The following is a 72089-nucleotide window of genomic DNA, read 5'->3' on the forward strand; positions in this document are numbered from 1 at the left end:
TTGTCGATTTTGGTGAAGTTGTTGGGGTTGAAGCCAGTGTGGTGAGGTTTTCTTCACATTGTTCGATTTTGGCAACCATATGATGGAATTACCATCATAGTATCCTTGTTATTGAAGTACATGCACAGGCACCCATCTTTGATGAACGTTGTAACTTGGTGGCCGATGTGCTTGGTGTTGAGGCCTTCTTCTTTGAGCAAGCTTAGGGGACTTTGTTATGCGCTTGGGGATCCAAGCTTTGGTATTTCTTTGGTAGTGCCCTTATGCTTGCAGTAGTGTTTTTGGTACCCACACTTGTTGTATTGGTGGAGTTCTTTGAGGAACTTGCATAGGCTTTTGTGGATGGTGTTGTGGAGTACTTTTCTTTTTCCTTGGCTTTCGAGTGCTTGAGGAAGAAGTTTTTGACTCTCGAGGCACCAAATTTGATTGGCACGTGTTAATCCAATTCTAGGATCAACAAGAGCTACTGCCATTATCTTACATCAAGGAGTCACGATAGATACACCAAAGGGTCATACATTCATGATATGAAGCAATAGTGTCAAAAGCTACAACTTGGACGGGCGCTCGTAATGGTGTGACAGAGTATTTATGGCAATTCCCACTTCAAGAGCGTGTGGTAGCAAGTTAGGATGAAGTCCTAAGTGATGTACTTCATGGATATATTATGAGAGTAGTCATTGTAATAGCATTAGGCCTCTTATGAGCCTAAAGTGCCCGACCGACCATAGTTCAAGTGAGTGTGAACACTTATGGCCATGTATATAAGTGAGTGTGAACACTTATGGCCATGTATATAAGTGAATTTCTCTCATAATACGACATACTCTCCCATTGTGCAATTGATTCTTGCTCTTGTTAATCCTCTTGCTGTTGCTAATCTTTCTCCCTAATGTATACTAGTGAGTGTGTGTGAGTGAAGTGAGGTGAGAGGAGGGACGAGGACCCGTAGTGCAATGCGACGGTGTGACAATGCTCGTGGGAGATGTAGTGGAATTGCTTCTCAAGGAGTTATAGAGCTTGGAGACCTCAAGGGTTACGAGCTCGGCTATTGGAAAGATCCGCACGACAATTGCGGTTCACCAGGTAAGCTCTTTTTTGGATGTGTTTCAAGGAGGGTAGGGTGAGCCATAACAACACCTTCATAGTAGCCTTGAAGCTACAAGTTGCTGCTTCTCCACCCACATTTTGATACTATTAAGATACCTTGATTGTGGTAGTCATGGTGGAGTTTTCGTTTGGGTTGATGTGGAAGGTTTGGGGTCCTCCTTGACTTTGGTTTTGGCACTGAGGCTATGGATTTGAGACTCATGTGGACATTGTTGATAATGATGAGGTTAGAGTCTCTTGTGGAGTGGCTATCAATGTCGAGGCCTTTGAGCATGTGGTTGTCTCCTTTGGTGAGGTTTGTCAATGAAGATGCATAGGCTCTGTGGTCTTTCCTTTGAGTTCCTTGTTAGAGATAGATGGTTTGGCTGCGGGAACTTCTTCAGGAACAGATGTTGGTTGTTGCAAGGTTTTGGCATTGAACTTTGTAGGTGAGGATGGGGTTGAAGGATTAGAGGCTTTATCGGAGTTGGTTGTTGACACAGATGGCTCCTCTTGCAAGACTATTGCTTGTAGGGATGAGTTTAGGTTGTTCCAATGACACCCAAGTGTCTATTGTCACGATGTTATGACTAGCTCGAGGGCTAATCAATGCACGTTTGTGCTGAACATCATTGGTTGTAGGGAAATCCAACCATACCATGATAGAATCTTCCAAAGGAACCATGGGTGTTTCAGTTATTGTTTCAAGTTCAGATCTTGTTTCTGTTTCATATGCCCCATTCACTTTCATTCTCTATTTGGGTCTCAGTTTTTTCAAGAGTATCCAATGCGTACACTGGCACACTTGGCCCTTTGACAATTCTTAATGAGGGCTATTTGGAAACTTTGCGAATCCTCACAGTCCTATTTTATGGAGTTCATTATGTCCTTGTATAACTCATGTTGAGCCATTAAAGATGCAAGTGTTGATGTGATGTTGGCTTTGTCCTTGTATAACTCATGTTGAGTCATTAAAGATGCAAGTGTTGATGTGATGTTGGCTTTATTATGAGAGAAGAGCATTCCTCCGAATGAGGTTTTGAGAGACTGTTTTAATCTTGTAAGGGAATTATCGAATTCCTCACGTGCTTTCTCAAGCCTATAGTTCGTACAGTCTGTGTCTCAAATGACTTCTATAGAGAGTATGTCTTCCTCTTGAAAGGGAAAGCGATAGTCTTCTAGGCTTTGAATCTTGGTTGTTCTTTTAGGATTGGCATTATGAGGCTCAATCATAACCGGTGACCCTGTATGACATTCAACCAAGCTAAGCATGCTCTCTTGAGCTTGCTTTTTACGTTCTGTATATGTCATGTGATTATTATTATCCATTTGGAGTGGTTGGGTGGATTCTAGTTTCTTGATTGGTCTATGTGGTGCACTGAGTGAAGAGTAAGAACTTGCTTCATCCTCACTTTGTGATGTACTAGAACTTGTTTCGTTCTTTGACTTTCTTTAGTTTGTCAGTTTTTCATTATGTTTACCCATGCGACGAGATCGAGTTTTCTTTTGGATTTTTGTAATATGTGTTGCACATATGGGTGTTGAGGTTCGTGTGGTGGTCTTTGATGTGGATGCTTCTGCATCATGTATAGCTTTTGGCTCTTTCATGTTTATGTCCCTTTTTGGGTTTATTTCCTTTACAGACTCCTTTTCCGTGTCTTTTAATTCAACCTTGGTTTTGATAGTTTTTTGTCCCTTGTCTTTCTTGGGTTTAGAAGGTTTTGCTCCTTTTTTTGGGTTCTGTTTTGAAGCATGTTCTTCTACCCATGTTGAGGTGTTGTCATTTCTTTTGACTGTTTCTCATACCTTGGCTTATAAGCGTGTAAGCACATTCAAGGGTACCGTGGCCAGTTGCCCGTTTTGTACACTTAAGATGTTAAGCGTTGTATTTTGTGAGACAAGTTGCATTGAAGCAACTCGTCTTAGGCAATCTTGGAACATGTGATCAATGCCACATCGTTCACACATTGGTCATAAGGTGTCAATGACTATGGGCATGGAAGTATTCCAAACTGTGCAGTCTGCCACCTTGTGAGGTCCACGACAATAAAAACACTAAAGTGTTCGATTAACTGCCTCCTGAATAGTTTCTACCCTTTGGACTATTTCTGTTTGATGCGTGGGAGGTTTTGAGTCCATTGTGGATGAAGCGGGACACTTTTTAGTATCATGGTCAAAGGTTTTACAATATATGCAGTATAGAAGAACAGGTGTCTTGTATGCGCAATGAGGATTGGGATGGTCGTAGTGATTGCATTCAACACAAGGCATTTCGCTCCTCACTTTTAGAGGCATTAAGGATGTCTAGTTTTGAAGGTTTTCATCCTCTCTTAGGGATGTTTGCTTCTGTAAGGTTTTAAGTAAGGCTGCATAAAATTCGAGGAATGTTAATTTCGAGATTAATCTTCTTTTGCCATTGCTTCACTTGGTTTAGATGAGGAACACCTCATAGCATGCTCATCTTCTAGCATGTTGTCATCTAAACGTATTGCTTCCTTTGCAACATTGATCAAATGTTTCCGGATTAGATACAATGATCAAGTTGTGTAAGCTATTATTCTTCAAGCCCATTATGAAACATCTCCTCAATTGAACATCATTTAATTTTTCCCATGACTCACAACGTGAGTCCAAGAGTTTTATCCGAAGGATAAAATCTCTATAATGGATTCATTGGGTTGATGCTCAATTGAATAGAGTTTTGTTATTGCACTCCATCAATCACCTTGTCTGGAAAAGCCATGTATAAAGGCTGATTTCAAGGTTTTGATGTTGGTCTTGATCGCCGGCATCAATGCGATGAACCATCGACTAGCTTTTTCCTCTAAGCATAAGTTCAATGCACGTACCTTAGTGGGGCAGGTGGAATTTCCAAAGGCTTTACATCTCTGTTCAAACATTTGAATGAATTGAACAGGGTCTGTTGTTCCGTCATATTTGCCCATAGTTTTGAAAATTTATACGGCCGTATTTCTGTATGAATCACTGAGGCCATATGCGAGTGCTCTTATTGGAAGAGACTCAGTGAGTCCTTGGGCCACCCCCCTTTCTAGACTAGTCAGTATGTCCAATCAGTATGTCCAAGGTGTAGGCATCCAGGAAAGGGTTGGTACTTATAGGATTTGCGGGAATGTTAGGCAAGGGGCCAAAGCCCGCCGGTGGAATTGAAGTGACAAGGGGTGTAAAACCTGATGACATGCTTGTTATAGGCATGGCCAACGGCATTGGGAGGTGAATTTGTGGCATAGATCTCAATGGCTCGAAGATGTCAGTGATTGGGTTGAGTCCTTGTGTGATCCTTGGCAATCCCTCTATCGTGGCCATGTCAAAGTGCCTAAATGCTCCTTAACGAGCAATCACATTATTTTTGGTTGCTTTTTATACTTTCCCACAGCCCGTTTACAGCCTCAAGAGGCTTGGCATACTCTTTGTTGGATCAAACGGGTGTCCGTTTGCCCTAATTAGCTTAGGCACTATACGGACGTGAATGACCTCTTAGAGATATTTTTTCGAAAAAAGCGTATGCTAGGAACTTCCTAGATGGAAGAGGAGGTCCTAAAACCTATTTTCTATCACTGTCTCAAGACAAAAGAAATTTCTCGAGAATTTTTTCCCTATTTCGCAACACTTTTTTAAGGGTGTTCCAAAAAGAATTTTGAAAAACTCTACATGAGAGAGCTGTAGTAATTTTGGAATACTACAACTTTGTTTCCCTGAGTCATCCATGATTTTGTCGTTTAGGCCCTCAAAAAGAATTAATCTAAGATTAATCCTTTCACTAATCTTTCCCTCTTTTACACTAATCAAGAACTCTAATTAACCATTAATCCACATCATTGGATAGAGCAAGGAAAAACTAATCTTTGTGTATCAACAATTGTGTAAATTAATCTAAATTAAGAGATTAATTAGACTCTTAATTATAGTCTCCTCTTTAAGGCAAAATTAACTAAAGAGAGTCAAATTTCTCCAATTGTTCAAAAAATTGACGTGATTAGGTGTTTTGATGTATCTAGATGCTCTTAAAACACTCAAAAACCCTAATTTCGACTACTCATATGATCAATTTAGACTCCAATTAACATATTTTCTAAATTTTTAGCCTCTTGAACAAGATTAATCACTCTTAATGACAAAAACCAGTCCATTAAGAGAATTTAGTCAAATTCAAGGATTTTTTGATGGTTTTAAGAAATTTTTTAAAGATTAAGATACTCCTAATTCTTGCTAACACTCTAATCCAAACAATTTCAACAACAACACATAATTAAACTAGGATTAATGATCTTAGATCTATGTTTAAACGAAAGAGAGCCAACATTCACTAAAAATTGCATTCTATTGCATTGTTTGATGCAATGGATGCAAACTAAACCTAATTCAAACTATGTGCAAGCCCTAAGAACATGAAAAACCACCAAAACAACAACAAAAACAACAAATTCATCTAAAAATTAAGCAAAAAATATTTTTTTTCAAAAACAAAAAAGAGAGCTATTCTACACCAAATCTCACACAAAAAAGAGAGCTATTCAAAAACAAAAAAGAGAGCTATTCTACACCAAATCTCACACAAATCACCATCAAATCCGCATCCTTTTCATGGAAAACCATTAATCAAGATAATGGGCAATGGGTTATGCGTATTAGAGACAAAACGATGGAAAAAGCCAAGGGATGGCTCCCCGGCAACAGCGCCAAAAATGTTATGGCTCACCCTAACCCTCCTTAAAACATATCCAAAAAGAGATTAACTGGTGAACTGCAACTATCGTGAGGATCTTTCCAATGGCCGAGCTCGTAACCCTTGAGGTCTCCAAGCTCTACAACTCCTTGAGAAGCAATTCCACCACGTCTCCCGCGAGCGTTGTCACACCGTCGCGTTGTACTACGGGTACTCGTCCCTCCTCTCACCTCACTTCACTCACACACACCAGTCACTAGCATGTATTAGGGAGAGAGATTAGAAAGAACAAGACTCAATTGCACAATGGGAGAGTATGTTATATTATAAGAGAAATTCACTTATATACATGGCCATAAGTGTTCACACTCACTTAAACTATGGCCAACTAGGCACTTTAGGCTCATAAGAGGTCTAATGCTATTACAATGACTTTCTCATAATATATTCATGAAGTACATCACTTAGGACTTCATCCTAACTTGCTATTACACGCTCTTGAAGCGGGAATCGCCATAAATACTTCGTAACACCATTACGGGCGCTCGTCCAAGTTGTAGCTTTGGACACTATTGCTTCATATCTTGAATGTATGACCCTTTGGTGTATCTACCGTGACTCCTTGATGTAAGATAATAAAAAGCCCGTGAATCTTCAAAGTAAACTAGGCCAAATTTGATTGATTGTGGAAAAAATCCTATGAATAAGCTTCTGGAAACTCCAGTGAATAAGCTCTCTTGGAAAAAGGGATGTGATGGAATAAAAAGACAAAAGTAAACTACGTTGTGGATTATCACCCTGTTTTTGCTGATGCTGTGTGCAGTAATAGTTCCAAACGTAGGTGGCACAAGGCACGTAAAGCTGGTGGCAGAACAAATTCGACCCCAGTTAAAGCGCTGGCGGCGGTGACGATGAAAACCTCTCTGCTAGATACTCGCGGGCGGCGGGCTCTAGAGAGTTGAAATACAAGTGGAGGGGGGCGTGTGCTAGAGGATACCCACTGGAATACAACAAGGGGATGGATAATCATTGCTATTTTCTACGGTGCATTTCCGGGGGGAAAAAAGCCAACCAAATGGTGGTGTGTTTTTGGAAAAAAATAAAAAGAACTAACCAAACCAACAAGTTGATGCCACATGGTTGCATAAGAATTAGGTTGGGTTCAGAATGGGTGATAGTAGTGGAGCCATTCGAGCATATAACCTAGTCTCTCAAGAGTGCTTGGCTATATTTGTTTGGCAGGATGGCCTGAGTTTAAACTGCACCATCTCCAACCTGATTTGTCTTCATTTGAGAATTTTACCTTAGACTCCATCGCAGATGCTCCTTGAGGCCAGAAGGATATTTTTCCCTAGACAACTCTTAGTTTGTCTTAAAGCGAACCACCTCGTTTGAACCGAGCCCACCTCATGGAGGCCAAGTTTGCCGAGTCCACCTCAAAGTTTGCCGAGTCTTAGTCTTTGCAAAAAATCGTTGTATAGCCTACCCGTGTAAAATTGGAAATGTAGGGTGGGATTAAAAAAAAGAGGAAATCCAATGTACAGTTTGCAGGTTTTCGCTGAACAATATCTCAGGTTCATGAAATGAGTTCCTCCCCATGGCTGCTGTGCTCCTCATCTTGGCGTTCTTGTCGCCCCTCATAGGCTCTATACAAGACAATAATCTGTGAGTAAGGCCATGTCTGCTATGTATGGTAAACCCTCTCAAACAGCACCTAACCTTCACTTGCAATGCCGCCTGTTGTTGTGTGATGAGCTGTGTAGCGTGATCGAGAAGCCGCTCTGGTCCTGCCGAAACACAATTCAAGGGAGATCCTTGATCGCAGATGAAAACGGTAACTCGACAAGTTTTCTTCGTTTTGTGTTGTTGATTCAAGAGAAAACAAGTGAAAGACTGTCTGTTGTTGTTCTTGTCGTTGATCTGGCACCATGTTGCTAGGATTTCTCAGGTCGTTATCCTTCTGGTTGTGGCTTGGGTTTCCCACATTTAAATTACCCTAACTTGTTGGCCCGTCATAGGGCAAATTTTTGAAATAATTCTGCGCATTATTTCTATGAGATGATTTGCCAGTGCAGGATACATTTGTGGTGTTCAGGACATTGATCTACTGAGTGGTTGCTGTCCGAGAGTTCGAGAACCGTTTCAATGCGAGTAAGATTGATCTTTTAAATATACAAACAATGCTGCATGTATACATGCTTAGGCTCGAACTATTATTCAATCTATTGTCGCAGAAATGCAGGATCATTTTTCTTGTAAACTTTTACACCTACGTGCTTGTATGTCTGAGCTGAGTTTGCTGTCCCCCACTCCACATAGATGCTTCATACAGGAGGCATGCAGTTTTTGAAACACGACAAAGGGCAGATGTACATCCTTAGTGGCAGACCATACTGAGATCAGTTTGTTACACATAAGGAGCTTTGATGTGCTATGATATGATTAGAGGTCGTTTTCACTGCCTTTTTACAGGGGTTTGGTCTTCTTTGACAAACACATGGAGGGTTCAGCAGACAGTCCCTTGAAAGAGGAAATTCTCAGCCGTTTTCGCAAGTCCACTGTGCAGCCCTCACTTTCAGCATATACAGCCAACAATGTGGTGTGGCATGGAGGGTTAGCTATAGAAAATGCGAGAGCATCATGACTGAGCTCCAATCTGATGATTTAGGGTAATTTCCCAGAAAGGTGGTCCTGTACATGGCTGCTAGTTGCACTAGTGAGTTGATAGTAGAAACTTTGTTTATTTTTTGAAAGTGCTAGGCATGCTAAAGATTCATCTACCTTGGCTAATCTTGCCTCTGCTACTGGTTTCTTATAAACTCCTGAACTGCCTTCATGGTCTATATGAACGTGTCCTTTAGTAGCTTGTATGGAAGAGCATAACCTTGGTCTTTCTGCGATTGAGACCTTCCTTGCAAATGTAAGTCAATGCGTCTGGATGATTCTGCAAACGTGGTGCTATGCGTGACATGTGCTTCCAAGAGGGTAGGGACCACTGGCTCAGCTAGGGTTGAGCCCTTGTGAGAGATCTAGAAACTCATCTATCCAAAGCCTGAAGAGGGTATGAGGGCAAAAGGACGAAAGGACCAGATATACGAGAGATCAGAGCAAAACCACACAGCATGAAATATGTGAGTGAATATATAATATAATGGTGAGTGCAAATACGTACAAGAGCCCTCTGATGTGAGGTGACTCTGAGAAGAAAGACCAGTGCAGAAGCGGAGATGATCTTGGAGCTGAAGCACGGTCGATGACGAAGGCTCGTGTCGATGTGAGGCAAGGCACTCTGAGTGGTGATCGGTGTCGAAGGCTCGCGTCGGTGGAAGCAAAGGCACTCTGAGGTGATAGTGGCAGCAGAAGATGAGGTGATGCTGGCTCTGATGACAAGGGTGCTGCTGCACCCGAGGTGGTCGATGAAGAGCAGAGAGGGCTGCCGTCCCGACTCCTGAGTGGTGGTGGTGGTGGAGCAAGCTCTTATGACAAGGGTGCTGCAAGGCTGCAAGACCTGAAGGGTGCAGGCTCTAATGACAAGGGTGTTGCGTACCTGAAGTGGTGAGGAGCAGAGAGGGCTGCCATCCCGAGTGGTGCAAGCTCTGGTGACATGGGTGCTGCGTACCTGAAGTAGAGTGTGGGCTGCCATCTCGATGTAGCAGAGAGTGGGCTGCTGTCCCGATTGTCGTGTGCATCCTAGATGCCATGGACATTTTCAGGGCTAAATCCAGAAGAGGCAGCCAGATAAAGAGTATGAACCAGTAAAAGATAACTAGAACTAGGATTATGGAGCACAGAGTGCAGATCTGCTAGGGAGGACTTGGAGCAAGGCATGGAAGAAGCTGTCGGCTGCCAGAAAGGACTGTCGGCTGCTCACTGAAGTGGTTGGCTGAACCAGAGGACAGGGGCAACAGCATGCACATCATGAACAAAGAGAAGACCAGTCGGCTGCGTTAAAAGGAGCATTAAATGCATTTAGGACTGGCTGACCAGCAGTCGGCCAGTCTACCAAGTGTCCAAGGGACCAATAAAAGGCACCAAGTGCTCATAGATTTAGACATTCATTCCACTAGGGAGTGGATCAGTAGGGTCCTAGTTTAGGGCAGAATTTTGGTGTTTTACCACCCTTTTATGTAAGGCAGCCTATGGCTGTAGTAGAAGCACCTTTTTGTACCATATAAATATACTGAATTTCCAGCACTTCTCTCTCTCTCTCTCTCTCTCTCTCTCTCTCTCTACTCTCTCTCTATATCTGCGTTTTGCATCAGATGGTTTTCCAAGAGTGTTTAGGGCTGAAAGAAGACTCCCAGAGCTTCCGTGTGTTACATTGGTATCAGAGCATCAGGCTCAGCAAAGCTAAACACTGATTCAGTCCCATATGATGGTGTACAGGTCCAAGGTACAGGAAAGTACACGGATTCGAAGCCCAAGGCGAGGAGCACAGAAGCGGGAAGAACTCCGAGGAGGTTTGTTGGTGGTGTTCCACAGTGCCAGAGGGGATGGCAGTCCTGTGAGCCAAATAGGTTCCCGGGCAACGGTCCCAAGGGAGCCCTGATGTAAGGCTAATATAAGCCCTGATGAAAATGCTGATGTCTGCTGATGTAAAACGCAGATGACGTGCTGATGTAGGCGCTGATCTATGCTGATGTAAAATGCAGATAACAGTGCAGAAGTAAGCCTGATGTAAGTGCCGACATAAGCCTAATGTAAGTTTGATGTGAGCCTGATGCGAGGCTGCTGTAAAACGCTGATTTCAGCCTGAGGTAAACGCTGAAGATAGCAGAAGAAAAACGCTGATGAAAAGGATGTAAAGCTCATATGATAAACGCTGAGGTAAGCCTGATGGTGCGCTGAAGTAAACGCTGATGTACACCTGATGATGAAACGCTGAGGTCAGCCCTGATGTAGGTGCCCAGCAGATGATAGCAGAGAGGCCTGCTGTCCCACGGTGGCCTGTAGCAGAGGGTGGGCTGCTGTCCCGGGTAGTGGCCAGATGGTACCGGATATAACAATGAAATGGTACACCAATGATAAAAGATAGTCAAGGCTATATATACTGAGGGGGGGGGTGCTGGTCGGTCACCCTAAAAGGTGTAGGCCAGCAACCAAGACAAAAAACCCCAAATAAAATATAAAATACCCAAAAAAATCCCTTTTTAGGGCTGGGAAAAATACTGTTTTCTTCACAGTGGGGTGGGAGAGGGGGCGGTCTTTTGTCACTTAGGTGGTGTTATGCACCAGCTTTGATAGTCGTCCATGGAAATTCACAAAGCAACAATATAGCTTATGTTGTCTTAGTTTTACCTCTTGAATGATGGGGCCGTGTGAAGATATGGTTCGGTGTGGATTGGTGTTGAAAATGTGGTGCCAACCATGTTTGCATATCAAGGTTATGTTATTATGTACCTTAGGAGAAAGATGGAGCAAAGGTTAGGAAGATGTGTGAAATGTAAAAGGTGATGAAGAGTCTAGAGCAGGAGAATCTTGATGATGTAAGAGGGCAAGTGGAGGATAGCTAGCAAGTGGCTACAAATGGTTGTAAGCAATCTCCTTTGAGCAATGCAAGTCATGAATTCTTGATTAGTACTGATTTACACCTTAATCATAGTGATTAGCATTAGTCTTGTCTCTAGCAATGCCTTTCTTCTTCTACCTACCATAGCTCTTGTTTGCAATGCTCACATATCTCTTGATCAAATTAATTGAAATTTCAACTTGGTATCATAGCCAAGATTATCATTTCATCCTTAACATTCAGCATTAGTACCAATTAGTGGTTTCATTAGACATAATTAAGCTCTTCATCATTTTTGGGCAACCTTGTCCATTGCAGAAAACTGTGGCCAGCCTTGAATCACTTGGCATTCTTCATTCTCCCAACCATTTGGCTCGAGCTCTTAGGGGCACCTAGGGTACTCCAAGGTGCATCTCTGGATAAAATGAATTAGGCGGAATCCACGCCAACATGGAGAAATCACAACCGTAGCTGGCCTGAAGTCAGATTTGAGAAAGAATACGTTTATGGTGAGATCCAGACTGTGAGTCTTCTTTTCATGAGATTTCATTCAAGTTTTACTAATCCTTGATGAAATGGATTAATGATTGTCATTAGTGGGCTAAACTCTCTTATCATTTGCTGCTATTTCACCATCTTAAATCACTTGTCTCAATTGTGAGTGCATCAATCAAAATTGCTTACCCGAAAGCTACCTACAATTTTTCTTGAGAATTAATGAGTAATTAGCAATCTTAATCATGCTTGGTACTTGAATGAGCCAAACCACCTCTCAAATCTTTGTAAGGGAGTAGACATTGCCAAGGAACACCTATAACTCTTTTTAAGACCCTCCTATTAGTCATGACAAGCGAAACTTTAGTGGAAAGGTTTTGCAGGGAAGGGTGCCACACATGGCAAATAAAGACCATGTACATGTTGATGCAAAAGGAGTTGTGGGGGGTTGTGAATGGTGATGTACCAATGGAAGGGAGTGATGCTGAAGTCAAAGCATGGACAAATAAGGATAGAAAAGCCATTGCCATCATTGGGTTAAGCCTTGGGGATAATATCATTTATCACATTAGCAACAAAGAGCATGCCAAAGAAGCTTGGGATGAACTAGAGAAAGTGTTTGGGGCTAGGGCTAAAAATTCAAAAATAAATATGAAAATTCAGTTCTATGGGCTCGATATGGAGTTCAAGGAATTAAGCATGTAGGTAAGATGAAGAGTATTATGATGTAGCTTGTGGGTATCAAGGCATGCATGAATGAGAAGGATGCAATAGCAGTCTTAATCAAAAGTATGCCTCCAAAGATTTCTTCGGTGGTAACAACTCTTACTAATCTTCCAAATCTTACTCTTGAAGGTGTTGAATCCTCTTTATTTGAAGAGGATAAGAAGCTAAAAGGTGCATAACAAAGCTCAACAAGCAGCAGGGAGACTGCTTTCTTTATTAACAAGTCCAATGTCAAATGTAACCATTGTGGAAGGATGGGGTATGTAATGGCCTAATGTCGTCATTGGAATAAGCCCAAGCTTTTATGTGATGCATGTGGCAAGGTAGGCCACCTTGAGAAGAATTGTTGGTCAAAGAAGAAGCTACAATCAAATGTAATGGTGGAAGCAACTCTTGATGATGCTTCAAAAGAACATCTTTTCTAGACATAATGATGTCTATGATTATGTTCTATGTTCATGTTATGTCGCATGTCATGTTGAAACTTGATGTAATCACCTCTAGCCACCGATGATGTAGGCTAACTTCTAAGTGATGTATATGTCTCCATGAAGGAGAGATAAAGATGTCGTGTGATGTTATGTTATCTATGTTACATCCTTGTCTTGGGATGAGACCCATTTGGGCACCAAGGGGCTGTGTTGAAAATGTGGTGCCAGCTGTTGGGGTAAAGGCACTATGCCCACCCTTATAGTGTGTACAAGCCCATAAGTTATAGTACATAGTACACTTAGTACTTTTAATGTACTAAGTGCACTATGTGTACTAGTGCAATATACATGTGTGATAGGGGAGTCACACACTCATGCCTCATGAGTTGACTTATCCCCACAACTCTCTCTCTCTCTCTCCCTTGTTCTTCTCTGGGTATGTCTCCCACATGAATTAACCTAACCCTAATTCCTGTTTCTCCTACACAACTGGTATCAGAGCCCTGGTTTAGGGTTTGTTCTCGAGTGCTGAATCACTGGCTCGTAGGGGATTCTTCCTTCTCCTACACAACTGCTCTGTGTGCAAGGCAGCCAGCAGCTCGACTCTCCAGCAGCTGCTTTGTTGCGTGTGTTTTGAACTAGTCGCAGGCAGTCCGTTCTAAGCCAGTCACTTGCTTCGGTGAGAGCCTTAGTGTGAAGCGAACACAAGCACACCACAGGCAGCGCTGGCCCTTCGGCGTGAGAAGCGAGCGCTAGGCGAAGCAGGCAAACAGTGAGCGAAGGCGAGCGCTGGGCGTTAGTCGTCGGTTGGCTATTAGGCGGGCGGCGCTCAAGTTGGGTGACGTGGAGCGAAGGCAAGCTCGACACGCCTACATAGGCTATAGGTAGCCAACAGCCCGTCATGTAGACTGGCGCTAGGCGAGCGAAGCGCACAGCAGGCAAGTCGGAAGAGGCGCACAGGCGCACAGGCGACTAGAAGGCACAAAGGCTCTTCACGACTGCCCCAGGCCTACGTCAAACTGCAGCAGCAGGCGCATCAAAGCATCAGAAATCAGCAAGAAGCCCCTTCGTAAACCCTCAAACCAGGCACAAACTGATCTCCATAGCCACTGCCCTTTTCTGTAGCAGCAGCATCATCACCCCCTTGTCTTGCAACAACAAAATTCAGCCTGCAAATTGAAGAAAAATCAAAAATTACAAGGTATTTTCCTTAATTTTTTTTTGGGATTTGCAATTGAGCAAGTACAATCAACAATTGAGCAGGTACAGGTGTCGAATTGCTCAATTTTGAGCAAAATTGGCAAAATTGGGTGACATTGGTCACAATCAGGATCAATTTGCAGGAAATTGGTCACAATCAGGATCAATTTACAGGAAATTGGTCACAATCAAGATCAATTTGCAGGAGATTGGATGTTGAAATTTGGGGCTTTTGATGTAATTGTGCAATTAAGCACTCATACATGCTGTATGATGTGAGAAATCGCACATTTGGGCAAAATTGCAGCAAATTGCAGGGCAAATCAAGGGGCTTTTGTGCCGATTGGGTTGATTTGCATGCAGGCGATCGCATTTGATGCTGTGGATAATGTGTTGATGCCTTACAAGCACTCAATGTGCCTGTAAATCAAGGGGCTTTCATGTATTGGATGTATATGTGAAGTAGCGAGGAGGCCAGCGCGCTAGGCGAAGCATCGTGAACATTCTGGATGCCTTCATGTGCATCAATGTACCATGTATGATCAGAAATTGATCTTAAATCAAGGGGCTTTTCAAGTTCGTATGCTTGTTGAGCTTGGCAAAGCAGCAGGCAAGACATTTATGCCTTGAATCCTCAAAAATCAGCTTGCAGTCAAGGGGCTTTTGCCCAATTTCTGTTCGGGACTGTTGTATGCAGTGTACAGGACTGTAAAAGTTTGATTTTCACTCATTTGGACAGCCAGGAGAGCATTTATTGCTATTGTACCTGCTGGTACAGATTTGGCACAGCTTTGTGCAAGTTTTCGCATGGCTGTACACTGTTTTGAGTGACCAAAAGGTTCAATTTCAGCTGTTGGACTTGTCGGTACAGGTTTGGTACATCATTGGTGAGCACTTGGTACTGCTGTACAATACTTTGGAAGGGCAACAGAGCACATTTAAGGTGCTGTCCAAAATCTGCAGCAACCAGATTTTGTTGATTTCATCACATAAAGTGGGAGAAAAGTTGCATTCTTGCTTCCGCAGTGGGAGATAAAGCTTGGGAGAACAATTGTGAGCACTTTGTGTGCTTTTGGTGCAGTGTTTGCACATTTTGCAGGGAATCAGGCATTGACAGGTTGCATTTTGCTATGGCAACCACAGGTGAGAGCTCTTCATTGCTTCACATCAAGAAGCTTAAAGGCTCGCATAATTATGATATTTGGCAAACCCAGTGCTACAATGTGTTGCTCCAGAAAAAGCAGCACAAGCCTATCAAAGAAAGGGGTGTAATGCCCGCTTCTCTTACTGCTGAAGAGTGGGAAGATATGGATGAGCTGGCAAGATCTACTATCATGTTGTCTGTGTCAGACTCATTACTTTTCAGCATTCGTGAAGAGAAGACAGCTTGGGGAATGTGGCAGAGATTGCAGGACTTGTATGCCCAACAAAGTGCCTCAAGCAAAGTGTATTGGTTGAAGAAACTCATAGGTCTTCAGATGAAGGAAGGGGCGTCTATGACAGCCCATCTAAATGAGTTTAATGGTATTGTCAGCCAGGTCATTAATCAAAAGTTGGCAATGGACGATGAGTTCAAAGCCACTTTTCTGTTATGCACTTTGCCAGAGAGTTGGGACACATTCAGGACAGCCACTAGCAATTCGCATGCTATGCTGTCATATGCAGATGTTGAGGGTGCTCTTCTTCAAGAAGAAATGAACAGGAAAAATAACTCTGTTGGAAAGTCCAATGCAATGAACGCACTTGGGAGATCCCAACAAAGGGGAAAAAGCCAAGAATGGGGAAGGAGCAAGTCTCGCTCCAAAAAGGATTTGGAATGCCATTATTGTGGCAAGAAGGGACACATTAAAAAGCAATGCTACAAATGGAAAAATGATCAAAAGGAAAAGGGAAAAGGCAAAGACAAAGAGAAAGATGAAGCCAAAGATGTAAAGCCAAAGGGCAAAAGTGGAGTCAAGATTGAAGAAATCAATGTGTCACATACAGGTGGCAGTGAAGATGAGGTCCTATTTACGTCTTCACTTGATGCCCATTCACTTCTTACAGGTGGTCATGGTATGCACTCATGGATCATTGATTCAGGTGCCTCCTTTCATGTCACAGGTTGCAGAGACTTGTTTATCAGGTATACTGCTGGCAACGAAGGAGTGGTTTATTTGGGTGATAACCATGCATGCAAGATTCTTGGCAGAGGTGATGTGAGGCTTGTGTTTTCAGATGGCTCACAGCTTATGCTCCATGATGTCAGGCATGTGCCTGAGATCAAGAAGAATCTGCTTTCTACTGGACAGCTTGATGATGCTGATTATGTTACCACATTTGGTAGTGGAAAGTGGAAAATTAGTAAGGGCTCACTGGTTGTTGCCAGAGGCTCTAAGGTGGACACTCTTTATTTCATGCATGCAGGTGTTTGTCACCATGCTAATGTAAATGCAACCGAGCTGCCGGAAATTTCTATGTGGCATAGCCGGTTGGGACACATGAGTGTCAAGGGAATGGAGCAATTGTCTCGTTTGGGTTACTTGCCTTCTCTAAAGTTTTCAAGTTTTCAGTTTTGTGAGCATTGTATATATGGTAGGCAACTACAGTGCCCCCACAAGAAAGCTCTTGGACAGAAAGATGCTCAGTTAGAGCTTGTGCATACAGATGTATGTGAGATGCCTCAGCTTTCTTTGGGAGGGGCAAAATACTTTGTCTTTTATAGATGATGCCACACGCAAGGTGTGGGTTTATCCTCTTCGTTTGAAGAGTGATACATTCTCAGTGTTTCAGAAGTTTGTTGCTCTTGTTGAGAATCAAACTGGCAAAACACTGAAGGCTTTGCGTTCCGACAATGGTGGAGAGTACATGTCTAAACAGTTTCAGGACTTTTGTGATGCTAAAGGCATCAAGAGGGAGCTCTCTACTCCTTATGATCCTCCACAAAACGGGACAGCAGAGAGGATGAACAGGACCATACAGGAGAAGGTCCGTTCTATGTTGTCACATGCTGCATTACCTCATGGTTTTTGGGCTGAAGCTGTTATGACAGCCGTTCACCTTATAAACAGGTCACCTAACACGAGGCTTGGTGGGGAAGTGCCAAAGGAAGTATGGACAGGGAAGCCTCCGTCATACAAGCACTTGAGAGTGTTTGGTTGCGTTGCGTACGTGCACATACGCAGGGAAATGCGCACCAAACTTGATCCTAAGTCTCACAAATGCATATTCCTAGGATATGGTGACAGAGGTGAAATGGGGTATAGACTTTGGGATCCCATGAATAGAAAGATCATACGCAGCAATGATGTCATTTTTGATGAAACATGCATGCATAAGGAGCCTGCAAGGCAACAGGAGCCTGGCAGAGTCATCTTTGATGATGATGGACATCATGGATAACAACAAAGGGCTGTAAATCAGCCATTACAGCAGGAAAACCAGCCCTTAAATGGTGCTGAAAATGGTCCAAATGGACAGCCAGAGATGGCAGAAGATATCCCTATGGATATACCACAGTTAGAAGAAATACCGGGCATGATATTTCAGCCTTATGGCATGGAACAGGAGCCACCAATGGGTGATATGCAGGCTGGACAGCAACCTGCAAATGATGGTCATTGGGTACGGAGGTCCACTAGACCCTCCAGAGCCCCTGACAGGTTTGTTCCAGGGGTTGACTACTTGATGCTCACTGACTGTGGGGAGCCCTCATGTTATAAGGAGGCTTTACAGAGGGCAGACAAGGCTCTTTGGGAGCATGCCATGAAGTCAGAGATGGATTCTCTGCATAAAAATGGAACATGGAAGTTGGTGCATTTGCCTGCAGGCAAGAAGGTTTTGCCATGCAAGTGGGTTTACAGGCTCAAAGTTGCACCAGATGCAAAGCCAAGATACAAAGCCAGGTTAGTGGCTAAGGGCTTCAAGCAGGAATATGGTGTGGACTTTGATGAGATCTTCTCTCCAGTGGTCAAAATGACCACACTTAGAGCTGTATTGGCTTTGGTTGCTCATGATTCAGGAGAAGTGACATAGATCACTGCTTGTACACCAAGAAAGCTTTGGATGGCAGTCTATTGATCCTCATCTTGTATGTTGATGATATGTTGATTGCTGGGAAATCTCGTAAGGAGATGGATACCTTGAAGCAGAGGCTGCATCAAACCTTTGATATGAAGGATTTGGGTGATGCAAATCACATCTTGGGTATGCGGATACTTCGGGACAGAAATCAGCATGTGTTGTATTTGTCTCAGAAGGAATACATTGGCAAAGTCTTGCAGAGGTTCAATATGGACGGGGGGAAGAAGACTAGTACTCCTTTGCCTCCATATGTGAAACTCAGTGCTATGGACAGCCCACAGTCAGATAGTGGCAGGGCTGAAATGGCCAAGATTCCGTATGCTTCAGCTTGTGGCAGTCTCATGTATGCCATGGTTGCTACTAGGCCGGACATTGCATTTGGAGTGGGAGTGGTTTCTAGATACATGGCCAACCCTGGCAAGAAGCATTGGGAAGCAGTGAAAGGTGTCATGAGATACCTGAAGGGCACACAGGATATGTGCATATGTTTTGGCAAACAGGATGCATTAGTGCATGGTTACACGGATTCGGATTATGCCGGTCATCCAGATAACCGGAAGTCTACTACTGGTTATGTGTTTACATTCACAGGAGGTGCTGTGTCATGGATATCCAGGATGCAGAAGTGCACTGCCTTATCTACTACAGAGGCCGAGTATATTGCAGCCACAGAGGCTTGCAAGGAGGCATTATGGCTATCTTGGTTAGTGGTTGATTTGGGTTATACAGGGGATATTCCATTGTTGCATTGTGACAGTCAGAGTGCCATTCAGTTGACAAAGAACCCTGTTTTTCATGCAAAGATGAAGCATGTGGATGTGAAGTATCACTTCATCAGAGAGGTGATAGAGAACAAGCAAATTCAGCTTGTTAAGATTCACACGGATGACAACCCGGCTGATCTGTTGACAAAGAGTTTGCCTCCGGAGCGGTTTGCTCATTGCAGGCACTTGATGGGCATTGGATGAGGCCATTTTCAGCCTTGATATGGCCTTGTATATTATCATGTACATGCTGATTTTTTCTTTTCCTTTACTTAAGGGCACTTTGCCTTTAAGTGGGAGGTTGTTGGGGTAAAGGCACTATGCCCACCCTTATAGTGTGTACAAGCCCATAAGTTATAGTACATAGTACACTTAGTACTTTTAATGTACTAAGTGCACTATGTGTACTAGTGCAATATACATGTGTGATAGGGGAGTCACACACTCATGCCTCATGAGTTGACTTATCCCCACAACTCTCTCTCTCTCTCTCTCCCTTGTTCTTCTCTGTGTATGTCTCCCACATGAATTAACCTAACCCTAATTCCTGTTTCTCCTACACACCAGCCATGTTGTCATGTCAAGTTTATGTTATTCATGTATGGGGAGTGTATGTATCTTAGGAGAATGATGGAGCAAAGGTTAGGAAGATGTGTGAAATGTAAAAGATGAAGAAGAGTCTAGAACTTGGTCAAAGCTTGATGATGTAAGAGGGCAAGTGGCTGCAAATGGTTGTATGCAAGCTCATTTCATCAATGCAAGTGAGTTCTTGATTAGTACTGATATACACCCTAATCACAGTGAGTAGCATTAATCTCGTCTCTAGCAATGCCTTTCTTCATCTTCTATCCACCCATCTTCTACCCACCATAGCTCTTGTTTGCAATGCTTACATATCTCTTGATCAAGTCATGCAAATTTCAACTATTGATGCCATTGAAAGTTTGTCTGGCCCTTGGCTAGAACCCTAATGTATTGTCTCTACTATTGATCTGAAAATCTTGGCTATGAGATGGCTCAACATAACCAGTCCAGTAATTCAGTGGTTTCACTGGATCCCTTGCCTTGTGGATGGGTATGATGGTGTTTTTGAAGAGAGAGGTGCTTATCTGTAGATAGGTGGAAGCTTAATGCTAGCTATCTATTGCACAGACCCATTTTTTAAACCACTTCTTTGTTGCAGTACCACCTTTTTGTAATTTACAGTATTGCTGTGCCATATTTTGTGCCCTATGCCTGAAATAGCACTTTGTATTGCTTGGTTTGTTGCAGTGGCTGCAACTTGACTTCCAAATGTTGCAACTCTTATGAATATTGTGTGGCTTGTTGCTTAGGTCCGAATCAGGTACAAGACAACTTCGTGGGTTTGTTTGTTTTGATACAACTTGTGAAAACTCACTTTTATGACATTTTTGGGATTGTAGACTTCCCATGATGTGGCAAGCAAGGTGAAGGTGGCGCATCATGCATCTGCGGGTGATTCTTTTATCATATTATGTGGAGCAGAAGCAATGATCGGTCAATGCTGCAGTTGAAGCATTTTAAAACAGATCATTTATTTCTGCCATATGAAGAAAAGGCCGGGCTGAATCATCGCATGAATATTGTCAGATGCTTTTTACAGTTAGTAAACAATAGTAAATGCGGGTAGTTGCTTGTGATTTATGGAGATTTTGTAGCATTCTGCAGGTACTTACAAGGATACTTTTGACTTTTGTTTGGGGAGGTGCCGCCATGATTCAAGGAGCGTGGTATGGTGTTTCTACTTCTCACATTTATCGATTCTGATAGTTTCCTTTGTGTGCATGCCATTCATCATCCTTTTGATGCTACTAGTGAGCTAGATGTTTTGGATTAGGAGCTTCTCTTGTCCGATTGCAAGTAGAGGGTTGTAGGGATCTTTGGTATGCATCATGAAGTTGCAAATCAGCAAGATCATTGTATATATATCATGCTTTGGCAATATACAGTAGATTAGGTCTATCTCTCCTTCTCTTTTGTGTCTTTGCTAAACATAGGATTAGCGTTAATCATGAACATGCTTCCGCAACGCATGTTACACTATGGTTGGGTGGTGAGCTAGCATGCGGAACCCGCATTTGGATTAGTCTTGTGCTTGTCCTGTGTTTCGGTGATCTTGGAAGGATTCTGTATGAGAATCCCAGATTTTGTCGGGTGAATCCATGACTGTTGGTATTAGAGCTGGTTTCCCTTAACCCCAATGCCATTAATGTATATTTTGGTGTATTATTTAAACACAGTGTTCACGCCAAGGCTCTTGGTGTCTAGCATGGTGCGTTTCGCCATCCGTGTGCCACACGTAGCCGGTCTCCCCTTGGGCGCATACTCGGCGTGTCATCGACTCATATAGGGAGAGAATCGCCCATGACAAGTCCTGATGTCTCCTTATCGGCTGGGCTTGTGGGATTTTATCAAAATGCCTTGTAGATATCTACAAAGCAGCAATAGATCCTCTTCCTGTGAGCCTCCCCTCCTCAATGATGGCCCTCAATGTGAAAATATGATCTAATGTGGAATGCCCTTTCCTGAATCTTGCCTGCCCTGGTGCTCTAAGTCTTTGTGCCTCCGCCCATCTACTCAGCTCATGTTCCAAAATAGATCCATAAAGCTTGGCGAGTGTGTGACCAATCATGATAGTTCTATAGTTATTTGGATCCATAGCATTTCCTGCCTTCAGGATAGGTACAATAGTTACATGACCAGTTGTGAGGAAAGCCCTCACAAAGAGCCCTGTTAAACGCATGGACTAGTATGGGTGCCAAATGGCCTTGGCCTGGGAAAAGTGCTCAGCTACCGGACCATCATGATTGAGTGCCTTCCCATTTTGCAACTTGTCAATGGCATCTCTCACCATGCTCAAACTGAGAAGGGATGACTGTGAGGGGCGCCCTCCTGGGGGGTGGGGTATGGGTGGCTGATTAGGGACCTGATTGTTGGGGGTAAAGGCCCATTTATGCCTAGACCCCTATGACACCCTTATGTGTGTACATACTTGTACTTAGGGTTTTGTACCTTTCTAATATAAAACATGAGGGGTTGTGGTGTGTACCTCACCACTCACATTTTACACACCCACCATTGTGTGTTCTTGCTCTCACTCTCTCGCGCGCTCACTCCCTTCTACTCTCACATGTGGTATCAGAGCTTGGCTCCGTGTGAGATCCTCTTGCATCCTCTCCGTCTCTCGGTCGCCTCTTTCGCTCGCGGATACTTTCCTTGCGTGGATTTCTTCCGTTCGAGGTTCTTTCAGCCTGCGAGCTTCTGGCCTCCGTCAACGTCCCGAACCTTCTCCGACGCTGCCCCGGTGTTTGGATAGTTGTTTGCCGCTGATTTCGCACTCCGTTGAGCTCTTTTCGCAGCCCCGAGCTGCCCGAACTCTTTCTCGAAGTGCTGGAACTGTTTTGGTACTGTTTTGGGCTTCTTTTCTCGCGTGTGAGCTACCCCTCGGTGTTCTTGGAGTAGGCCAGCTCTATTTTGGTCTCTCCTCACCATTTTCGGTGGTTCTTTGCTCGTGGGAAGGCCCGAGTGCCTCTTTCTCGGCGGACATTCTATTCTCTACCGTGCTCACCTTGAGCCTATTTTACTCGAGGTATTTCTTTCTACGACTCTCTCTGTGACTATAGTCGGCCGGGGCGTCGTGGTTCGCAGGTACATCGTCACTTTGGCAGTGGATTGTGTGGCCTTTGTGCTACATTTGGCGGTTGAAACAAAGGGCTTTTGCCTTTTGGAGGTTTACATGCTTTTGGCGCACTTGACATGCTGTAATTGGTGCCTGGGAATGCATTTGGAGTGACATTGCAGTCACAAATCAAAGGGCTTTCTGGAAATTTTGCTTCAGAAGCGTTGGTGGAGTTTATGCTGCTGGAATCTTCCCAAATCCCTCTATTTTTGAGGTGAAATCAAAGGGCTTTTGGCCAATTTCGTTTCAGAACTGTGTAACTCAGTTGGGGGGGGGAAGATATACAGCCTTGGAAGCTCTGTTGAGCTTGGAAAATTTGGGGAAAGTGCCAAAAATCAGGCCCGAACTGTAATTTTCTTTTTTTTTTTTGACAGTTTTAGGTCAGGTTTGGCCAAGTTTGACTGTCCAGAAGTGGAAAAATCAGACCTGATCTGTTCATTACTGTTTTAGGACAGTTTTGACATCTCTTTGTTGAGGAAAAGTGAAGAAAAACAGTAAAATACAGAGCTGGACAGAAATTCCAGCAAGGTGTTTTGTGGATGCAAAGTGGTCTTTGACGGATCACGTTAAGTGGGAGTGCTTCCGCTCAAGGAGTACTATTTTGCGAGACTTTTTTGCAAGAGTCTTCTTTCAACTAAAGCAATGGCTTCATCCTCCCAAGTTGAGACTTCTCAAGGCGGGAGCTACACCATTGAAAAGTTGGAGGGCCAGGTGAACTTCAACTATTGGAAGGAGCAAATATATGGTGTGTTGGTCATCAAAAAGCTTATCAAGCCAATCAGGCTACAAGGCGTTCAACCCGATGATATGGATGATGATGCATGGTTGGAACTTGATGATCTTGCCAAGTATACAATTTTGTTGTCCGTGTCAAAGAATGTCTACTTCAATGTGGTAGGTGAGACTACCGCGTGGGAGTTTGGCAAAAGCTGAGCAGTCTTTATGCAAAGGAAAGTGCAAGCAGCAGGGTGTACTTGATGAAAAAGATCTTTGAAATGAAGATGAAAGAGGGTACACCAATGGGAACTCATCTCAATGAGTTCAACGGCCTTGTGAGCAAACTTATTGCTCAAAAGATGAACATTGATGAGGATATGAAGGCTGTTCTATTGCTTTGCACACTTCCCGAAAGTTGGGATACTTTCAGGACAGCAGTGAGTAACAGTGCTCCTGCTTTTACAGGCTTGTCATACACTGATGTGGAGAGTTCTCTTCTCACTGAGGAGATGAACCGAAGGAACAATCAAAGTGGCAAAGCCTCTAGTGCTTTGAATGCACGTGGGAGATCTCAATCAAGGGGAAGAGGCAACAATGGTAAGTCAAGGAGCAAGTCCCGCTCAAAGAAAGATATGGAATGCTTTTATTGTGGCAAAAAGGGACACATTCAAAAGTTTTCCTTCAAATGGAAAGCGGACAAGAAGGCAGGCAAGGTAGAGAGCAAAGGTGAAGATGCAAATGCAAAAGATGTAAAAGGCAAAGGCAAGAGCAGTGTGAAGATAGAAGAGCTTAATGCAGACAGATGGTGCTATTGTACCTTATGTTCCTGAGGTTATATCATTCCTTGATGTGCTTTTCGTGTCTAATGTGAATGCACACTCACTCATTGCCGGTGATTTAGCAGACAAGCTGGATTGGATTGTTGACTCAGGCGCATCCTTTCATGTGACTCCTTATGAGGAGAGTTTTGTTACGTATTCTAGTGGGAATTATGGATGTGTTTATTTGGGGGACAACCATGCTTGTCAGATCACTGGAATTGGTGATATTCAGCTTGCTTTTGCAGATGGTAATCACTTTATGCTCAAGGATGTCAGACATGTTCCTATGCTAAAAAAGAATTTGATAAGTACAGGGCAGCTTGATGATGCCGATTTCTACACTACTTTTGGTGGGAACCCATGGAAAATCAAGAAGGGTCAAATGGTATATGCCAAAGGACCGAAGATTGACACTTTGTATCATCTTATAGCTTCAGATGTCGTTGGACATTCTCTTGTAAATGCAACCGAGCTGCCAAATATTTCACTGTGGCATGGCCGGTTGGGACACATGAGTGTCAAAGGAATGGAAACCTTGGCCCGTTTTGGTTACTTGCCTTTGTATAAGTTTGCTGATTTGTCTAAGTGTGATCATTGTATTTATGGACGGCAAACTCAGGGTCCACATTCCAAGCATTTGTCACTTAGGAGTTCTCCAATGGATCTTCTTCATACTGATGTGTGTGAAATGCCTCAGTTATCTTTGGGGGGAGCTCGTTATATGGTGACTTTTATTGATGATGCCACCCGTAAGGTGTGGGCAAACCCTCTTCGCTTGAAGAGTGAGGTATTTGGTATTTTTCAGAGGTTTCTTGCTATGGTTGAAAATCAGACCATCAGGAAACTCAAGTGTTTACGCTCCGATAATGGTGGGGAATACATGTCAAATGCTTTTCAAGAGTTTTGTGACAGTAAGGGTATCATATCATCATGTGCAACCAAAGCAAGAACAGCCCTCAATGTAGTCATTTTGACCACAGGTGAGAAGATCTCATCAAAATCAATCCCCTTCTCTTGCTTGAAACCCTTTGCAACCAACTGTGCCTTATACTTAGGTGAGGAGTCTGCAGGTGCTACCTTAAGCTTGTAAACCCATTTGCATGGCAATACCTTCATCCCTGCAGGCAAAGACACCAAGTCCCATGTTGCATTCTTTTTCAGAGAGGCCATTTCAGATTGCATGGCTCTCTCCCACTTCAAATGATCATCCCTCTGCATAGCCTCCTTAAAGCATGAGGGCTCTCCACAATCTGTAAGCAATACAAAGTCAACCCCAGGAACTGTTGGGGTAAAGGCGTTATGCCCACCCTTATAGTGTGTACAAGCCCATAAGTTATAGTACATAGTACACTTAGTACTTTTAATGTACTAAGTGCACTATGTGTACTAGTGCAATATACATGTGTGATAGGGGAGTCACACACTCATGCTTTTCATGAGTTGACTTATCCCCACAACTCTCTCTCTCTCTCTCCCTTGCTTCTCTGTGTATGTCTCCCATGAATGAACTCTAAACCCTAATTGACAGGTTTCTCCCCATCAACTGGTATCAGAGCTTTGGTCTCCAGATTCTTCTTCTGGTTCTCCTCCCTCTTCTACTCTGCTGGTCGCCTGCTCTTGGGCCTTTTGATTCCTTGGTCGCAGGGGCTGGCCAGATACTGCCTGTGTGTGAAGAGGCGTAGCCATCCAGTCATCGCAGCAGCAGCCAGCGCACCTACAAGAAGCATCGGCGTAGGCATATAAGCAGCAAGGCGCTGGTGGCCAAAGAAGCGAGTCGGCTCAGCAGCGAACGCAGGCGTGTAGAAGGCAAACACGAGTGAAGAAGCGAAGGCTACTAGGCGAACGAAGAGGAGGAGACGACGAAGGCAGCCAGGCAGACACGTAGGCAGTGGGCGTTGAGGCGTTTAATCGCGATTCGGCTGGCTACAAAGCATATTAGCGTTGGGCGGAGCCCGTCATGTAAACTTGCGCTATAGGCGAACGAAGCGCACAGCAGGCGAAGGCGGCTGCAAAGCAAACAGCAGCATCTTCATTGCGTGGGCAGACGTAGCTCATTTCCCCCTTTCCAACGGGAGTTCCAACGCAGCAGCAACCTCAGCAGCAGCCAGCGCCCAGCATCAGCCGTACCTGCACAAACTTCATCTTGATTGGAGCAGCCATCAAATCTGCAGCAAAAGTGCCCCCCTTCTCACCTGCACAAAACAGAAGCAGATTCCTGCAACAAAAAATTCAGCCTGCAAATTGAATTAAATCAAAGGTATTTTGCTTCAATTTTGGAAATTTCTTATCAATTCAAGCAATTGAGCAGGTACAGGTGCCCAATTGCTCAATTTTTGAGCAAAATTGGCAAAATTGGGTGACATTGGTCACAATCAGGATAAATTTGCAGGAAATTGGTCAAATCAGGATCAATTTGCAGGAAATTGGATGTCGGAATTTGGGGCTTTTGATGTAATTGTGCAATTAAGCACTCATACATGCTGTATGATGTGAGAAATCGCACATTTGGGCAAAATTGCAGCAAATTGCAGCAAATTGCAGTGCAAATCAAGGGGCTTTTGTGCCGATTTGGTTGATTTGCACGCAGGCAATTGCATTTGATGCTGTGGTTAATGTGCTGATGCCTTACAAGCACTCAATGTGCCTGTAAATCAAGGGGCTTTCATGTATTTGATGTATATGTGGCCAGGGGGAAGCATCGTGAACACTCTGGATGCCTTCATGTGCGCCAATGTACCATGTATGATCAGAAATTGATCTCAAATCAAGGGGCTTTTTAAGTTTGTATGCTTGTTGAGCTTGGCAAAGCAGCAGGCAAGACATTTATGCTTTGAATCCTCAAAAATCAGCTTGCAGTCAAGGGGCTTTTGCCCAATTTCTGTTCGGGACTGTTTTATGCAGTGTACAGGACTGTAAAAGTCTGATTTTCACTCATTTGGACAGCCAGGAGAGCATTTATTGCTACTGTACCTGCTGGTACAGATTCAGCACAGCATTGTGCATGTTTTGGCATGGCTGTACACTGTTTTGAGTGATCAAAAGGTTCAAATTCAGCTGCTGAAATTGCCGGGACAGGTTTGGTACATCATTGGTGAGCACTTGGTACTGCTGTACAGTACCTTGGAAGGGCAAAAGAGCACATTTAAGGTGCTGTCCAAAATCTGCAGCAACCAGATTTTGGTGTTTTCATCACATAAAGTGGGAGAAAAGTTGCATTCTTGCTTCCGCAGTGGGAGATAAAGCTTGGGAGAACATTTGTGAGCACTTTGTGTGTTCTGGGTGCAGTGTTTGCACATCTTTTGGTGCAGTGTTTGCACATTTGCAGGGAGTCAGGCATTACAGGTTGTATTTTGCTATGGCAACCACAGGTGAGAGCTCTTCATTGCTTCATATCAAGAAGCTTGAAGGCTCGCAGAATTATGACATTTGGCAAACCCAGTGCTACAATGTGTTGCTTCAGAAAAAGCAGCACAAGCCTATCAAAGAAAGGGGTGTGATGCCCGCTTCTCTTACAGCTGAAGAGTGGGAAGATATGGATGAGCTGGCAAGATCTACTATCATGTTGTCTGTGTCAGACTCATTACTTTTCAGCATTCGTGAAGAGAAGACAGCTTGGGGAATGTGGCAGAGATTGCAGGACTTGTATGCCCAACAAAGTGCCTCAAGCAAAGTGTATTGGTTGAAGAAACTCATAGGCCTTCAGATGAAGGAAGGGGCTTCTATGACAGCCCATCTCAATGAGTTTAATGGTATTGTCAGCCAGGTTATAAATCAAAAGTTGGCAATGGACGATGAGTTCAAAGCCACTTTTTTGTTATGCACTTTGCCAGAGAGTTGGGACACATTCAGGACAGCCACTAGCAATTCGAATGCTATGCTGTCATATGCAGATGTTGAGGGTGCTCTTCTTCAAGAAGAGATGAACAGGAAGAACAACTCTGTTGGAAAGTCCAATGCAATGAATGCACGTGGGAGATCCCAGCAAAGGGGTAAAAGCCAAGAAAGGGGAAGGAGCAAGTCTCGCTCCAAAAAGGATTTGGAATGCCATTATTGTGGCAAGAAGGGACACATCAAAAAGCAATGCTACAAATGGAAAAATGATCAAAAGGAAAAGGGAAAAGGCAAAGACAAAGAGAAGGATGAAGCCAAAGATGTAAAGCCAAAGGGCAAAAGTGGAGTCAAGATCGAAGAAATCAATGTGTCACATGCAGGTGGCAGTGAGGATGAGGTCCTCTTTACGTCTTCACTTGATGCCCATTCACTTCTTACAGGTGGTCATGGTATGCACTCATGGATCATTGATTCAGGTGCCTCCTTTCATGTCACAGGTTGCAGAGACTTGTTTGTCAGGTACACTGCTGGCAATGAAGGAGTGGTTTATTTGGGTGATAACCATGCATGCAAAATTCTTGGCAGAGGTGATGTGAGGCTTGTATTTTCAGATGGCTCACAGCTTATGCTCCATGATGTCAGGCATGTGCCTGAGATCAAGAAGAATCTGCTTTCTACTGGACAGCTTGATGATGCTGATTATGTTACCACATTTGGTAGTGGAAAGTGGAAGATTAGTAAGGGCTCACTGGTTGTTGCCAGAGGCTCTAAGGTGGACACTCTTTATTTCATGCATGCAGGTGTTTGTCACCATGCTAATGTAAATGCAACCGAGCTGCCGGAAATTTCTATGTGGCATAGCCGGTTGGGACACATGAGTGTCAAAGGAATGGAGCAATTGTCTCGTTTGGGTTACTTGCCTTCTCTAAAGTTTTCAAGTTTTCAGTTTTGTGAGCATTGTATTTATGGTAGGCAACTACAGTGCCCCCACAAGAAAGCTCTTGGACAGAAAGATGCTCAGTTAGAGCTTGTGCATACAGATGTATGTGAGATGCCTCAGCTTTCTTTGGGAGGGGCAAAATATTTTGTGTCTTTTATTGATGATGCCACACGCAAGGTGTGGGTTTATCCTCTTCGTTTGAAGAGTGATACATTCTCAGTGTTTGAGAAGTTTGTTGCTCTTGTTGAGAATCAAACTGGCAAAACACTGAAGGCTTTGCGTTCCGACAATGGTGGAGAGTATACGTCCAAACAGTTTCAGGACTTTTGTGATGCTAAAGGCATCAAGAGGGAGCTCTCTACTCCTTATGATCCTCCACAAAACGGGACAGCAGAGAGGATGAACAGGACCATTCAGGAGAAGGTCCGTTCTATGTTGTCACATGCTGCATTACCTCATGGTTTTTGGGCTGAAGCTGTTATGACAGCCGTTCACCTTATAAACAGGTCACCTAACACGAGGCTTGGTGGGAAAGTGCCAGAAGAAGTATGGACAGGGAAGCCTCCGTCATACAAGCACTTGAGAGTGTTTGGTTGCGTTGCGTACGTGCACATACGCAGGGAAATGCGCACCAAACTTGATCCTAAGTCTCACAAATGCATATTCCTAGGATATGGTGACAGAGGTGAAATGGGGTATAGACTTTGGGATCCCATGAATAGAAAGATCATACGCAGCAATGATGTCATTTTTGATGAAACATGCATGTATAAGGAGCCTGCAAGGCAACAGGAGCCTGGCAGAGTCATCTTTGATGATGATGGACATCATGGACAACAACAAAGGGCTGTAAATCAGCCATTACAGCAGGAAAACCAGCCCTTAAATGGTGCTGAAAATGGTCCAAATGGACAGCCAGATATGGCAGAAGATATCCCTATGGATATACCACAGTTGGAGGAGATACCGGGCATGATATTTCAGCCTTATGGCATGGAACAGGAGCCACCAATGGGTGATATGCAGGCTGGACAGCAACCTGCAAATGATGGTCATTGGGTACGGAGGTCCACTAGACCCTCCAGAGCCCCTGACAGGTTTGTTCCAGGGGTTGACTATTTGATGCTTACTGACTGTGGGGAGGCCTCATGTTATAAAGAGGCTTTACAGAGGGCAGACAAGGCTCTATGGGAGCGTGCCATGAAGTCAGAGATGGATTCTCTGCATAAAAATGGAACATGGAAGTTGGTGCCTTTGCCTGCAGGCAAGAAGGTTTTGCCATGCAAGTGGGTATACAGGCTCAAAGTTGCATCAGATGCTAAGCCAAGATACAAAGCCAGGTTAGTGGCTAAGGGCTTCAAGCAGGAATATGGTGTGGACTTTGAGGAGATCTTCTCTCCAGTGGTCAAAATGACCACACTTAGAGCTGTGTTGGCTTTGGTTGCGCATGATGATCTGGACTTGATTCAGATGGATGTGAAGACTGCTTTTCTTCACGGTGATCTCCATGAGGAGATATATATGCAGCAGCCAGAGGGTTATGCAGAGAGTGGAAAGGAGAAGCTTGTATGCAAGCTGAAAAAGAGTCTTTATGGGCTCAAACAGGCACCAAGAGAATGGTATCATAAATTTGATACATTCATGAAAACTCAGAAATTCAGGAGAAGTGACATAGATCACTGCTTGTACACCAAGAAAGCTTTGGATGGCAGTCTCTTGATTCTCATTTTGTATGTTGATGATATGTTGATTGCCGGGAAATCTCGTAAAGAGATAGATGGCTTGAAGCAGAGGCTGCATCAAACCTTTGATATGAAGGATTTGGGTGATGCAAATCACATCTTGGGTATGCGGATACTTCGGGACAGAAATCAGCATGTGTTGTATTTGTCTCAGAAGGAATACATTGGCAAAGTCTTGCAGAGGTTCAATATGGACGGGGGGAAGAAAGCTAGTACTCCTTTGCCTCCATATGTGAAACTCAGTGCTATGGACAGCCCACAGTCAGATAGAGACAGGGCTGATATGGCCAAGATTCCGTATGCTTCAGCTTGTGGCAGTCTCATGTATGCCATGGTTGCTACTAGGCCGGACATTGCATTTGCAGTGGGAGTGGTTTCTAGATACATGGCCAACCCTGGCAAGAAGCATTGGGAAGCAGTGAAAGGTGTCATGAGATACCTGAAGGGCACACAGGATTTGTGCATTTGCTTTGGCAAACAGGATGCATTAGTGCATGGTTACACGGATTCGGATTATGCCGGTCATCCAGATAACCGGAAGTCTACTACCGGTTATGTATTTACATTCACAGGAGGTGCTGTGTCATGGATATCCAGGATGCAGAAGTGCACAGCCTTATCTACTACAGAGGCCGAGTATATTGCAGCCACAGAGGCTTGCAAGGAGGCATTATGGCTATCTCGGTTAGTGGTTGATTTGGGTTATACAGGTGATATTCCATTGTTGCATTGTGACAGTCAGAGTGCCATCCAGTTGGCAAAGAACCCTGTCTTTCATGCAAAGACGAAGCATGTGGATGTGAAGTATCACTTCATCAGAGAGGTGATAGAGAACAAGCAAATTCAGCTTGTTAAGATTCACATGGATGACAACCCGGCTGATCTGTTGACGAAGAGTTTGCCTCCGGAGCGGTTTGCTCATTGCAGACACTTGATGGGCATTGGATGAGGCCATTTTCAGCCTTGATATGGCCTTGTATATTATCATGTACATGCTGATTTTTTTCTTTTCCTTTACTTAAGGGCACTTTGCCTTTAAGTGGGAGGTTGTTGGGGTAAAGGCGTTATGCCCACCCTTATAGTGTGTACAAGCCCATAAGTTATAGTACATAGTACACTTAGTACTTTTAATGTACTAAGTGCACTATGTGTACTAGTGCAATATACATGTGTGATAGGGGAGTCACACACTCATGCTTTTCATGAGTTGACTTATCCCCACAACTCTCTCTCTCTCTCTCCCTTGCTTCTCTGTGTATGTCTCCCATGAATGAACTCTAAACCCTAATTGACAGGTTTCTCCCCATCAGGAACAAACCTGTCTGGAGGACGAGTTGGTCGGGTAGACCTTCTGACCCATGGAGCACCTGGAGCTGGCTGTCCAGCCTGCTCTTGTGGAAAAATAGGTGGCTGTACCACCTCTTCCTGCTGTATTTCCATGTTCTGTTGCTCAATATTTTGTGGCCAAATTTGAGGCAACACTTCTGCCACCTCTTGAGGTTCAACATGAGCCTCTTCTGCAGCATTTCGGGGCTGTTCCTGGGGCTGTATTTGCTGCTGTACAGCCCTTGGATTTTGCTGTCTATGATGCACATCATCTTCATCAATAACCCTTCTGACTTCCTGAGTCTTTGGGGCTGTTTTATACATGCATGTTTCATGAAAAATGACATCATTACTGCGTATAAGCTTTTTAGCTTCGAGATCCCACAATCTATAACCCCATTCACCACTATCACCATAGCCCAAAAAGATGCATCTGCGAGACGTGGGATCAAGTTTGGTCCTATCTTCCCTACGTATGTGCACAAACGCAACACAACCAAACACTCTCAAGTGCTTATATGAGGGAGGCTTTCCCGTCCATAATTCTTCAGGCACTTTGAGTCCCACTGTCCTATTCGGTGACCTATTAATCAAGTGAACAGCTGTTTGCACAGCTTCAGCCCAAAACCCATGGGGTAACGCAGCATGTGACAACATACTTCGAACCTTCTCTTGAATGGTTCGATTCATACGCTCTGCAACACCATTTTGGGGGGGATTATAGGGAGGAGGTAACTCCCTTGGTCGTGACACTCCTTAAGAATTTGGGACCTAATGTCCGGGATCTGTGGTACACAAATTTTGTCATTACGGAATAGTAAACCATTCTGAATCATCCACTGACCTCCTGCAGCCTGAATGGTAGGCTGCTCAGTCATTGAGTCTTGGTCAATCAATGAGCTCCCGTTCTGGATCTTTTGCCAAAATGGATCAAAATAACTATCAGTCCTGCAAAGCCCTCTCAATGATTGAAATAAGTCGGTAGGAATCTCGGTGAACGACAAAGTATTCACCTCTCTAATCCGACTAAGCGCATCTGTGACACTATTCATGGATCCCTTTCGGTAACGAATTCATGGATCCCTTTCGGTAACGAATCTCAAAATCAAAATCTTGCATTAACTCAGTCAAATGAGCTTTCCTTCCTCTCAAATCATTTGCATTACACACATACTTGATTGATTGATGATTAGTCAATACCACAAACTTGGAGCCATATAAATAATGTTTCCAAACCTTGAGAGCGTGAATGACAGCATAAAGCTCCTTCTTCTCAAGGGTTGGCCAACGAAATTGAGTGTCGGGGTAGGTTTTTTAAACCCTTTAGCGTAGGTTCAAAACACTGAAAGCAAGGCACGGGGTTAAAAAAAAAAAACGAAAGCTAAAAATATAAAAAAAAACCTGCCACCCGTCAATTGCTTTTTCACGTTTTTTTGCAGCAACTCTAGCACCGACTTTCAGCGTTGCTTTACGTGCCCGCCTGCAAGCGTATACCTGCGTGCGCATGTCAGCCTGCCTGCGTGCATACCAGCCCGCCTGCATGCGATTGGAGTTGCTGCCTGCGTATACATGCATATACTTGCGTACACACACGTATACCTGCCTGCGCATACCTGCCTATGACTACCCCATCAGGAGTAGTCGGCTGGTTCACTTTTCCCTCCACGACTTGTTTTAATAGTATTTAATGCTGAAAATTCCCACGTTCACACTGGACTGTCCTGGTTGCCTCTGTGGCCTGCTGTCCAGGCCAGCGCAGGCTGCTGGGCAGCACCTGGGCACTGGCCGCCTGCAATCCAGGCTGCCCTATGGGCTAGCCAACTGGCTGGGTTGGCCCAAAAGCGCTGCTTGGCCAAGCCCTCTTGGGCTGGCCGACAGCGTGCCCAGCCGCTCCTTGGGCTGGTGGGCAAGTCCTGGGGCTGCCTGGCCCCCCATTGGGTGGCCCATAGCCTTCCTCGTGTCCAAACCTACTGCATACCTACATCTACACAGCTGTCTGACATCTGGTGGTAGACCAAACATACAGAACAACTGACATATTCCAGAGGGACACTCACAGCGGGGACTGGCACTGTTTCATGTGCAGGACAATGCACACCTGACCTTGGACTCCTGTGCAGGACAATGCACACCTGACCTCGGACGACTGAGATGGATCCCTGGCTGACTCGTCCCGGACTGGGCTCACATGGGACCAGTTCACCATCCCAGGTCCTGCACCTTCTGTACAGAAATGTCTACGTGGCATCCAAGTGCAGGATGCACGTGACATCCCCTTCTGCTTAACTTGACGGAAGCTGCATAGCCTCCAAATAATCCGTCAATAATGCCGGATAGTCTTCGAAAAACTCTTTGTCGAGCCATACCGCTTCATGGGTTCCCCGGTCTTGAAACTTTGTGAGGAACTGTCGTAGTCTTCGGCTTGAGCCATGCTTGAAACATTGCAGAAGGATCTGTTCTGGAACCATTACTTCTGCTTCATCCACAATGTCTGGTTCCGCTTCGTCTTTGACCTCTGAAGGGGGTGGACCTGCATATGGCTTTAACCAACTGACATGAAATACATCGTGCATAGTCCAACTCGGAGGTAGCTTTAACTACATAGACACCTCGTTAATCTTTTTTCGGATGGAAAAAGGTCCGAAGCTCCTGAAAGACAACTTTGGGCATCGCTTGTCCACCTGCTTCAATCTTTGCTTCATTATCCGAAGATAAACCCAATCTCCTTCCAAAAACTTCATATTCGCACGGAATAAGCATAACAAATTTGCTAAACCTATCAACAATAGTTAAGCACTGTGTATTACGCTTACTCGTACTAGGAGGCAGATTCGTGACAAAGTCCATCGAAATGTCCTGGAAAGGACCCTCAGGACTTGGCAAGGGCTGTAACAACCCTATCTTCTTTCCACGAGGAGCTTTCACCTTTTGACAAATGTCACAGCGTTGTACATATGTAAACACATCACGCCTCATCTTTGGTCAATAGTATTGCCGTTCCAATTTCTCCATAGTGGAATTCATGCCTCTATGACCACCTGTAATGGGGTCATGGGCATCATGGAGAAGAGCTGCCCTAAACGACTTCATGACACATAGTCGGCCTTTGTAGAAAAGCCAACCATCGCGTATCAGAAAGTGACATGGTCCTGTGGCATCCAATGTATGTTCCCACTGTGTACCGAATTCCTCGGAATCCGCGTACGTGTGCCAATAAAATTTTGACTTTATGTCTGCAATTAGGCTTATCTGATACGGACAAGAAAGGGCAGTCTTTGTATGGCCTGGACACGCAAATCCAATGGGAGGTGTGTATGTTTAGGCTAGCCACCTTTGAAGACGCACTCTCACTTGCGCAGAGTGCAGAAATGAAACACAATGGTGGCAAGCCCAAGACTTCCCAGCCGGCTTCTCCCAGGGCTAACGCATCGGGGGGCAAAAGCCAGAACCAGACGGGGTTTTCCCCACAACAGAGCCCGGGAGCCTCTGGCTCCAAGAACTCGAACAATGCGTCTAAGCTTACTCCACACCAAAAAGCGGAGGCAGGCAAGACAGGCGGCAAGTTGAGTGCTAAGGAGCTTGCTCGGTACAAGGAGGAGGGTAGATGTTTCTTTTGTCATACAAAAGGACATACTTCTCGGGATTGTCCGAAGAAGCCTCCAAAGGCCACCGCCGCCTCCACAGCTTCCGTGGTGAGCTCAGCTCCCACACAAACCCCAACGGGTGTGGGCATGAGCCCACTGAGTCCACCAAGGAATGGCCTCACCTTTACCAACTGGCTAAGATCACTCTGTCAGTATCTGTTTTCCTAACTGCGGCAAAGTAAGCTTCGAATTGATGTAACCATGAATAAAGAGTTGTGGGATCGAGTTTACCATTATACTTACTAAAGTTCATTTTCTCGAGAAAATGATTGGAGGGCGCCGCCGGTGTCAATCTAGCGTCCAAAGCTCTGAGGTAACACTCGTGTTCCACGCGTCGCATGGCGTCGTCTTCTCGTTGCCGGATCTGCAAAGCACGCATCTGCAACTCAAGCAAGGAGCTTGGCTGCGGCTGTGATCCCGCGAGAGGGTCCCTGTGTCGAGGATCTGGTATCTGGGGTACGGAAGGAGAGGGAGGAGGAGATGGAAAACGTGACGTTGGAGAGCGGGTACGCTCCTCCAGAGCCAAGATGTGCGCCTTGTGCTCATCCAACTTGGCTGTCTGTTCTGCGATTGCTCGCATCATCTACTGGAACATGTCTGTGACACTCAAGCCTGGTGCCCTAGCTGGGCTGCTTGGTGCACTCTGGTCCCATGGTTCTTGGTCTCTCTCGTCATCGAAGCTCGCCATAGCAGAAAAATGCAATTCCTTTCCGGAACGCAATCTGACCATCCACTATCTGTGTGGGAGACTTCCGGAGGCTTCTGGAGGCTAAAAACCAACCGTCCTTCGAGGGACAGGAGTCACTCCGAAAGTGGTAGTCCACGGGCGTCTAAAAACCAACCACACGAGTGAGAAAAAATTCTGGTTTCTTTGCTGAATCTTTGTACTTGAAGTAGGCTCTGATACCACTGTAATATGCAGAAGCTTCGGAGAAGAATCGGTAACTTCAAAACTCAGAATTCAGCACTCTTTTCGCGACGGAAATTAAGGGTATCATTGATGATGGTGAGGGTGGGTACCGGCTGTCTACGAGTGACCTGTGTCCATTATTTCTGGACCTCCTTCTTGACCATATCAGCCCAGCCCTTCTCCATCTCCTCCTTATTTTCCTCCAGTTCCTTCTTGGCTGCCTGTATGTTTTCTTGCACATTGGTTTCTAGAGCTCACCTTCCTCCATCCTTGTGGCTTCCCTTCCTGAATCGCTGTTATCTCAGAACGGAGGTTCTTGACCTCCTCCCTTAGCTGTTCGAGTTCTAGCTGGTGGGCAGTCTTCTCATCTCTGATTTTCTTCATTTCCTTTTTCATGCATAGCCTCTATATCTTGTATCTGTTTGTTATACTGTTCTTCTTGCAGGGAATTGATATGAGGTGCTCCAGTCCCTCCTTGATAATACAATCTTTCCTTTCGCCTCTGTTGCTAGTGTGTCCAGGACGCCCTGCAGCTTGTACCATGCAGTCCGTCCCATTTCTGTGATCTTGTCATTTTGTGCTGAAGGGTTCTCCTCTGTGTGTGTGTGTGAGAGAGAGAGAGATTATATTATGGTCTTTTGAGGCCGAACACAACCTATGAGGCGCAATAATAAAGGTACATGTCCATGCAAAATTGTTAACTGAAAGAAAATCTAGTCTGACTGGATTTCTTGAGGATGTCATACATGTGTGTGTGTGTGTGTGAGAGAGAGAGAGAGAGAGAGAGAGAGAGAGAGAGAGAGGTATTCAAAAAGCTTATTACATTCCATGTTTGATCAGGTCCATGAAAATGCCTATGCAACAGAAGACCACCACTGTTTTTTATTACCCACAAATTTTTCATGTATGTACAGTTAATAGGTTAGGCTTTGAAATCTTGTAGGTTCTTTATCTTCAGCATTTTATGAAAGAGGAAATTGCTTCATGTGATGAATTGCAGCCCAGGCATCGGAAACTGTTGTTGACAACAGTTTGGGGAGCCTGTCAATTGTAATCAGCAGGCTAGGGCTGTCGTGTGAGACAGCTTGCAAACTGAATGGACAAGCTTGCCAACTAAGCAAGTTGCTAGCCATCAATAAATGCTCAGTGTATGTTGGATCAATCTTTTGAATTTTTGAAGAAAATACATTATCAATTTATGTCTTTTAATTTCTTCTAAATTTGTTGGCTTAAAGATCAACATCTGTGGCCTTGATGTGAACAAAGTAAAATGAACTGGTGTTCTGGTCTGCTGTACAGACTTCACAAATATTTCAGCTGTAGGGGTCCTTGTGTAGCGAGTATTGATCAACCAGCTGAGGTCTCACCTTCTGCACCAAGGCATCTGGTAAGTCCTGGTTTTTAAGTGGAATTGGGGATGAGATGTGTGACTTTTTACAAATCATAATCAACGTTTGCAATGTTTGTTTTGTGCAGCATCCAGGGGCCTGCCTTCTTGCCACACAAGACAGTGCTCTTTCATGTGAAGGTTCTAATGCACACACACGTCGACTGTGCCCTTGTGCGTAGGTAGGTTGGTTGTCCAAGTTCTTAAAACATTGGAAGTCAGAACCTGCGATCTTTAGCTGCTAGAATTGCAAGCTGGCTGTTGAATTGAATTTTTTGCATACACCTATTGGGGTTTTCATCACATGCTAGTCCCACTGAAGGGCCACAAGGAGCTTAAACAAAACTGATCTTAAAAAGATCATATTGTCACCGGAGGCCCTAGCTCAAACGGCAACGCCCTTGGCCTGTGGACGTACAGGTCTTTGGATCGAACCACGGCATTGATATAGTATAGTAATAATAATTAAGAAAGCTCTAAAAAAGTTGTTTACAAGAGTATGAATTCTAGGAAATGCTGTAGTGTTTTGATACTGCAGCAGCTGGTTTATGCCATTTATGTTCAAAGCTTTTCCTTGGGGAGCTTTTTAGTGAGTGTTCCAAACTTATTTGTGGTTGACTAGACTTATATTTTGAATGCTCTATTTCATCATAAAGACAATGTTATAGACGTGAAGTTTTCAATTGATAAAAACTTCATGGGTTTTATGCCGTAGTCATGGGTTAATTACTACCACACTACCAAAATGTAGCAGCTCCCCGTGAAAAATTTCTAAGGGACATGTGGTATATACACTTGCAAGAAAAAACCATGGTTAGTGCAAGTGATCCACTTAAATTAAATAAAAAAAGGCACATACTATTGGTTAAAATTGGGCTGATACAGTGATGAACATGGCTCATGAGCCAAGATTACACTTGCAAATGCTTCTATGTTTATATATGATGATATCTTGTGGTTGAGAGATTGAGCCAAGAACCTTAGCATTATGGCTTTAACTAATGGCATTGCTAAAGATACACCTTTGCATAGACTGAACCCCCCCCATGTCTCCGTAGGTCCCCTCCCCTCCTTGCCCCCTTTGCTTTAGGAGCTATAGTGCTTCCTTGCACTCCACATGAACGAGACACAATGCTTCTTGCTTACTTTGCATGGATCTTCAATTACAGACTTTGCAAATCTCTTGAAATAGACCCCTTCAAATGGTCCTTTGTAGACAGGCGGAATGTCTGTTTAGTGCAGGAGAGAGAGAGAGAGAGAGAGAGAGAGAGAGAGAGAGAGAGAATGTGTTACGTCTCGACAAGCCTAGGATTGTTAAGCTGAGGCATGGGGACCTCTAGCGTACACATGTGAGCTAAGGATGCTAGCATGAAGTATAGATTGGCTAAGAGCTTATAATTAATAGCTTAGGGCTAATAAGCTTATAGATAAAGTGGGAAAGCCTATAAATAGAGCAAGGTCCAATAATAGTTGGGTTATTACTATATAAGTGACTTTGGGACTGCTTATTAGATGACCAAAGGTCAAGTAGTCACGCGGTGGCTTGAGGCTAGTGGTATGAGAATCTATTGTTGTCATGCGATGCATACAATGATGTTGGGTCTATGAAGTCTTGTTAGGGCTTCGGTTCTACTCACAGAGCTTTTGCCATGGCCGGATTAGGTTTGGGGTTTCGGACCCGGCTGGGTAATCCTTGGGTATGGTTTGTAAAGACATTACATTGGTATTAGAGCCTTGATTTTGGGTATGGTTTGTAAAGACATTACATTGGTATTAGAGCCTTGATTTGACAAAGTGCTAGAACCTGAGGCATGAAGGATGTATAAGATAGTACTCTAGCGTGGGTTGTTTTGGCAAGAAAGCCATGCGTTCTCATGGATGAAAGCAAGAAAGAGAGATTCCTCGAGTGGATGCGCAAGGATCTGAGAGGGTAAAAAAGGGCACCCTTGTTATGCTGGATAAAGACACCCTTGGTGCGGGAAAGTCATGGTGGCTTAAAGAGTCTCTTTGTGCAGCTTCGTTTTGCCCTTGTGTTGGTAGACAGGAAAAGAAAGAGTATTAGGCATATGTGGGCTTCTATGCGCACAAGAAGGGAAAAGGTAGTCAGGCGTGATTACTGCCTATAGGCCAGCCTATTAATGGGGTGCAGTGTCATGAAGGCTTCTCAGGCCACGCATAAGCCAAGGTAGCGCTGCAGTGAATAAAACACAGCGCAACAGGCGGCTACATGTGTTGATGCGCAGGGTAGAGCAGCGGCTTCAACACTGCGCAAGGCTGAGCAGCAGGTGGTGGCTTTGGGCAGATCAAGCTGGTGGGACATGGTGTCGTGTGCGTGCTAGCTAAATTGCATGCCGCCTGGTTCAGGTCAGCCAGCTAGGGCAGAAGAGCGGGGAAGGACCTGAGCATGGTTGTGTTGAAAAGATGGCCATACCCGAGGAGGCGCTCGAGGAAAAAAGTGCACGTAGAAAAAGCTACTCCAAATATATATTGAGTTGATCTAATCGAGCTATTTTTTTATGTTTTTATGTTGAGTCTAAAAAGAGTGGTGGAGTTTTAAATAAAAACAAGAAAAGCTTTTTCTTGTGTTAAAAGTAGGGGGCCCTTAAGAAAGCAAAAAATAAAAACACGCTTTTTATATACTCACTTGCTCCTATAAAATCAACCTTGTCCTCTTTGTTGGATCATCCTTGGGTTTGGATAAACACCTTCTCCCAACCTACGTAACGTGTCTCGACCCTCTTATCTACCTTTAAAGCTTTTCTCTAACCTTTCACTTTATGGCCCGTAACCCGTCACCTTTTTGCCTCTATTTTTCTCCAAGTTTGCATGCATGGTTTCGTGTGCATTGAAGATATATGGAGTGAGTGGTAGTGATTTCGAGTTGGTTAGTGATGACTTTGAGATGTGAAGCCATCGGGATTGTACCCGCCACCAACAGTAAGGTTGGATGATTAACAAAAGCGCGTTATCTAGGGTTCCTTGATGGAGGATCGTGTCGGGTCCAAGCTTGTTTGGTGGTCCAAGACTTTGCTCTACCGATGATCGTAGGGTTGTCATGTGGTGTTAGGAGGCTATTGCTAAGAGGGATTCAAGTGGTTTGAATTCCACTCATTTGGCGGGTCCAAGAATGGCTCAATAGTTTCGACTTTAGAGACTCTTAGTCATGTTGCTTATTTCAAGTACCTTTTTTGTAAAATCCCTAAATAATAATAAATTTTTTTTGAGATCTTTGTCGAATTGTGATGGAATCTAATTTATTGCATGGTCTTACTTTTCTACATAAGTGGATAATACTTTTTAACAATAATGAAGCGATCACACCAAGCTTTACCATGAACCCTTGGTGTTATCTGGATAGCCACTGGGTGACACAGGTGGTCTTGTTGGGTGTTGACTTAACCCAAGATGAGATGCTAAGTTAGGCAGTCTTGTGGTGATGATCATACTCTAGGGTGCTTGGACCGAGGTTTTCGGGTGGCTTATAGTAGAGAGCCACGAGTGGAGCTGATTGTAGGAGCTAGGGAGGTATGAACATGGTGGTATCTTTTATCCTCCTTTTTCGCATGGATTAGATTGACCCTCAAGTTGACCTACGATTTTAACCTTGGTGTTCAGAGGGGAATTCAGCTGCTTCAAGGCTATGTTGTAGGGGAAAAGTTGGCGGTTCCACCTACGATGATGCTTATAGCGAAGGTTTTATATGGGGTATGCTTTGGTGGTATGGGACACGAGTGTATTCTCATATACGATCTCTCGAGGCTTCACGGATATCTGTCTGGGACACTCTATGCTTTGGCACAGTTAACCAATGGTAATTGTGAGGAACAGTGCTGGTCTTTGAGGGACAACAAGATAAGTAACTTTCTTAGTTGTCTAAGCATGGCATGTTATTTCACATGCTCTCTTGTGATGATCAAATAAAATTGATGCATCGACATTGTACATGATAGAGATGAGAAGTTTAGAACCTCTCGTTCTTAGACTGAATGTCTAGACCAGCTGACAGTTGGACCATTTAATACTCTAAAGTTCCACGGGATTATCTTGGTTCTAGGACTTAGGAGTCACGTGGATTTCCACTTGTTCAATGGGGTGTAACCCATGGAAAATTAGAGGTGGAATATGCTATAACCATTGTCCTTCATGATCTCTGTTGATGGAATTGTGTGGACCTTTGGTTCATCCCAATTTGGTTGGGTGAAAGTGGTTGTTAGTCATATACTGTCTTTAGGTTGTTCGAGAACATGCATGCCTAGGATTAGGATTAGGGGTGTGTGCCAACCCAAGATTAGGATTAACGCTAACCCAAGATTAGGGTTAAAGGCTTAGCTGAAGTGTGGGGACTTGGAGGGTTCACACATGGGATAAGAGCACTAGTAAAGAGAGGTCTAGATTGGCTAGGAGCTTATAATTAACAGGTTGGGGCTACTAATGGTCAAAAGCTTATAAATAAAATGAGAACTTAAAAATAGAGCAAGGGCCAATAATAAACGGGTTATTACTATATAAGTGACCTTGGGGTCATTGATTAGACACAACAAGAGGTCAAGGGTAGTCACGTGGTGGCTTGGGGTTACTAAGGAAGCGTGCAGGATTTTGTGGCCATGGAGAACCACCATCTCTAACATTAAACAAACCTCTCATCTCGTCTCATCGGGCCACCCCCTCAACCCATTACGGAGATCCAAAGCCTTGATCAAGACCACCTCCCAAACCTCAACCTCTCAGCAACCCTTCAGGGAGGTCACCAAGAAAGCATAGGTACCCAAGAGTACCCTGGCTAGCTAAGGAAAGTACGACACCCATGCAAGAACCTGGTGGTCATGCCTCATCCAACACAAGAAACAAGATTTCTACCTTTGGTAAGAGGATGAATTATACCCGCTCTTCTTAGGACTGCTCTACCTCTAGTCCATACACTCAACAATGCCAAGTCCATCGAGCCATAAAGCCTGCACAGCTCCCTTGCAGCAGCTGTGGTGGGCATCACCATGCATAAATCCATTGCCATGCCTCTAAAAATATATTGATCTCGACTCCCCAAGAAATGGGGTGTCAAGTAAATGTCGAAGAAAGACTCAAAGAAAATAGTTGTGTTGGAGAAGTCCTTGTGTTGGAGAAGTACATCCACATAGGCACATGTTTTGCCCATTGCCCATGCATGTCACTTGTACATTTCACTATGGTCATCGCTCGCAAATTTTTCACTTCTCGCATCTCAAAGCATATACAAACTCTTGCATCTACAACTAACCTCATCAATGTGCCAACCCGCTAGGTACATCTTTGGATGGGAGGCCCATGGCAAGCGGCCCGCCGACCCATCGCTTGGAGAACCCTCGACCTTGCAAGTACCTCCAATGAGCCGCCCTGCCTATATCCTCTACTTTGACTCCAAACCACCATCAATAAAACCTCACCTTAGCTGATGTATTCGTCAAGCAAAGCCCTATCTGGGCATAATAACCTGTCATGCCAAGCTATTGCAGACCTCCATCTAGCCATGCCAATCATTCCATGGTGGTCTTGGCACTCATTCCGCAAACACAAGGTGTGGAGCGCTTCTACTAACTACCTCTTGTTGACGAGTCCACACCACTTCCTCCACCACCGGCATAAGTAACCTCTCCATCGCCTATCACTTTCCATGCTGTCTCGACAAGCTGCCTATTATCAGGGCTATTCAAAGTTGCCCATCACCTTGCCCTATCATCTAGCTACGAATCAATTCGAACTAACCACTTCACCTCGGCCTGCCAACACTCCATGGCATATCATGGACCATCCACATCACCACCACTGACTTGGATCATCTCTTCATGCCTCCATCTAGGCATTGAGAGATCTCCCTTTATCCCTTTGGCAAAGGACCGTGTGATTGTTATTGGGGGTAGACATCTCGGGACGCATGGGTGGTATTGTGGGCAGGACTGGCTCTAGTAGAATAAATTGGTGTTTCAGGTAGTTGTGGCCATCCAAATCTTTGGCTTTTCCTTTCACCTTCCCGGTATATAGGCTGCCCATTAATTAATCCTTGGGAGGCCTATATACCACCCTCCTAGCTAGTTTAGTCCCTTGTAGCAACCATTCATCAATAAATCGATCGCTCGACCAACTACAACCAGTGTTCGTTTGAGAAGAGCAAGCGTGATCACAAATTGGGTTGCACTGGGGTGCTTGTAGGAGGCCATTAGCACTAGTTTCTTTCAATTTAGCCTGGTCCTTTGCTCAACAGACTTATACATCAACCTCTTTGCTTCGATTTGATGCTAATGTATTAGAATAGCGTATATGTGTGTGTAAGTTTCTTCTATAAAAGTCTTGCTTTTGCCTCCACCAAGCCTATCTAAACTTGAATCAGGGTGCTAGTAGGATAACAAGCTTGCTCAAATGTTAATGAGGCAAAGATCCTTTCTAGACTAATTTTTCGGAGGTTCAGTGTTGGGAAATAGTTGCGGTTCAGATCTGGAATAGTAGGAGCCAATGTTCATCAAAGGAAGATCCTACTTATGATGTGGATGAAATCACATGATACTTATGATGTCTCATCTCCATGGCATGCCTAATGGACATAATTATGATTGACTGCTACTACCTTCAATCTAGCAAGCACGATAAACAAGGGAATTCTTACGTCCACGTTTTTCCTGAAAAACTTGTAATAATAAGTGTAAGTAAAACACTTCTCACCCTCCTTTTACTACTTAATTTGGCTCTCCACTGAGTGGATAGAGTGCTCCCCTATTGGTGATTCAACATGAATCAAGACCCAATAAATGAAAATATTAAGCAACATAATAACTCAAACTAGACACAATATATACTCCACAAAAGACTAGGCACATAGCCCTTTTATTCAAGTGCTAATACAAGAGTTATACAAAATGGTTTTTTGAGTCTTTGTGACTTCTCATTATATAGAGAGGTGGAGAAGAGGGCGCCCATAAGAATGACATCATTGATGATGTATAACCCTCGAGAGCATCTAAGGCCACCTAACTCCCCTCAATTAGGGTGCTACCTTGACCCATTCCATGTGACTCCCTTGCCACCTAGACTCGTAAAATTAACTAGCTTGCCTAGTCCTTTTACTCCTTGTAAAATCACCCACCACAAGGGTTAAAGATATATCAAAATCTAAACCATATTTCCAATAATTACTCTTGGTTTAGCTTTACCTTGCAGGGTGGGCTCTCACCAAGTTGAAGTTCTTGAAAAAAATACACACTCACACAAAATGCCCACTAGTTAAAAATTATTTACAGTGTTACTCAGCCCCTTGCTAAGTCTTAAGTCAATAGTATCCATTGATGTAGAGACAATATTTGCCTCTTCTTGGTCTTTGAGGCCCTTAAGCTTCTCCTCATCACCCTTCCTTTGGAAACAATACTTGATCATATGACCTTTCTTCTTGTAGTAGAAGCAAGCTTTGGACCCCTTCGTCTTCTCTTCTTTAGACATCATGTCAGATTCTGTACTAGGTACTTCCACATTTGAGGATTTAATACCATCTGATAAAACTCCTAGGCGAGCTTCCTCCATTACTAAATGTGATGCTGCACTAAAAAGGGTTAAATTGGGTTGATTGTAATAACACCAACCACATTATCAAAATTTGGGTGCATTGAGGAGAGTAACACAAAAATAGCTTCTTCTTCTATAATAAAATTAACCCAACCCTTGAAAGTTGATTCATGAGACTTTTGATATTACTTAAATGGGTTGCCAGTATCCTTATCTCCCATGTCAAGCCAATAAAGTCTCTTTCTCAACCAAAGTCTCAAAGCAGCATCGGTTTGACCAAAGATGCCTTTAAGCCTAGTCCAAGCCTCATTGGCTGAGGTGGCACTTGCTACCTGTGGTATATGTGTATCATCTAACCCCTTAACAAGGAAGGCTAGAGCCTTCATATCAAGTGCTTCTTAAACTTTTAGTGCCTCAGCATCCTTAGTGGGTTTTTTATAATCACCTTTAGTTATGCCCAATAATCATTTTCCACCATGGCCATTTGCATCTTTATGGACCATGTGTGGTATTTAGTACCATCAAATCTATCACCTTTCTCAAAATACTCCTTACCCATCTCTAGAATAAATAACGAGCAAGATGGAAGCAAGATAAATCAAAGCAACCTTAGCTAAGAACTAGTTGGAAGATTAATACAAGGCAAATATTAAAAGAGATTCAAAAGTTGAGATAGAGACACTAAGAACCTCTCACCGCACCCATAAAGCTCCATATTCGAAGCCAAAAAATCTCTAATGCCTTGAGCTAAGGCAGCCTCATAGTACCAAAGCTTATCTTTTGCTTTTTTCTCCTTATCATACTCTGGCTTAGGTTCCTCCTCAATTGGTTGCTCTTGATTTGAGTTTTGACTCTCCGTCACTTCCTTAGGTTGTCTCACCCAAAGTCACAGTGTTTAGTCCTCCTTCTTATAGTTTGCTTCACTCTAGGAGTCTTGCTTCCTTCTTTCAGATGTGACCTCCTGTGTGTCTAGAGCTTCAAAGTAATGCTTGGGTTGTATTTGGAAACCCAAAAGATGAGCCTCAAGATACCTCAACTATCCCTTGTACCTTGGATTCTTTAGTATCTGATGCAATGATTCTCATTTCATCATACCCAATAATATTTTTTTACAAGTGATTTGCGCCTTTTAAAAAAGCACAAAGAAAACTTGCCCAATTTGACCTTCACGTGAATACTCTATTTTGACTTCCACCAAAATACGCGTTATGGGAGCTACACCTACCACCTTATTAACTGGATCTTTCCAGTTATGGACTGCACCATGGAAATGAGACCACGTGACCCAGCTGCGCCCAACGCACCAGATTACCTCCAGCCAGCTGCAATGCTCTTCTCATGGGCAACCTTCCATGACTAGTGCCAGAAGCCATTAGCCAACTGCTTTGCGATATGATCCTTCTCGACTACTTGTTGCCAGCTGACTCGTTGTTGCAGCAAACGGCCAATGCTAAGCATAGAATTGCAGAGTTGCAGAGAATCCAACAGTGAGCGTTGCAACCTCTCTATGATGACAGAGAAGTAGAGAATCCAACAATGAGCACTAATCCTCCTCTCTCTCAACAAGACTTAGAGAATTCATAGGAGAAGTTTATCCTCTTTAATTATTTAAGCCTCATAGGATTAAAGAGAACGATTAGAGGGACAAGTAGCATAACGTGGATATAAACAAATGCTTAGCACCACATAGATACTCTTCATAAAGGAGGTATAGATTAGGATGTTAACACAAAGATAAATCCTACACAAAGTGTGTATTAGGAACTTAACACAAAGTTAACTCCTACACAAGCAAGCATCACAAAGAGCTTAATAAATAGCTAAACATGCTTCACAACAAAGGGCTTGACCAAGAGCTAAAACAACTCCTTACATAAAGAGAGCTCTAAGAAAGATGGCTCTAATACCATATTGGATATTCAACATGAATCAAGATCCACTAAATGAACATATTAAGCAACATAACAACTCCAACTAGACACAAGATATAGTCCACAAAAGGCTAGGCACATAGCCCTTCTATTCGAGTGCTAATACAAGAGTTATACAAGATGATTTTTTGAGTCTTTGTAACCTCTCATCATATAGAGATGTGGAAAAGAGGGAACCCATAAGAATGACATCATTGATGATGTATAATGTCCCTTGAGAGCATCAAGGGCCACCTCCTAACTCCCTCAATTAGGGTTCCACCTTGACCCATGCCATGTGACTCCCTTACCACCTAGACTCATAAAATTAACTAGCTTGCCAAGTCCTTTTGCTCCTTGTAAAATAACCCACCACAAAGGTTAAAGATATATCGAAAGCTAAACCACATTTCCAATATCCCCACCACAAAGGGTAGAGCTAGTATAGCTATGATTGTTTGCAAAGTACATCACCTGACTATCCCAAATGCCAAATCACTCGTAAACCTGCTAAGAACAAGCCCAAACCTCCTTCCACTTCCAACCAAACCCTTATAAGTTTCTGGTTTGTAGTCAATCCTCTTCTTCACATCCATTTGCCATCAGCACTTACGCACATAGCCCTAGATAGTCTTTCCTACCTTGTGGTCTATCCGACACCCATCCATGCACTTATGCCTTCCATTGATTGCCCCCAATGGTCTCATCTAAGGCACTCCAACATCAAATCTTGTTCTTGCATGTAGCTTCCATGCTCCATGCCCCCCACACTTTGCATGTTTGAGTATGGTCCAATTGTCTTGAATCATCCTCTTGATTGCATCTCATTCGTGGTCCAACCCTCTTTCTATCCATGCATGCAACATAATAGCACAATTCCGGTGTTTGCACACTCACAAGGGCTACTAGTCTTCTAAATATGTCGGCATGCTTGGACTTTGTGAAGATGCCACTGGTGAATCCTCCATATTGCCCAATCAAGGGGCCATACCAATCATGGTCTTTGGAGTCGTTGGATCCATGCACATAAATGGCGATCTCCACATAGAGCGATGACTCCATAAACAAGCATGCTCTACATCTCCCTCCCAGGCACTAAATTTGCCTATATCTTTGCTAATCAAGCAAGGTAGAGCTGCCCAAAAGGTAAAAGAAATGCTACATATTCCATGGTCGGCGGCACTCCAAAATTTCACCCCCAAGCCTTGAACTTTCCATAATGCTTCTCTTCTTTCCTTTGGCATCGCCATGCTTTGAGAGAGTGTCATCTTTTCATCAGAAAGCGAAAACTATTCACACAAAGCATCTCAAGAATCACCCAGATCCATTTGGCCATGTGTAGTGAGCCAATGTTCATGGCTTACCACTGTCCTTGCTAGACCAGGTGTCAATTCTTCCAATCTTATGAACATCCCAACCTGAATCACACCCATCTTATGGGCTAGCCTCGTTACACATCAACTTTCAATTTACTTTCATAAACCATGTGTAAGAGTCAAAGAAAGCAGTATGTTAGAGTTTTACATCACATGTAATCTCAGCTCCTCATACATGTCTAATTGGTTGTCATCAAACTATGTTAACCACTCTGTTGGCATGCCACCAAAGGTGGCTACAGAAAACTGGTCTCTCTTTAGTTCTTCCAGCCTCAGATCACCATTTCTAGGGCTTAGTAGACTTTCCTTTTTGCTCAAAATTTTTAACATGGATGTTTGGATCCTCTTTTTTGTTACCTTTGTATGTTGAGAACTCTTTATGGCTAAAGTTGTTTACCATTTTGATTTCATGCTCAGGTTCTGCTTCTTGGAATAGTTCCTAGAATCCAAAGTACTCCTCTTGTTGTTGCTCTACCTCTTATTCTTGAGCTTCTCCTTGATTTGGCTTCTTGATTTACCAGTGGTTCTTGCATTAGTTGTGCTGGCTGCTCAAGCTCCTCTAGTGATCCTTTGTCTACCATGATTCTTTCAAAATCAGTGGCCTCAGTGCTGGCACTCCTCTACTATTTCTTCTACTTTAGGCACACAATGGCTATATCCCCAGCAGGATCACCAAAAGTACTAGGGGTCACCACGCCAGCATAGTAAGACGGATGCCCACTAAGTAGGGCACATCCAACAATGCTTGGATGTGCCCTAATTAGGGCCCACTAATTAGGGCACATCCAACAATGCTTGGATGCCCAATATACAAGACCCCATGTGGTTTTGATAGTATGGTCCCAACATGCACACTTACGTAGAGAAGTACACTTACGGACTACTAAAAGAGACTAAGAAGATGCAGTGAAAGAAGATTACATAGTTAAATAACTTTAAGCAAATGTATATAGTAAAAAAATATTACACAGTTAAAGAAACATATGTAACATGAGTGTAGACAAGTCTACAAGAGGGCTATTGTACATTATTATATCATACTAGTAGTGAAAGAATATTACATAGTTCAAACTAGACTCAAGGCACAAAATGGGATTCTCTTTGATTATGAGAAAAATTTACTTATGTACATCTGGCCCTTATTCACACTTAGGTGCCTAAAAAACTTATAGTGAGCTTGGTCGCATTGGCCAACGTTTTCTCATAGTATAACATTTTATAGTGAATTCATGACACTTATTTACAAGCCATCTCTCATGTGTAGAGAAGAAATGTTTAGTTAAACCAAAATGGGATTAACACGCCTAGTTTATGTGGCCAACATTGGTTTGACATTGGGGCTAGTCACAACGGAAAATCTTGGGTGATGTGGACCTCATTAGGCCACCCACCCCTAACATCTGTTGGTAGGAGAATAGGCCGCAAAATTGTAAAAGTTGTTACAGTCAAGGTTCCTGGCTGGCTGATATTATGCTTCAATTTTCGGTCTAGAACTACTAAAGTTTCAAGTCTTGGCCAGACGACAACACTTTTGACGATCTTGCTAGGGGAGATTCCTTTATGCTTAGGGGGACCAACCTGTTATGAATTTAGAAGAAGCGAGGTTAGTAGGACTATTGTGTCTTAATAGGAGTTGTGACAATAACAAGAGGTTCTTAGAAGGTGTGAATATGGAACTTACATAGAGGATGAGGGGCACTCATCTAGAGTAATGCATTATTGGTGCAGGTGTAGGCGGGTCAAGATGAAGCAAAAAGGGTGGTGAGCCATATCATGTTAATCAGCTCTGGAGGGAAGACCTTAAACAATAGGAGCAACAAAGAATCACTTAAAAGAAAAGACCCACAAAAGATTGCTGTTGAGTTCAGGGCACTCCTAAAATGAGACTCGATCAAGCTCACAAAGCGAGAAAATAGCTTACTCTAAGCCAATGGTTTGCATGTGGTTTGCAAATAATGCTTTAAAGATGTGGTTTGCAAATAACGCTTTAAAGATAACAATGGCTTCATCTAATAGAGACTCTAACACTTGAACAAGTGGTAGACTCTACCACTTGAACAAGTGGTAGTAGGTGCAATGAGAGTAGAAAGGACTAAGGAAAACCAAGAAAGAACTTATGAAGATGAAAAAGAAACCTGAGAGAGTTAAGGAGAAAGAAGAAGAATCCTTAGTATCAAAATTAGATGACGACACTTATAATAGAGACTATAGTTTAGATTTTGATACCGAAGAGGAGTGAAAACCTTGGAAGAAGAAAGACATAAAGTAGGTATTAGATGTTTAGGAAGAACTAAAGGCTGCTCTAGCCAAGCTTATCGGAGGGCACACAACAAAAAATGGATCTCGACCAAGGAGGGATGTTTGGTGTGTACAAAGTTTAAAAATCAGGGGCACACTAAGGAGGATTGTTAGCTTCCCCCTACTCAACTATGCACCATCTATAGCAAGACCAACCACACCACTCATAATAGCTACAACAATACTAGGAATAAGGATCCTAGGGTGACATCGAGAGAGGCAGAACATTAACAACTAACATCAATAGCCACCACTGGAAGGTAGCCATATAACCTCAAAATAATCACCCTTATGGAAGGGGAGCAAGAAGTGGAAGATTTTGCCGAAAAGGAGCATGATTAATATGCTACTACTGTAATATGATTGGTCATAGATGGGAAAACTGCCTTGTCTAGATTATACATCAAAAGGATTAACTTGCTATACTATATAGCATCCTTGTCGAAAAGGAGCATGATTAATATGCTACTACTGTAATATGATTGGTCATAGATGGGAAAACTGCCTTGTCAAGATTAGACATCAAAAGGATTAACTTGCTATACTATATAGCATCCTTGGTCATAGACGGGAAGACTGCCCCCCCTGCTTGAATCAAATATTAGCAAGAATTGTATGATGCAAGAGAATTGAGAAATGTAGTTCTAGGTGGACTTGATCCAAATGCGAACATGGTTAAAGTGGATGCTACACTTTGAAGAGTGCATGAAAAGTCCCCAGAAGTGTTAGTAGTGACAAGGTCACAAGGACCTAGAAGGAAATGGTAGAGAGAAAAGAGCTGATCTGAAAAGATAGCAAAAGTTAAAACAATGGGTGGGGTAGAAGAAAGTTCAAGACAAAGTCACCAAGATTATGTAGAATTCACAAGGGGGGGTGATTTGGCCCCAAAGATGTAGAAAATCCAAAGAAGACCACTTTGGCTGATAAGAAAGAAGAAATCGGATATAGACAAAAGGCCACAGGGCAGTTGGAATGCATTAGAAAAAAAATAAGCAAGGTAGCTAGAAGGAGCTTGCTATCCAGATTTACAAAACCTCATTGTAAGGGAATTTGAGCAATGGATACTAAAGACAAGAGGTAAATGGAACCTGGACTAAAAATGGGCATGAAAGAAGAAACCTTGAGAAATGGGAGCCAAACAAGTAGGAAACTAGTGGGATTGAAGTGGAGTATGAGCTATGGAAAGACCTGAGAAAAATGAAGTAGAAAAGATTAAAATAGTAGGATGTAAATTTCCTATGGTATTTATTATCTTAAAAATGGCAAAAATATAAGGAGCCTACCCCATGCTTTTAGGAAGGTAGTGACTTAAGAGGAGGAGGATCAAGCACAACTAGGAAGCTGACCGAACTTCTCTTAGAAAAGGCAAAGAGAAAGTCAAAGTATCAATGGAAACCAAGGAAAAAATAAATCCAACTAGCCACCCTCTATACACAAAAAAGATCAAATCTTGAGAGAGAACCTAGATTTGGTCTCATTGTTTTAAGTAGAGAGTTATGGATTTTTATTGAAACTATTGATGCTTTGGTTCATTAGCTTTGTTCTCATATGATAGCTTACATTGATTTCTCTCCTCATAAAAGATAGATCTCATAAAGGCTTATGAGAATGATTAACATGGATTTAGTTCATAAATATTATGAGAAGATCTAATCTTGCTTTGAATAAATGAAAGGGTTTATGATAAAGATGATTAAAGTAGACCCATATGAAGCTTTAATCTTATATGCATGGACCAGAGCTTGAGAATTAGCATGAATGATGTTCTTAAAAGGACAAAAATCTTTATTAGGTCATAGCCGTGATAAATCTTAGGTTTCTTAAACGCATAGTTTTGATTGAACTCTTGAAGATGGTAGGTCTTATGCTTTGGTAGAAGTATGGACCTCTTTTATATACAAGCATGCTAGATCTTATACTTTAGCTTGTAAAAGCATGGATAGGTCTTAACTGGTTGAATGTTGATAAATCTCTCATATGTTGAATCATAATGGTATGAAAATGTAGATCTCTTACATGTGGTTCTTAAATTTATGGATTTAAATTGAAGCAAGGAAATGAGGGTAAGTAAGTCTCTTATATTAGGATCCATGTAAGAAGAATCTCTTTCATAAAAGTAGTAAAGATTGGCATTGATAGTTGATATCTTATTTGGGGATAGGTCTTAACTGGTTGAATGTTGATAAATCTCTCATATGTTGAATCATAATGGTATGAAAATGTAGATCTCTTATATGTGGTTCTTAAATTTATGGATTTAAATTGAAGCAAGGAAATGAGGGTAAGTAAGTCTCTTATATTAGGATCCATGTAAGAAGAATCTCTTTCATAAAAGTAGTAAAGATTGGCATTGATAGTTGATATCTTATTTGGGGATTCACAAAAAGTATAATGATAGTTGTTGCATTGGTTGATCTTATTTATAAAATTAAATGGAAGGATGGTTCAATCTTGTGTATGTTGGGACTGATAAGAAAGAATTCTTGGTAGTTAATCTTCTAAAAAGTTTATCTCAAAGTAGATTCTCCTTGCATAGGCCATGAGTGGTTGGTTTACAAATATCATAAGGGAAGTTTACATTGAAGTATAGTCACATGGTTAAGTAGTCTTGAATCTTTTATGTTATAAATAAGAGTTAACCCTTTTTCAAAAAACTCCTTAGTCCGAATAAGATGAATGGTCAAGCTCATGCATGGAGAAAGGTAAGAATGAAAGGGGATTCTTAAGGTTTCATATTCACAAGACTTAAGGATAATAAGGTATGTAGCTTGAGACACTTCTATAGAAGGTACATAGGCTTGATTCTTAAACTTCTATCAAAAATTGGTAAGAAGACTCATAGGAACACGCATTGAACAAGCATGGGATAAGCCTTCTAAGGGTCCCAAACTTGTTAGAACCTATTTGCTTGTGTGAAACTCATGAGAAATCACAATTATTAATACCATAATTCATGGTTAATCATAAAAAGTAATAAATCTAATGATAGACCTTGTTAAGAGTGAATTGAGTCCTCCAAAAATGAATTTATTCTAGAGTTGGTCCAAGGAATAGGACAATGTAATCCTTCCCCTTACAAATGGATTAAGGGATAATCCCCCGCCAACAACATGGCATATGGCCCAGTAAGATAACTCAAAGGTAATGGGTAAACAAGATGGTATATGACATATGACCTAGTAAGATAGCTCAAAGGTAATGGGTAAACCAAGTGACCCAAAAAGTCACTGCAAGGATTCTTTATCTTGTTTGTCAAATCTATTAGAATCCTAAGTTTAAGGTGTTTGATTTTGCCTTGGTACAAAGGACTCGGTGATGCTGTATAGTTATGGCATGATGATAAAATTAAACAGAACCTATTTTAAGCCAAGTGATCTAAACCTGTTTTATGCCATGGTCTAAACCTATTTTATGCTAAGCGATCTAAGAAGGACTTGTTTATGAAGAAGTTTTGTAGGAAATAATGACAAGGACTCTCCTACAACCTGTCTTTCAGAATTTGCCTACAAGGTCTAGGTTGCTCCCAAGTTGAGATTGTGGTTAATTCCTTTTGAAAAGGTTTATTTGTTCTAAGAGAAATGTTGGCATATTCAAAGGAGCCACCACAAACCACGGTGAAAATTTTGAGAATGAAGAATGCAAAGCGTTTTTTAGAATAAGTAAATGATTAGTTTCTATAGACTCTAATGTGGAGTCTAGAAGGATGGGATCCTACTAAAGTAGGATCCTCAAAATGGAAAGTGTAGGCGTGTGAGAATCAGGGGCCCTCAAAATGCCTTTGAGGTAAGAAAAAAGACTCGCTTAGCTATTTGAGTTATTGTTTTACACTGATGGTTGAAAGAATAATTATTGTTGATGAGAAAATGTTATGAATTGATAAGGTCATGGATATGCTAGTTTTTGTGAGTGACGTTTAAGGTCTTACCTTATGTCTCGAGAATGCCCTAAGTGGTATTCACTGAGGTCGACTATGGGGTGCACTCATCAAGCTATCGTTCATGAGTTGCCTCCGATGTAGCTCCCCCATAAGCATGTGTGCTAGGGATGTATACTGGGAAAGATGTATCATCACTTTGTTTCGAAAGATGGCACTATTTGTGCTACTCACCCATTGCAGCTAGTGCACTCTTATAGCAGAGGAACATGATCGGATGTGAGGAATAACTTGCCGGAGAGAGCAATAAATGCATCTTTGGCATCCCATCTGAGTTCTTCCGGTGTAGGAGGAACACGTGTAAGTTGTACACTACCACTAGAACTAGATTCACTGGTTCCAACAACGGATCCAGAGGCCGTGTTGACAACAGATGTGGGCCCAGTAGGTTGGGTGTCAGCACCAGAGACATATACCCATAGGTTCTTTCCACTAAAACATGACACATCATATATACCCACATGGAATAGTTGGTTCCATCCAACTTATCCTCTATGGATAGCATACCAAACAACTCATTTGTGTTTCTGAACATATTGTACAGTAAAGGAATATATACAGTGAAGTGTCTTTGACACAAGGATTACCTACAAGGGAGTCAAAGTACTTCAGATGTCTGTAGAGGGATGTGTAAACTTACCAGAACACGTTGTGGAGTGGGCAGGTGCAGAGTCAGTAGGTCGGAATCAATTGATCGAAAGCTGACGTGGAACTAGAAAGATGGAAGTAGACGTGGAATTAGCAAGATAGAAGCAAACGTGGAATCGGCAGGTCTGATGTTGACATGGAGACAGTAGGCCTAAATGCCGATGTAGAGACAGATTTGAAGCTGAAGAGGAATCAGCAAGAAGGAAGTTGACGTAGAATCAACAGGTTTGATGTTGACGTGGAATCAACAGGTTTGAAGGTGATGTGGCATCACTAGATCCAAAGTGATGTTAATATGAAGCTAGAACTTTTGAAGGTGATGTGGCATGACGAGGAGTCAGTAGGTCTGATGCTGACATGGAGTTAGTAGTTTCCAGGGTTGACATGGCATCAGAATATTTGAAGCTAATGTGGAGTCAGTAGTTTCGAAGCTGACGTGGAGTTAGTAGTTCTGAAGCTGATGTGGCATCAGCAGATCTAATGTTGATGTGGAGTCAGCAGTTTGGAGTTAGCAGGATGTGTAATTTCACTATGCTAAAAGTAAACCCCGGCCATAAAAGTAGACTCGGCCAACTGATGAATTCGGAATGCAAAGCGTTGAAAGTGGAAGATAGAAAATCATGGACAAAAAAATAGATTGTTGAATGTAGAGTAAAGTGCTGAATGGTGAAAGCCAAGAGCCATGTGCTAAAAGCAAAGAGCAAGCACTAAAATGATGAAGACTGAAAGCCAGTCCATTGAATGCAAAAATTGAAGGGCCGAGCTACAAATAAGGCAATAGTGATTGATAAAGTAATACTGACTGAGCTGACCAATCAAAGTCAACTGATATGCAAAAGTCAAATGCTTAAGAGGAATGCTGAGAGGCTGATAATTCAAAGCTGATGGATGCAGAAGTCCAACGTCAAAAGAAAGCTGAATGATTGAACACAACAGCAAGAGTAGTATCAGCTGAAAACCTCTATTGAAGGCTAAGTGAAGAGCTAGTGCGTGGGTAAGCCTTGAACATATGACATTATTAACAAAAATAACGGCAATGTACAATAGAAGGAAAAATCCTAGATTTGATTGAAAGTTTACAGAGCAAGATCTTACCTAGAACAAGTGGCAATGCTAATGCGATAAAGATCTGCAACAACAAGAGTGGCAACATAACAATAAGGCTATGATACCAATGTTGGATGTGAAAGGAGATATATGGAGTGAGTGGTAGTGATTTCGAGTTGGTTAGTGAATGATGACTTTGAGTGGTAGTGATTTCGAGTTGGTTAGTGATGATGACTTTGAGACGTGAAGCCATCGGGATTGTACCCGCCACCAACAGTAAGGTTGGATGATCAACAAAAGCGGGTTATCTAGGGTTCCTTGATGGAGGATAGTGTCGGGTCCAAGCTTGTTTGGTGGTCCAAGACTTTGCTCTACCGCCGATGATCGTAGGGTTGTCATGTGGTGTTAGGAGGCTATTGCTAAGAGGGATTCAAGTGGTTTGAATTCCACTCATTTGGCGGGTCCAAGAATGGCTCAATAGTTTTGACTTTAGAGACTCTAAGTCATGTCGCTTGTTTCAAGTACCTTTTTTGTAAAATCCCTAAATAATATTTTTTTTGAGATCTTTGTCGAATTGTGATGGAATCTAAGTTATTGCATGGTCTTACTTTTCTACATAAGTGGACAATACTTTTTAACAACAATGAAGAGATCACACCAAGCTTTACCATGAACCCTTGGTGTTATCTGGATAGCCACTGGGTGACACAGGTGGTCTTGTTGGGTGTTGACTTAACCCAAGATGAGATGCTAAGTTAGGTAGTCTTGTGGTGATGATCATACTCTAGGGTGCTTGGAGCGAGGTTTTCGGGTGGCTTATAGAGAGCGACGAGTGGAGCTAGGGAGGTATGAACATGGTGGTATCTTTTATCCTTTGACTTTGCATGGATTAGATTGACCCTCAAGTTGACCTACGATTTTAACCTTGGTGTTCAAAGGGGAATTCGGCTGCTTCAAGGCTATGTTGTAGGGGGGAAGTTGGCCGTTCCACCTACGATGATGCTTATAGCGAAGGTTTTATATGGGGTATGCTTTGGTGGTATGGGACACAAGAGTGTATTCTCATACACGATCTCTCGAGGCTTCACGGATATCTATCTGGGACACTCTATGCTTTGGCACAGTTAACCAATGGTAATTGTGAGGAACAGTGCTGGTCTTTGAGGGACAACAAGATAAGTAAATTTCTTAGTTGTCTAAGCATGGCATGTTATTTCACATACTCTCTTGTGATGATCAAATAAAATTGATGCATCGACATTGTACATGATAGAGATGAGAAGTTTAGAACCTCTTGGTCTTAGACTGAATGTCTAGACCAGCTGACATTGCACCATTTAATACTCTAAAGTTCCACGGGATTATCTTGATTCTAGGACTTAGGAGTCACGTGGATTTCCACTTGTTCAATGGGGTGTAACCCATGGAAAATTAGAGGTGGAATATGCCATAACCATTGTCCTTCATGATCTCTGTTAATGGAATTGTGTGGACCTTTGGTTCATCCCAATTTGGTTGGGTGAAAGTGGTTGTTAGCCATATACTGTCTTTAGGTTATCACCATCGGAAGGCCTTACATGAGAGACACAAGACTAGTTCTTCATGGATATTAGGATTGGGAAACCACTCGTATTTATATACACAAGGGTAACTAGTCCTTGAAAATAAACTTGAAAATAGGGAAGACTCATCCCAAGGGGCAAAGAATTCTCGCTGATGAGTTAGACACAATTGCTCGGACCGCTTCGGCTGACATTTATAGAGCATGCAATGTAGAAGCTCACACCATGTTGATTGACATCTGTAGAGCTTGTAACAAGATATTGGATGGTGAAAATGAGGACCAATAGTATGAGCCCCTCTTGGAGCCTGCCAACTTTGAGGATTGGATTCACATTCTTGCAACCATGGACATTCTTCCACAGAATCTTGGAACAAGGTTTTTGCACGATTGGATGATGTCAAAATTACATCCCTATTCGTGTTTGACACATTTGAGACATAATCAACAATGGAATTAGCTTGCCTTGAGTTAGAGCTCCTACAAAAATACCACCTAGCTGGATAGCCCACATTGGTTGATACTAGTAGGGCTAGCCCTACTGGTTGATACCAATAGGGCTAGCCACAACATGTTATCTTGGGAGATGTGGACCTCATTAGGCCGCCCACCCCTCACCACATCTATAGTAACCATCACAGTGGTAAATAATTCCCAATCTATGACCATCAGTTGTTTTGAAGCTAGGTTTCTTATTGTATCTAAACTTGCATTGTGCAAGTTTTATTATGTGACCTTCGCAGGTACATTAAAAGAGAGATTGAAAGAGAGCATCATCCTTGGGGGGGGATGGCAGCCACGGATTGCATCATCATTGTGGCTAGTGAAGGAGGATCGCGATACTCAAGCTACCCTTCGGAATGGTTACTGTGACCTTGGTGGATGAGGGCACCCCAAACCTATTAACATCCCAAGCCTCGTCCTCCACTTACAAACCACCATCTCTAACATTAAACAAGTCTCTCATCTCGTCGCATCGGGCCACCCCCTCAACCCATTACGGAGATCCAAAGCCTTGATCAAACCTCAACCTCTCAGCAACCCTTGAGGGAGGTCACCAAGAAAGCATAGGTACCCAAGAGTACCCTAGCTAGCTAAGGAAAATACGACACCCATGCAAGAACTTGGTGGTCATGCCTCACCCAACACAAGAAACAAGATTTCTACCTTTGGTAAGAGGATGAATTATACCCACTCTTCTTAGGACAGCTCTACCTCTAGTCCACACACTCAACAATGCCAAGTCCATCGAGCCATAAAGCCTGCACACTTCCCTTTGCAGATGTGGTGGTGGGCATCACCATGCATAAATCCATTGACATGCCTCTAAAAATATATTGATCTTGACTCCCCAAGAAATGGGGTGTCAAGTAAATGTCGAAGAAAGACTCAAAGAAAATAGTTGTGTTGGAGAAGTCCTTGTGTTGGAGAAGTACATCCACATAGGCACATGTTTTGCCCATTGCCCATGCACGTCACCTATACATTTCACTATGGGCATCGCAAATTTTTCACTTCTCGCATCTCAAAGCATATACAAATTCCTGCACCTACAACTAACCTCATCAATGTGCCAACCCGCTAGGTACATCTTTGGTGGATGGGAGGCCCATGGTGGCAGGCGGCCCGACCCATGGTATGACCCATCTCTTGGAGAACTCTCGACCTTGCAAAGTACCTCCAACAAGCCGCCCTACCTATATCCTCTACTTTGACTCCAACTCACCACCAATAAAACCTCACCTTAGCTAATGTATTCGTCAAGCAAAGCCCTATCTGGGCATAAGAACCTGTCATGCCAAGCTATTGTAGACCTCCATCTAGCCATGCATTTCATTCCATGGTGGTCCTCGCACTCATTCCGCAAACACAAGGTGTGGAGCGCTTCTACTAACTACCTCTCGTTGACGAGTCCACACCACTTCCTCCACCACCGGCATAAGTAACCTCTCCATCGCCTATTATCACTTTCCATGCTGTCTCGACAAGCTGCCTGTTATCAGGGCTATTTAAAGGATCCCATCACCTTGCCCTATCATCTAGCTATGAATTAGTCCTCGAACTAACCACTTCACCTTGGCTTGCCAACACTCCATGGCATATCATGGACCATCCACATCACCACCACTGACTTGGATCATCTCTTCATGCCTCCATCTAGGCATTGAGAGATCTCCCTTTATCCCTTTGGCAAAGGACCGTGTGATTGTTATTGGGTAGACATCTTGGGAGGCATGGGTGGTATTGTGGGTAGGAATGGCTCTAGTAGGATAAATTGGTGTTGCAGGTAGTTGTGGCCATCCAAATCTTTGGCTTTTCCTTTCACCTTCCCGGTATATAGGCTGCCCATTAATTAAAACTTGGGAGGCCTATATACCACCCTCCGAGCTTCCTTCTTAGTCTTTCTCTAGTTTAGTCCCTTGTAGCAACATTCATCAATAAATCGACCGCCCGACCAACTACAACCAATGTGCGTTTGAGAAGAGCAAGCGTGATCACATATTGGGTTGCATTGGGGTGCTTGTAGGAGGTCATTAGCACTAGTTTCTTTCAATTTAGCTTGGTCCTTTGCTCAACATACTTATACATCAACCTCTTTGCTCCGATTTGATGCTAATGTATTAGAATAGGGTATATGTGTGTAAGTTTCTTCTATAAAAGTCTTGCTTTTGCCTCCACCAAGCCTATCTAAACTTGAATCAGGGTGCTAGTAGGATAACAAGCTTGCTCGAATGTTAATGAGGCAAACATCCCATTCTAGACTAATTTTTCGAAGCTTCAGTGTTGGGAAATAGTTGCGGTTCAGATCTCGAATAGTAGGAGCCAATGTTCATCAAAGGAAGATCCTACCTATGATGTGGATGAAATCACATGATACTTATGATGTCTCATCTCCATGGCATGCCTAATGGACATACTTATGATTGATTGCTACTACCTTCAATCTAGCAAGCACGACAAACAAGGAAATTCTTACGTCCACGTTTTTCTCGAAAAACTTGTAATAATAAGTGCAAGTAAAACACTGTTGCCATATACATAGGCAGTGATGTGTGTGAACACACTTAGGACCGCCGGGGCACTTTTTCTCTCTTTAGGAGGTTTTTTCCCCTGGCTTGTATATACACCCATCCTTCTAGGGCTAACTCATCTTTTGTACATTGACACAATCTAATACACTTTGTGTTGTGTGCATTCTTGCTTCTTCTTCTCCAAGCTTTGTGTGCTTTCCTGCAACCCTAATTCCAACAATTGGTATCAGAGCAGGCATCGGCTCCCAGGGCTACGCCGCCACCCAGGACCCTCCGACTCACGTTCTCCGATTGAGGTGAGCTTTCACGATCGCTTGCAGGTCCCTATACTCTGCATCTGAGATCGTTTCGGGCTCCGTTTTTGCATTGCAAGTTCTGCACGTGTTTTCGTCATTTTCTGCAGAAATTTCGACAGTGCAGTTTTCTACAAAACAGGCATACGTATTCTATTGTGGACCGTGCTACATAGTACGAGTTGTTTTTTGTTCAGTCTTTGCTTCATTACAGGCAGCTTTTGCATCAGTTTCAGTCAGTGGCCATGGCTGATAACAGCCATGATGTATTTCGCATGTTGTGTGCTGAAGACAAACTGGATGGAGACAGCAACTACCCACTTTGGGCATACATGATGCAGCATGTTTTGGTTGCAAAAGGAGTGTGGAACATTGTGCAGGGTATGGATGTACGTCCAGGTTCTGTGGATGTAGGATCTGTTGAGGATGTTGCAGGTTCTAGTAGCTCTACTGTTGCTGCTGTTTTACCCACTGCTGAACAAGCTCGTTGGGATGGTAAAGATGCACAGGCTCATGCCTTGATTGTACTTTCTGTCAAACGTAACATCACCCCACATATTCGTTTAGCTAAAACAGCAAAATAGGCTTGGGATATTCTAGCTGGTTTGTATGCAGGTCGTAACGAGGCAAAAATCTCTTACCTGCGTAAAGAGCTAGAATTGAAGATTATGCAGAAAGATGATGACATGAATGTTTTTCTTGCTGAGATTAAAGATCTCAAAGAACAGTTGATTTCTGCAGGTGAGATTATTTCTGATCATTCTCTTGTGCAGACTGTTCTTGATGCTTTACCTGAGACATATCAGACTTTTGCTTCCACGTGGAGACTTCTTGCTGAGGATAGACCTGATGCTGTCAAGTATGATACTTTAGTCAACAAGCTCTTGCAAGAAGCGCAGTCCAGGCAAAACAGGGCTAGGCAGCAGCGTGCAGTTGATCAAGCATTTATTGCTGCCCAGCAGCACAGAAGAAGTGGTAAGGCAGCCCCTTCCACTATTTCTTCTCCTATTAGTAGGTCTGCAACTTCTTCTCCTTCCACCACAGGTAGCAACAATAAGTCTGAGAAGGCTCTTGATAAAGGTAAGAAAAAGACCAGGTGCAACTATTGTAAGGCAAATGATGATGTCATTAAGAATTGCCCTAAGCTAAAGGCTAAAGAGGCAAAGAAGAAAGAGTCAAATGCAGCCACAATAGCGGATGCTTCTACAAATGCAAATTCTGCAAATGTTGTGCAGGATACAGAATGGGCGTTTAGCGTGTATTGCGAGTATGACCCATCTGTACATGATGCATGTTTGGCAGTTTCTATTGACTCTAATGTATGGTATTTTGACAGTGGTGCTACAAAGCACATTACCTCACATCGTGATATGTTCACTTGTCTAATGGGAATACTATCACATGTGCCAATAATGCTTCTTACCCAGTGAAGGGCGTTGGTAAAATTATGCTTACTACTGCAAATGGCAGCGCTTTCACACTTTCAGATGCTTTGTATGTGCCAGGGATAAAGAAGAATCTATTGTCTGTCTCTGCGCTTGCTAGACTTGGACTTGTAGTCAAATTTGTGGATGACAGATATACTGTTCATGATTTGACTGCATCTGGCACCTTGTTTCGTGGACTGTATAGGCTCAATTCTTATGACAAGTGTGTGGAAGATTCAGCAGATGCAATTTCTGATGAAAAGGCAATTTCAGATGCAAAACTATGGCATGCTCGTTTTGGTCATCTAAACTTTGCTAGTTTGCTGTGTTTGCAGAAATCTGATATGGTTGCTTCATTGCCCCCTCTTGAGGCACCATTGAAACATGTTTGTGAAGGCTGTATTTTGGGCAAAATGCAGCGTTCTATGTTTCCAAAGGATGGTTCTGTGCGGGCCAATTGCAAATTGCAACTTGTACATAGTGATGTATGTGGGCCTATGCAAACTCCGTCATTTGGTAAACACTTGTACTTCGTGACTTTCATTGATGATTACTCAAGGCATGCATGGGTATATCCACTAAAGGCAAAGTCCGAAGTGTTTTTGTGCTTCAAACAGTTTTTGCTTATGGTTGAAAATGTATCCAATTGTAATGTGGGCACCCTCCGTTCTGATCGAGGGGGGGAGTACATGTCTAAAGAGTTTGATGCATTTTTGGCTAGTCATGGGATAAAACACCAATGTACAGTGCTGTATACCCCTCAGCAAAATGGTGTTGCTGAGAGAAAAAATAGGTCACTTATGGAGATGGCACGATGTATGGTCAAGAGCCAAGCTTTGCCACATGCATTTTGGCTTGAGGCTGTCATGTGTGTTGCATATGTACTCAACAGGTGTCCCACTAAGGCCTTGCAGTCTATTACTCCATATGAAGCTTGGCATGGCAGGAAGCCTTCTATTGGTCACTTGCATGTCTTTGGTTGCTTGGCCTATGCTTTAGTGCCTGTGCAACAACGCAGAAAATTGGATGATAAGGCTGTCAAATGCATTTTTGTTGGTTACAGTGCTGAGAGAGCAAGAGTTACAGATTATATCATCCGCAGTCAAAGCGTATCTTGATTAGTCAAGATGTTGTTTTTGTGGAAGATGCTGTACAGCCTTTGTTATCATGTACCAAAGAGACAGGTGTGAGCTCACGAGATGTATTTGATACGTTGTTGCCTCTATTTACAGGTGGGAATTCAAATGTAAGTCCTAATGAGGTAAATATTCAGCCTATGCAGATTTCAAACGACATCATAGATCAGCCTATTTCTAATGCAGATTTACAGGATGTAATTTCTGAGGACAGGGCTGAAAATGAGCAGGCTAGAAATATGCCTAAATGGCTGGTGCAAACCTTGCGTGATAGTAAAATTGATGCACCTATATCTAGTCGTACTCGTTCAGGTTTTCAGCATGCCTCTTATGCATCAGATTGTTATGCTTTGGCTGTGTCTAGTATGTGTGAAGAGGAAGAACCTCTTTCATTTGATGAGGCACAAAAATCAAAAAATCGGTTGGCTGCAATGCAAAGTGAATATGATGCTATAATGAAGAATGGTACATGGTCTTTATGTGATTTGCCTATTGGTAAAAAGGCCATTGGATGTAAGTGGATTTTTAAGTTGAAACGAAAGCCAGATGGCAGTGTTTATCGCTATAAGGCTAGACTTGTTGCAAAGGGTTATGCTCAAGAAAAGGGCATTGATTTTGATGAGACCTTTGCTCCCACTTGCCATATGACTACCATTCGTAGCATTTGTGCATTGGCAGCTCATAATGGTTGGAATGTACATCAGTTGGACATAAAGACTGTGTTCTTGAATGGAGATTTGCATGAGGAGGTGTATGTATCGTAGCCTCGTGGTTTTGTTCAAAAAGGGTAGGAAAACAAAGTGTGCAGGTTGAAAAAGGCTTTATATGGTTTAAAGCAAGCTCCACGAGCTTGGTATGAAAAGATACATGCATATTTGACTGTACATGGTTTTCAGAATAGTCCAACAGAAAGCACTTTATATGTTAAATGTGTGGATGATGTACATCTAATCATTGCTCTCTATGTCGATGACATGCTGCTCACAGGACCAAATGAAAGTCATATTGCTGATTTTAAGGCTGATTTGAATGCCTCTTTTGAGATGTCAGATTTGGGGCATTTGCATCATTATTTGGGGATACAATTTAAGCAGTGTGATGGAGGTATTGCTTTGTGTCAGACAAAGTATATTGAGACATTGTTGCGGAGATTTGGCCTTGAAGACTGCAAGCCTATTGCTACTCCAATGGAGATAGGTTTGAAGTTGAGTCTTCGTGATGCTGGAGATCACTTTGATGTCACACTCTATCAGACAGCTATTGGTTGCCTCATTTATGTATGCATTACGAGGCTAGACATTCAGTTTGCAGTCTCACAGGTGAGCAGGTTTATGCGTAGCCCAGGGTCTCAGCATTGGAAAGCAGTTAAACGCATCTTTCGCTACTTGAGTGGCACCATACATCTTGGGTTGTTTTATCCCAAGGGGGGATCGTTGCCGCTAGATTTACATGCTTTTTCGGACTCAGATTGGGCTGGTTGCTATGACACAAGAGTGTCCACAAGTGGTTTTTGTTTCATGCTCGGTAGCTCATGCATATCTTGGTTGAGCAAGAAGCAACCTACTGTGGCCACTTCTAGTTGTGAAGCTGAGTACAGGGCAGCTTTCACAGCTACGGTTGAGTGTGTGTGGCTCAGACGGCTTATGGCTGATTTGGGTGTTGGACAGGAGTCCGCCACCTCTATCTACACTGACAGTCAGAGTGCATTGGCAGTTGCGAGAAACCCAGTTTTTCATGCTCGCACAAAGCACATTGAGGTGCATTATCACTATGTGAGGGAGAGACTCTCAGCCAGCAGGAGAGATCAGCTTGGCCTATGTGCCAACACAGGACAACCTCGCCGATCTTTTCACAAAGGTGCTTCCTCGTGAGAAGTTTGAAGCTTTCCGCAAAGCTTTGGGCTTGCTCCCCTTTGTGGATTGATCTACTTTGGGCATGGCACTCCCCTATACATGACTGCCAGCTCTCGTTCACACCATCACTCCCAGGGGGGATTTGTAGTGGATGCTACACTTTGAAGAGTGCATGAAAAGTCCCCAGACATGTTAGTAGTGACAAGGTCACAAGGACCTAGAAGGAAATGGTAGAGAAAAGAGCTGATCTGAAAAGATAGCAAAAGTTAAAACAATGGGTGGGGTAGAAGAAAGTTCAAGACAAAGTCACCAAGATTATGTAGAATTCACAAGAGGGGTGATTTGGCCAAAGCTGTAGAAAATCCAGAGAAGACCACTTTGGCTGACAAGAAAGAAGAAATCAGATATAGACAAAAGGCCACAAGGCAGTTGGAATGCATTAGGAAAAAAAGAAGCAAGGTAGCTAGAAGGAGCTTGCTATCCAGATTTACAAAACCTCATTGTAAGGGAATTTGAGCAATGGATACTAACGACAAGAGGTAAATGAAACCTGGACCAAAAATGGGCATGAAAGAAGAAACCTTGAGAAATGGGAGCCAAACAAGTAGGAAACTAGTGGGATTGAAGTGGAGTATGAGCTATGGAAAGACCTGAGAAAAATGAAGTAGAAGAGATTAAAATAGTAGGATGTAAATTTCCTATGGTATTTATTATCTTAAAAATGGCAAAAATATAAGGAGCCTACCCCATGCTTTTAGGAAGGTAGTGACTTAAGAGGAGGAGGATCAAGCACAACTAGGAAGCTGACTGAACTTCTCCTAGAAAAGGCAAAAAGAAAGTCAAAGTATCAATGGAAACCAAGGAAAAAATAAATCCAGCTAGCCACCCTCTGTACACAAAAAAGATCAAATCTTGAGAGAGAACCTAGACTTGCTCTCATTGTTTTAAGTAGAGAGTTATGGATTTTTATTGAAACTATTGATGCTTTGGTTCATTAGCTTTGTTCTCATATGATAGCTTACATTGATTTCTCTCCTCATAAAAGATAGATCTCATAAAGGCTTATGAGAATGATTAACATGGATTTAGTTCATAAATATTATGAGAAGATCTAATCTTGCTTTGAATAAATGAAAGGGTTTATGATAAAGATGATTAAAGTAGACCCATATGAAGCTTTAATCTTATATGCATGGACCAGAGCTTGAGAATTAGCATGAATGATGTTAAAAGGATAAACATCTTTATTAGTTCATAGCCGTGATAAATCTTAGGTTTCTTAAAGGCATAGTTTTGATTGAACTCTTGAAGATGGTAGGTCTTATGCTTTGGTAGAAGTATGGACCTCTTTTATACAAGCATGCTAGATCTTATACTTTAGCTTGTAAAAGCATGGATAGGTCTTAACTGGTTAAATGTTGATAAATCTCTCATACGTTGAATCATAATGGTATGAAAATGTAGATCTCTTATATGTGGTTCTTAAATTTATGGATTTAAATTGAAGCAAGGAAATGAGGGTAAGTAAGTCTCTTATATTAGGATCCATGTAAGAAGAATCTCTTTCATAAAAGTAGTAAAGAATGGCATTGATAGTTGATATCTTATTTGGGGATTCACAAAAAGTTTAATGATGGTTGTTGCATTGGTTGATCTTATTTATAAAATTAAATGGAAGGATTGTTCGATCTTGTGTATGTTGGGATGTGTATGTTGGGACTGATAAGAAAGAATTCTTGGTAGTTAATCTTCTAAAAAGTTTATCTCAAAGTAGATTCTCCTTGCATAGGCCATGAGTGGTTGGTTTACAAATATCATAAGGGAAGCTTACATTGAAGTATAGTCACATGGTTAAGTAGTCTTGAATCTTTTATGTTATAAATAAGAGTTAACCCTTTTTCAAAAAACTCCTTAGTCTGAATAAGATGAATGGTCAAGCTCATGCATGGAGAAAAGTAAGAATGAAAGGGGATTCTTAAGGTTTCATATTCACAAGACTTAAGGATAATAAGGTATGTAGCTTGAGACACTTCTATAGAAGGTACATAGGCTTGATTCTTAAACTTCTATCGAAAATTGGTAAGAAGACTCATAGGAAAACTCATTGAACAAGCATGGGATAAGCCTTCTAAGGGTCCCAAACTTGTTAGAACCTATTTGCTTGTGTGAAACTCATGAGGAATCACAAGTAATAACACCAAAATTCATGGTTAATCATAAAAAGTAATAAATCTAATGATAGACCTTGTTAAGAGTGAATTGAGTCCTCCAAAAATGAATTTATTCTAGAGTTGGTCCAAGGAATAGGACAATGTAATCCTTCCCCTTACAAATGGATTAAGGGATAATCCCCCGCCAACAACATGGCATATGGCCCAGTAAGATAACTCAAAGGTAATGGGTAAACAAGATGGTATATGGCATATGACCTAGTAAGATAGCTCAAAGGTAATGGGTAAACCAAGTGACCCAAAAAGTCACTGCAAGGATTCTTTATCTTGTTTGTCAAATCTATTAGAATCCTAAGTTTAAGGTATTTGATTTTGCCTTGGTACAAAGGACTCGGTGATGCTGTATAGTTATGGCATGATGATAAAATTAAACAAAACCTATTTTAAGCCAAGTGATCTAAACCTGTTTTATGCCATGGTCTAAACCTATTTTATGCTAAGCGATCTAAGAAGGACTTGTTTATGAAGAAGTTTTGTAGGAAATAATGACAAGGACTCTCCTACAACATGTCTTTCGGAATTTGCCTACAAGGTCTTGGTTGCTCCCAAGTTGAGATTGTGGTTAATTCCTTTTGAAAAGGTTTATTTGTTCTAAGAGAAATGTTGGCATATTCAAAGGAGCCACCACAAACCACGGTGAAAATTTTGAGAAATGAAGAATGCAAAGCGTTTTTTAGAATAAGTAAATGATTAGTTTCTATAGACTCTAATGTGGAGTCTAGAAGGATGGGATCCTACTACTAAAGTAGGATCCTCAAAATGGAAAGTGTAGGCGTGTGAGAATTAGGGGCCCTCAAAATGACTTTGAGGTAAGAAAAAAGACTCGCTTAGCTATTTGAGTTATTGTTTTACACTGATGGTGGTTGAAAGAATAATTATTGTTGATGAGAAAATGTTATGAATTGATAAGGTCATGGATATGCTAGTTTTTGTGAGTGACATTTAAGGTCTTACCTTGTGTCTTGAGAATGCCCTAAGTGGTATTCACTGAGGTCGACTATGGGGTGCACTCATCAAGCTATGGTTCATGAATTGCCTCCGATGTAGCTCCCCCATAAGCATGTGTGCTAGGGATGTATACTGGGAAAGATGTATCATCACTTTGTTTCGAAAGATGGCACTATTTGTGCTACTCACCCATTGCAGCTAGTGCACTCTTATAGCAGAGGAACATGATCGGATGTGAGGAATAACTTGCCGGAGAGAGCAATAAATGCATCTTTGGCATCCCATCTCAGTTCTTCCGATGTAGGAGGAACACGTGTAAGTTGTACACTACCACTAGAACTAGATTCACTGGTTCCAACAACGGATCCAGAGGACGTGTTGACAATAGATGTGGGCCCAGTAGGTTGGGTGTCAGCACCAGAGACATATACCCATAGGTTCTTTGCCACTAAATTATGACACATCATATATACCCACATGGAATAGTTGGTTCCATCCAACTTATCCTCTACGGATAGCATACCAAACAACTCATTGGTGTTTCCGAACATATTGTACAGTAAAGGAATATATACACTGAAGTGTCTTTGACACAAGGATTACCTGCAAGGGAGTCAAAGTACTGTAGAGGGATGTGTAAACTTACCAAAATAGGTTGTGGAGTGGGCAGGTGCAGAGTCAGTAGGTCAGAATCAATTGATCGAAAGCTGACGTGGAATTAGAAAGATGGAAGTAGACGTGGAATTAGCAAGATAGAAGCAAACGTGGAATCGGCAGGTCTGATGTTGACATGGAGACAGTAGGCCTAAATGCCGATGTAGAGACAGATTTGAAGCTGAAGAGGAATCAGCAAGAAGGAAGTTGATGTAGAATCAACAGGTTTGATGATGTGGAATCAACAGGTTTGAAGGTGATGTGGCATCACTAGATCCAAGTGATGTTAATACGAAGCTAGAACTTTTGAAGGTGATGTGGCATGACGTGGAGTCAGTAGGTCTGATGCTGACATGGAGTTAGTAGTTTCCAGGGTTGACATGGAGTTAGTAGTTTCCAGGGTTGACATGGCATCAGAATATTTGAAGCTAATGTGGAGTTAGTATCCGAAGCTGACGTGGAGTTGGTAGTTCCAAAGCTAACGTGGCATCAGCAGATCTAATGTTGATGTGGAGTCAGCAGTTTGGAGTTAGCAGACGTGTAATTTCACTATGCTAAAAGTAAACCCCAGCCATAAAAGTAGACCCGGCCAACTGATGAATTCGGAATGCAAAGCGTTGAAAGTGGAAGATAGGAAATCATAGATAAAAAAACAGATTGTTGAATGTAGAGCAAAGTGCTGAATGGTGAAAGCCAAGAGCCATGTGCTAAAAGCAAAGAGCAAGCACTAAAATGATGAAGACTAAAAGCCAGTCCATTGAATGCAAAAATTGAAGGGCCGAGCTACAAATAAGGCGATAGTGATTGATAAAGTAATACTGAACTGAGCTGACCAAGCAAAATCAACTGATATGCAAAAGTCAAATGCTTAAGAGGAATGCCGAGAGGCTGATAACTCAAAGCTGATCGATGCAGAAGTCCAATGTCAAAAGAAAGCTGAATGATTGAACAACACAACAGCAAGAGTAGTATCAGCGCTGAAAACCTCTATTGAAGGCTAATGAAGAGCTAGTGCGTGGGTAAGCCTTGAACATATGACATCATTAACAAAAATAACGGCAATGTACAATAGAAGGAAAAATCCTAGAGTTGATTGAAAGTTTACAGAGCAAGACCTTACCTAGAACAAGTGGCAATGCTAATGGGATAAAGATCTGCAAGAGTGGCAACATAACAATGAGGCTATGATACCAATGTTGGATGTGAAAGAAGATGCTATGCACAGACTCACAGACAAAAAATGCACACGAGCTTAGAGCGCGACAAAGACGATAGCGATAGCTGGAATGAACTTGAATGAGATAATGAGTGATTGGAGTACAATCTCATAGCCCTAGCACTAGGGTTTATGTGGCTGATAACACACTAAGGGTGTGTTCTTAGGGAGAAAAACCCCATGCCAGCATAGGGTAAACAATGCCTGTGATCAGCTCAGTTCATACTTGAACTTCTTAGAGGTAGAAGGCTAACACTTTCTACTAGGGACATAACCCCCCTGGTAGTTGTATAAAGGGAGTAATTAAATGGATTTTTTTCTTGAAATCAAGCTTTCTAATGATTTATAATGTTTAAATGGTTTAATACTAATCTTTATGCTTAATTATAGTAAATCTCTCTTTTTGGAAAGTTTAATCATCTTTATGGTTAGATCCTTGTTAGAAGGATGGTTCTTAATGATAAACTCATTATCTTAAACAAAACTCTAGGCTTGACAAGCTAGAGAAAAAGGTTAGGTATTTTTATGATTTTAATCTAGTAAAAATGATGATTAATTTCTTTAAGCTTGTTTATGATTTAGAAAAATCTTATAAACTCATTTTAAAGTTGAAAGAGTGTTATGCTAACATTTTATAAGAATTATCCTATAGAAATGATGAATGGATGTTTTAAATCAAGAGGATTAATCATAGTTATGTTTATAATTATGTTATGAATGCATAAATAAAATTTTAGCTTAAAAGAGGAGTTCCTATCATATTTCAATTGTGAATATTTATTTAAGTTTAGAAAATTTAACATTCTTAGAAGTTGACAAAGTTATGGTAATTTTTTTAAAAAAAAAGATAAATCTTATTTTTAGGCATAAATTTAATAATACAAAAAGAGAAATTCCCATCATATTCTAGGCATAGATATTTTTATGCTAGAAGAATGATTTTTGTCATATTTATAAAAAATACTTTTATAGTATTTATGCATAATTGTTTAAATAATGAAAAGAGAAATTTTTATTATATTT

At 42.5% G+C, this 72089-nt stretch overlaps 1 protein-coding gene across 1 annotated transcript; it reads left to right on the plus strand.

Moving 5' to 3' along the window:
• The first annotated feature begins 7242 nt into the window (after window positions 1-7242).
• On the plus strand, window positions 7243-38647 carry LOC147613362 (glycosyltransferase family protein). Its single transcript, XM_086782674.1, has 10 exons — window positions 7243-7438; window positions 7537-7607; window positions 7849-7924; window positions 20233-20305; window positions 20385-20436; window positions 20650-20711; window positions 37432-37495; window positions 37592-37739; window positions 37891-37978; window positions 38068-38647. Exons 1-10 carry the CDS (start codon window positions 7371-7373, stop codon window positions 38158-38160), a joined length of 795 nt encoding a protein of 264 aa, XP_086638800.1. The 5' UTR covers window positions 7243-7370; the 3' UTR covers window positions 38161-38647.
• Window positions 38648-72089: the final 33442 nt, after the last annotated feature.

The sequence above is a fragment of the Cibotium barometz genome, chromosome 44 (assembly GCF_041138505.1).
Source record: "Cibotium barometz isolate CiBa-2024 chromosome 44, ASM4113850v1, whole genome shotgun sequence".
Lineage (NCBI taxonomy): Eukaryota > Viridiplantae > Streptophyta > Polypodiopsida > Cyatheales > Cibotiaceae > Cibotium > Cibotium barometz.

What these genes read in the sequence shown, in the direction of transcription:
- LOC147613362 (XM_086782674.1), top strand. Translation starts at nt 7,371, where the DNA reads ATGGCTGCTGTGCTCCTCATCTTGGCGTTCTTGTCGCCCCTCATAGGC. An exon ending in GTTGCTTAGGTCCGAATCAG is followed by an intron (nt 20,306 to 20,384) that starts GTACAAGACAAC and finishes TTGGGATTGTAG; the next exon opens with ACTTCCCATGATGTGGCAAG. An exon ending in GGCGCATCATGCATCTGCGG is followed by an intron (nt 20,437 to 20,649) that starts GTGATTCTTTTA and finishes AGCATTCTGCAG; the next exon opens with GTACTTACAAGGATACTTTT.